This window comes from Labeo rohita, chromosome 22 (assembly GCF_022985175.1).
Source record: "Labeo rohita strain BAU-BD-2019 chromosome 22, IGBB_LRoh.1.0, whole genome shotgun sequence".
Taxonomy (NCBI): domain Eukaryota; kingdom Metazoa; phylum Chordata; class Actinopteri; order Cypriniformes; family Cyprinidae; genus Labeo; species Labeo rohita.
Genome location: NC_066890.1, coordinates 55,875,002 through 55,939,163, shown reverse-complemented (window position 1 = coordinate 55,939,163; position 64,162 = coordinate 55,875,002). Strand labels below are relative to the sequence as shown.

At 35.9% G+C, this 64,162-nt stretch overlaps 2 protein-coding genes and 1 long non-coding RNA gene across 4 annotated transcripts; all 3 read right to left on the bottom strand.

Annotated features, from left to right (window-relative positions):
- Positions 1 to 11,316: 11,316 nt before the first annotated feature.
- LOC127153317 (uncharacterized) lies at positions 11,317 to 28,367 on the bottom strand. The gene is made up of 6 exons (XM_051094346.1): positions 28,272 to 28,367; positions 19,757 to 20,074; positions 18,790 to 19,101; positions 16,344 to 16,490; positions 12,126 to 12,439; positions 11,317 to 11,753 (listed from the first exon to the last, which is right to left on the bottom strand). The coding sequence occupies exons 2-5, from the start codon at positions 19,836 to 19,838 to the stop codon at positions 12,201 to 12,203; spliced, it is 780 nt and encodes a 259-aa protein (XP_050950303.1). The 5' UTR covers positions 19,839 to 20,074; positions 28,272 to 28,367; the 3' UTR covers positions 11,317 to 11,753; positions 12,126 to 12,200.
- Positions 28,368 to 32,287: 3,920 nt separating this feature from the next.
- Positions 32,288 to 36,810, bottom strand: LOC127153320 (uncharacterized). Its single transcript, XR_007825250.1, has 3 exons — positions 36,616 to 36,810; positions 35,909 to 36,073; positions 32,288 to 35,154 (listed from the first exon to the last, which is right to left on the bottom strand). It is a non-coding gene; the product is annotated as an uncharacterized LOC127153320 (long non-coding RNA).
- Positions 36,811 to 55,097: 18,287 nt separating this feature from the next.
- Positions 55,098 to 62,010, bottom strand: LOC127153315 (uncharacterized). Of its 2 annotated transcripts, XM_051094344.1 has the most exons (4): positions 61,853 to 62,010; positions 59,489 to 59,824; positions 58,806 to 59,156; positions 55,098 to 56,593 (listed from the first exon to the last, which is right to left on the bottom strand). In XM_051094344.1, the coding sequence occupies exons 1-4, from the start codon at positions 61,995 to 61,997 to the stop codon at positions 56,484 to 56,486; spliced, it is 942 nt and encodes a 313-aa protein (XP_050950301.1). In that variant the 5' UTR covers positions 61,998 to 62,010; the 3' UTR covers positions 55,098 to 56,483. The 2 variants fall into 2 exon arrangements, 1 of the variants encoding a protein (XP_050950301.1); XR_007825249.1 differs by lacking the exons at positions 55,098 to 56,593; positions 58,806 to 59,156 and adding an exon at positions 61,233 to 61,409 and having other exon boundaries at positions 59,681 to 60,904.
- Between the last annotated feature and the right edge of the window lie 2,152 nt (positions 62,011 to 64,162).

The window sequence follows — 64,162 nt, the reverse complement described above, 5'->3', positions numbered from 1 at the left end:
AGTTTTGAAGAAAAATCTGCTTTGTCATTGAACCTGAGAAAAACTTTGAAAATAACTATAATGGCGCAGTCTTCATGCTACAATAATAATGATAGAAGCAAAGTTTTTCACTGTGGGGACATATCTTTATAAGTACAATTCGACTGTATTATTTGTGTCCCCTTCAAAAATTGCTCATGAGAAATTTTATATTTATTGTCCCCCCCTACTGTTAAATGAAATTTACGCCCATGCACATGTGCAGGTTCAGCAGTTATGATATTAGTGTTCACACATTTACTTGTTTAATGTTTCTCTTAATCATCACATCACACTTTCCTTTAGGCCCTTCAGGCTAAGTAACTCTGATAGTGATGATTTCTGTTGCTGCTGCTGGATCTCTGTTGATTGTAGCTGTAACTGGGATCTTCTGGATCTGCAGGGAACAAACAAAAATAGACCAAAAAGGCAAGTGTTTCCCTGCACCACTAATAACCAGGGCTGTCACTACTGGGCTGAAAGGTTCTGTGTGTTGTCATGAAAGCTTATCATTTGCATGTGTTTTTAAAGAAACACTCCATTTTTTTTTTTAAATAGTCTCATTTTCCAACTCCCCTAGAGTTAAACAGTTGAATTTTACCGTTTTTGAATCCATTCAGCCGATCTCCAGATCTGGCGGTAGCACTTTTAGCATAGCTTAACATAGAACTGTACTTTCATTTCGGCGTAATATTCAAGGAACTTTGCTGCCGTACCATGTCAACTTTGCCGGCTGCAACTCTGCATCTACACAAACTTAGTGCCGGTCACTTTCAGGCGCTGTGAAATACCTTGATTATTACGCCGGAACGAGAGTATAGTTCCTAGCCATAGAAAATCGCAACTTTTCATTTTCCATCAGTCTTAGTACACAATGTAAGTACAGAAGAGTCATGTTTTAAATAGGAAAAATATTGAAACTCATTGGTCATTTTTGGGAGAGATGCTAACGGTCTAATCAGATTTAATGATCTATGCTAAGCTATGCTAAAAGTGCTACCGCCAGACCCAGAGATCGGCTGAATGGATTTGAAATCGGTAAAACTCAACTGTTTAATTTTAGGGGAGTTGGACAATGAGCCTAATTTACAAGCTGCCGTCGGTGTCCTTATGTAAAACTAAGAAAATGAAAGAAAGAAAATCACTTACTGCTCTTGACTGAATTACTCTGTAGTTTTAATAAGAATGAATCTGTATTTAGTTCGTGTGAAGACTATGCAGTTCTATTTTACATTTGATTACTCAGTTTCTGTACTTCAGTGGTGCCCAACCTCGGTCCTGGAGGGCCAGTGTCTTGCAGAGTTTAGTTTTAACCCTAATTAGTCACACCTGAACCAGCTAATCAAGGTCCTACAAAGCATGCTAGAAATCTCCAGGCAGGTGTTTTGAGACAAGTTAGAACTAAACTCTGCAGGACACCAGCCCTCCAGGACCGAATTTGGGCATCCCTGCTATACCTGGGCACCTGCCAACTTGGGGCCCCACAAACCCCAGCTAATAACATACATTGTGAAGAAACATATCTAGTTAAGATTGTGTTTTGTTGCTGTTTAATGCATCTGGTAATTTCGCTGAAACAGATGAGACTGGTGATGAAGAGATCACGTACGCTGAACCTACTTTCTATAAACAAGATGCATCAAAATTGGTAAGATGTTTTATTTATGTCAGTGGGTCTCTTAGTGTCACATTTAGATGCCCTTGTGTTTTTGTCAGTATAATGATCCATCTCTCTCTCTCTCTCTCTCTCTCTCTCTCTCACACACACACACACACACACACACACAAACATAATATTGTCTATCCCCTAACCCAACCCTAACCCTAAACCTAGCCCTCACAGAAAACACGTTACACTTTCAGATAAACATAATTTTCTATTTTTAATAACTGCAGGCCGGTCCCCACAATGTCAAAAATTTCAGGTTTCACTATCCTTGTGGGGACATTTGGTCCCCACAATGTAGCAAAAACAAGTACACACACACAACAGCACTATAGCAGATATTTATAAAAGCTATAAGATCATCACTTAATGCAATAAACACTGACGCATATACTGTAATATTCATAATACTCATTGTGTTATTGGAACTATACTATTACTACTAATACTAAATAAATAAATAAATGAATTAGGTTTATACATCAAAACTATAACAAGTGAATTAAAGAAAATAATATTTTGTTAAACTTAATGCACAATATACAGTATAAGCTTTTGTGGCTAGAAGGCACATGCTGATATATATGTCTATGAATGAGCTAATGAATTAAAGGCTAATTAAGGTCACTGTAGTATAAAGCAGGGCGTGACTGAAAGTCGTAGACATGAAACGAGGACGCTGGAGCTAATGAAGGGCCGCGGAAAATCGAGAGTGTATGACGTCATTGGCAGGCGATGCAATGGCACGGTCCGTTACACTAGTTAAAATTGCTTATTTCTCTGGATTTAAACATTCTTTAAAAAGTTTGGGATAATGTAAGTGTAACTTCTCTCCCCGGGTCCTACTCGCACATCTCTCTGAGTGTATCGCAAACCCGGGTCTCCGGCATGGGAGGCGGGCGCACTAATAAGCACCTACCAGCTGGCCTCCGTTATATAAGTACACAAGTCAGCAAAATATATAACAGTTGTGCTGTTTCTGAGATGTTCTGTATTTGTTTCATAATTAATTATTTTGTAATTAACTTCATAAGATCTTGTATTAATCCATTTGAGATTTCATTGAAAAATGTAAATGTGTTGTAATGTGATGTAAATGCATCTGGTGTAAAACATAAGGCGTGAGAATGTTTCACTTTAGTTGGTCGTCCCGATGGACTTATGATGATCAGATGCATCACAAGGCTCTGCAAAGTTAAAATATGTTTAGGTTTAAAACCAGTGTCGCAGATCAAAAGGACAGTAAAGAAGATTTTCATAAACTTAAAGAACTCTTTTTATGACAAGCGGCCAACGAGGTATTTTCACTTGTTTAATGTATTCGACGACTCTGTGTTGTATAATTTCTGTTGTGTTTGTACTATGCTCATTTACAAATACAGTTGTGGTGTTCAGGAGTTAAGGCGGTAAGACGTCAAAGGTGCAAAAGACCCCAAGTATAAAACAGCCAACGTGTGCCTGTGTTGTCGTGAAGAGAGCTACAACACTGTTCTAGGGGTTTTTGGATATTTTAATAAAAAAAAAAAAAAATAAATAAATAAAAAATCTTCCATATTGTGCCTTTAATAAATGAGTGTATGCGAGTGTATGTGATGTGATCTCTCTCTCTCTCTCTCTCTCTCTCTCTCTGAGGAGCGCTAAACACCGCATAAACAGTTAACCTATCAAAATAAACCACATACCATATATAATAAAGCTGTATTCATTCATATTTCCCGCCAGTCTTGTGTAAAGTACGGCAAGCAGAGTTTATTTGTTTATATATTTATTTATATCGTGAGATGGCGGAGCGCGAGAACAGTTTGAAGTAGTACAGTATATACACAGGTGCGCTGCGCCAGTTTTTCTAAATAAACGACAAGGTGCACTATTGTAGCTATCTAAGAAGTGATCAAAGTTCAGAGACTATGCCTATCATGATAAACAACGGAAAACTGTCCTCTTTATTTATTTATTTATATATTGTTTTTTGTTAATAATTCATTGTTATTGCCTGTACTGTAAGAATGTCTATGTATTATACATTGTTCATACTGTATTTTCTGTTTTTAAATAATAATAATAATAATAATAAACTTGAAAGAAATGCTTAATATTAACCTGAAGTTTCTGTTACTGTATTAAAACTAAGATAAAGGAATCAGATCTTTAGTGGTTTAAAGTGATATGATGAACTGGAGTTATACTGTTATTCCACACTAACTGGACATATACCGTTCTTCCACATTTCAGAAATATAAATCACAATAACTTTTGATTTATAATACTGACACTGAAAATTGTTATCTCCTTAGAATTGAGAAGCTTTTGTTGTCTATTTTCAACTAAAATAAAAATATATAATATAATGTTCACAATCTAAATGAAAAAAATCGTATTACTCAAAATGTGGAAATATGGTTCTTCGTCTCAAGGCCTCAAATGTAAGTTTTTGTATAAAAATACAAGTATCTTAGTACTGTTGTATTTTAGCGTACTAAAATTGTTTTAATTAATATATGCAACATATGGAATGAGCAAGACAGACAAGATTGTTGTCAGTACTAGCGTTAGCATGACTGTTGCTCGTAATGTGCTGCCAACAGCCCTAGCACAACTGAAACCACACAAAAACTCAAAGATAACAGAAACTCTTCTAAATCTTTTAAAACGCAAAAAACACCCACATAGCAATTGACATCTGGCCCAGCTCTGGGCCAAGCAAGGAGTTACACTCGGCCCAAGTGCCGCAAAGAATTACGGCCCTTGTTTGGCCCAGATCTGGACTACAGACGTGAGCCACACATGAGCCATAACGGGCCCAAATCTCAGCCAAATAGTAACTTATAATCAGCCCTGAACTGGGCCAGAACAAGTTTTAATAGTGCTACACAATCTCAGCCTTCAGTAAACCACATAGAGACCAGTCTTAAACCAGAAACCCCAAAACTGAGCCATGTCTAAAGGTGTAACTGTGTTTTACTGCTTATTGATGGATCCTTTTTTTGGCTCAGTTTTGGGGTTTCTGGTTAAAGACTGGACTCTGTGTGGTTTACTGAAGGTTTGATTGGGTCCCAGATAGCAAGAGAGTAGTGGAAAACAGTTGATTTGTCAATGTTAATGTCATTAAATCAATTAATGTTGAAAAAATGTTGACATTTCAACAAACCACCATTACTGTGATCAATGATTGCTTTAGTTGGGTTCTTGATTCTTGATTTTGCTTTAAGTCAATTTTTTATTTGTGCTATAATGGTGTTTTGATGTAAGCACTTATGCTGCTGAAATGAGATGTTTTAAAATCGAGTTAAAGTAGATTACTTTTTGCAATGGGTGTCAACCAGCAATACAGTTGAGAAACAATTCTAAATAATTTTGATGAATGTCATTACTGATGTATCACAAATGCCAAAAAATAAATAAATAAAAAAAATCTGTGATTCTAAAAGAAAAGATTTAGGCATGAACACTCAACATACAAACCACAACAATGGTGACAATCACCAAACTAATTCAGATAAACAGATCAACTGCAATGCATGCTGGGAATCATGAATGACTTTTTACTATATTGATACCCAGCATGCATTTCTGCGTAGAATTTTTTTTTTGCTGATTGTCACCATTGTTGAGTTTCATACACTGATTCTTGATGTCTAATTGAGTCAGTAACTTAAAGATTTTTTTTTTTAATATTCTCTGTTAATTCATAAAAGTATGATAGCAGTTTTATTCAGCTTTAATCTCACATTCATCACACCATCATTCAAAAGCCCAACACACTTGTGAGCAATTCATTACGCAACCTTGCAATGGTTACAGTCACCACTATCACTTATTCTCAGCAGATCTTAGTTTTCATCATCTCAAACAACATGCTTTCACACAATGTTACAAAAGACAAAGAAAATCTAATGTTAAAGTACAAAGAGTCAAGAGCCCAACTAAAGCGATCACTGATCACAACAATGGTGGTTTGTTGAAATCTACATTTTTCAACATTATTAGTAGGAGCAAAAGTTATATTAATTCAATGTCATTTACATTGACAAATCAACTACTTTTAACATTGATTCAATGGTTGCTTGAGGGTAGCACTAATAAAACTTGTTCTGGCTCAGTTCAGGGCTGGTTATACGTTACTATTTGGCTGAGATTTGGGCCAGTTATGGCTCATGTGTGGCTCACGTCTGTAGTCCAGATCTGGGCCAAACAAGGGCCGTAATTCTTTGCTGCACTTGGGCCAAGTGTAACTCCTTGCTTGGCCCAGAGCTGGGCCAGATGTCAATTGCTATGTGGGCATTTACTCTCCTAAAAAATCCAGCTGGAGCATCTTAAATATTTGATGTCAAGACTGACCACACAATACTTAGGTAAACAGGTTAGATCTTTCCTTTCAGTCAGTTAGGAACACACATGATACACAAGTGCAGAAATGGGTCACAAGCCTTTCTAAGAACTATTCTGTATATGTCTTATATGACTTTTTACAGAAAGATAAAGAGGAGGATCATGCAGAGGAGGATCATGTGATGTATGCACCTGTTAGCATTAGAAGATGTTCTTAAATCTTTTCTAAGTACCAGATCCAGATTTGTGATTGGTTGATCAGGAACCAATCAGTGACCAGGCATTGCTCATATTTTAAAAACATAACATTTTATTGGTTTAGACAAAAACAAACAGACAAAAAAAAAAAAAAAAAAAAAAAAAAGTGATGTCCATTTCAGTAGGTGCAGGGACTGAAGGGGTTAGGTTGTATTTAAAGGCGTGTGGTTTTAGTTTTGTATTACAGTATTTTGTAAGGTAAGTTTGCCTCATGTTTTTTGTGTGTAGCTGTAGTTTATGATGTTGTGGTTAGTTTATGTTTTGTGTGTGTAGTTGTAGTTGTTGGGAAGGTTACTTTTGAAATGCAATAGGTTACAGATTACAAGTTACTGTATTTAAAATGTAATAAGTATTGTAACTTTTCAATTACTTTATAAAAGTAACTTATTGCATTTGATTACTTTTTGATTACTTTTCTTATAATTTCAACTGTTAATCTCTTTGTAACAGCTGCATGCCATAAAAGTAAATAATTAGACATGAAACACTGGTCTGAGTTTAAATATTTGAACGCAAAGCTTCCATGAAGAAATCAGTTGCTAGTAAGTGGCAAGTTGACAGAATTAAGAAATTGTACACATAATATTGAATTGTTAATATTGAGTTTTTTGCAAAGCTACACCTAAGTGTATTGCACCGACTTATGATGACTCTATGATGACTCACAATCCAGAAAAGATGTATACCAAAACGAATGTCTGAGATGCAGAATGCCCCCAATACAGAAAACAAATATAAGATATATGGATATAAGAATATAAGATAAATAAAATAAAAATAATAATAAAACTAATAAAAAAACTACATAAATAATTAGAAAAAAAAAAAAAAAAAAATATATATATATATATATATATATATATATATATATATAAATAAACTAAAACCAGCTTTTGTTACACTGTCGGGAAGGACGGATGAGGGTTAAATTACGTAATTCCGTTACATGTAAGTAGTTACTCCCCAACACTGTTTATGGTGTTGTAGTTATTTTGTGGTGAGTAACACAAAATTAAATAAACACAACATCATTTTGTGTGTAATGTGCAATGTGTTGTGTGTTTGCAGGAAGAATGGCTTTCAGTACCAAAATCCCACGTGTGGAGGGAGAAGAATTTTCAAGAATTAGAGATCAGTTTTGTTTACTAGCAGTAAGTGTAAGGTGTGTTTTTAATGTGTGATAGCTTTGTTGGAAGTCTATTTACTATTTTTGTGTTTTGTTTAGTATTCGGTGTTGGATGAGACAGTTTGCAGAGGGGAACTGCAGAAGGAGCTGACAGAACTGGGAGTGAAGGTGATGAGGAAAGTAGCTGGACTGGATGCAGAAAGAAAATATCTGCGGAAGGAGTTGGCAGATACAGTTTGTAGGCTGGACAAAACAGAAATGGAGCTGGAAGTGGCAAGAGCTGCGCTGGATTTTGAGAGAGATGGTGTGTTTTTTTTTTTTTTTTTAATGATGCAATAAATTCTGTGGATCCAAAGGTGGATCACGTGTATGAAAATGTACCCAAAAAATGATGATCAGATAATTCTTGTGGATATTTATTGTTTTCCACAATGTCTCGGTTTTATTTTCACTTTTGGTATCATATCTTTTGGTGTTATTGTGATGTTTAACATTTTATTTCGATTTAGCTGTTCACCAGTTTCATAGTCCTAACCTTCATTTTATTGCTTCTCTTCACTGTGCTCCCTTGGCTTTCATTTTTTGTTGTTTCTCAATTTTTTTTTTTTAACAAAATAAAACTAAATACGGATATACTGATGTCTATATGTCTGCCGGTACGCGCTTGATATTAAAAAGAGAACAACTGCGCAACATTTAAGTGAGATATTACTACTGTGTGCAAATAATCAGTGGCGAACAATGAGATGGAATAACATGTACCAAGTCCAATATTTGGTACACCCAAACAATTCCCACAACTAATAATCCAATTATATGCTAACTACCTAAAAGAAAATGTAAAAACAAAACCGAAATCTTCAGCGCTGTAAATAAATAATAATAATGATGATACTACTACTACTACTACTACTACTACTAATAATAATAATAAAAACACGCATTCTTCATCTAACAATAAAGAAACCATTTGTAGCTGATTAAAAGAGCAAAAACCAGCCGATGGTTCAACGTAGCATAAACAACTCAGAATTAGTCCTATAATTTACAAACAAGCATGACCAAATGGTGAAACCACAAACACACCTCGTTTGCCACCTTGGCTAATTATTACCAGAAACAACAGTTCAAGTGTAGCGCTCGATGGTCTACACCAGCGTTTCTCAACTTTGGTCCTCAAGATCCATTTTCCTGCAAAGTTTACCTCCAACCTTGATCAAACTCACCTGCCTGCAGTTTCATAGTATAAATACTAAACATTTTAAGCTTGTTTAGGAGTGTTTGATTAGGGTTGGAGCCCAGCAAGCAGTTAACAGTTAACTATAGACCCAATATAGTCTGGCTATGTGTAACCCCCTTCTAGCCCAAAAACCTTGAATTTGGATACAGTAGACACAGCAGACCCCTTCTGGCCCACATCAAGCTGATAACCACTGATAGCGCCCATTCAATGGAGTGATATCCGAAAGGACTGTTCATTAATTTGATGTGCTTATGTTTTTAAGAATTTTCTAAAAATGTTGAATAAAAGTTTGTCGAATGAAGTTTGGACATTTCATACACTAGAACATGAGAAGCAGGTGAGTGGAAGTAGCTGTGGAGTTTTCATCTTAAAGGTTTAAATAAATAAATAAATAATTAAATATCATCGAGGGATGATATGAGGAAGTTTCACATCTCCTCACAAATGATGAGTTCTCTCTGCATCGGCACGTCAAACTTTAAGGCGGTATGCTGCAAAGTTCAGAGTCACAGGTTAGTGACAAAGTCAGTTTTGTGCCAGAAGCACTTTGAATTGGGTATAATTTGAGCACCAAATGTGAATTTGCAATCTGATATAAATTAAGTAGGCTAATTTATGGATGCAGATGGCATGCTGTACTATGGAGGAAAGCAGGCAGTTAAAAAAACCAAGGAGGAGTGCACAGCATTGTTTTGCCAACTCCACATAAGCCCCATTGGAAGCCACTGCGGGAAACTAAAAACCCAGAATGCACTGAAAGAGTTCTGAAAAGTACTGGCCAGGCATGACAGCAGAGCCTGGAAAAAATGCTCATTTAAGGATTTAAGGCATCTTCAGTCTGGGAGTATGTCAGCATGGATTTGACTGGGCCACTTCCAAAAACACTCAATGGCAATGTCTTCATACTAACGATCACTGACTACTACTCCAAGCAGGTTGAAGCATTGGCATTGAAGGCCAATTCACCAATGGAAGTAGCAGGAAACGAGTGTTCTTTAAATTTACAAACACTTCCCTTATCTGGGAAGAGATGTTAATATTTCTGATTAAATATTATACGGGCACATGTTTTAGAACAAACTAGAGAGAAAATAAATAAATAAATAAATAAATAAGTAAAATCACTGTCCGTTTCCCAGACACGCTGCCGCTCAGCCCTCAACCAGCTGAGCGGCTTTCACTCGCGGTGCCTGCGATGGTACTGGACGGCTTGCGATGGTTTGAGGGCAGCCGGCAGCGAGTCCCCCGTTCCCTAATCCTCCCCAACATGGCCGACGGCAGCAGGTTACGGCCTCCTGGCGAACAGCGCATGACATCTGAATCAAACTGATTCACATTTTATGCCAGATCTAATCTTGGAAAGGTAAATTGTTAGTACACTAGATGGCGCTCTATTATAGTATACTTATTGATTGCAGGAGAGGCACATGCAGCAACGATACACCACGTAAAAAAAAAAAAAAAAAAGTTTCAGTATTACACCCAGAGACAGAAACCAAAGTTCAGTGCATGGCATTGAGTAAACTACTTCAGTCTGTGTGCACTGAATTTATTTAATACACAAGTTTCACAATTTGAGTTGAATTACTGAAATAAATGAACTTTTCCACAACATTTTAATTTATTAAGATGCACCTTTGTTTGGTGCTGAAACAAATAAAATAAAGTCAGTGTCAGTGATGGAGACATGCCTTTAATTGCCAACAATAAAAACCTAGAGGACCAAAAGGCAGGGCACTAAATATGGGCATCCATAATAAGATCCATGTGGAACATGAAGCCGCCATATACACATGTATATGGTAGCTACTTAAAAGTAAAGGTGCTTCACAATGCCATGGAAGAACCTTTTTGTCTAAATGTATATATATATATATATATATATATATATATATATATGAACATAATTTATTTTATCATTTTAAAGATTAGTTTCCCACAATAAATATTGTAATACTCACCATTTCTCCATTATGCATACACAACAGCAACACAGCATTAAAACCATCACAACACCAGGAAATATTCCAATTATATCAACTGGAGACAGAACTGGATCTGGGACAGCTAAAGACAAACAATCATTTTTAATAGAGGGCAACTGCTCTCCAGCTAAAGCATTTAAAACAGCAGCACAGATGACTGACTTTACACTTTGTGTCACTGTGGCATGCATGTGAAGGTGTTATGATATTCACTTCATGTACAGTATACTCAAAAATAAATAAATAAATAAATAAATAAACACTTATTGGTTTGATTTTACAAATGCCAACTGTTTTCTAAAATTGCTCACGGGGGGAAGTGCCTTGTAAGTCTGACTGACTCTGCTGATCCTGCTGCTCATACTGTATGTAAATAATAATCTCCAGAGTCTGTGATTTTGACGTTTGTGATGGTCAGAGATCCAGCCTGATACAGCATCAGTCTGTCTCTGAATATCTCTTATTACCTTCATCGCAATGAACATCTGTACAGACCTTTTTCTGATCTGCATTGATTTCAGCGATGAGCGTGTCATTAAAATACCATTTTATCAAATGACTTGGGTTTTTTTTAGATCATCATATAAAGTGACAGATCGTCCCTCTTTCATTAACTTCCACGGCATCAAAACTAAATCTGAAACACAAACCAAGCTGTTAAAAGGAGATATTATTAACCCATGCACATGAATACTACACAGTTTAATGCATTACTACATCAGAACATAAACTACTTTATTAGAGTATTGTTTTTTAAATAATACAAAATATATATAGTCACAAAATTATTTAAACATATAACCTGCTTTTCACTCACCAGTGACAATAACAGCAAAGATCTTTTTACTGTTGCTGATGTTGATCTTTAGTTCAAAAAGTCCAGAATCAGTGGTTCTGATGTTTGTGATGGACAGAGATCCAGTCTGATTGTCTAATTTTAGTCTGTCTCTGAATATCTCGGTATTGTTACACTATCTGGACAGATAAAACTGAGATTTCCACTGATGTTAGCTATAGGAATGTCATTAAAATGCCATTGAATATTTTCATGTTGGCTTGTTTCAACATCAGTATGGAGAGTGGCTAAATCTCCTTTCCTCAGAAACACTAGATGAACATCAGAAATACCTGAAGAAGAAATGAAGAGTTCATTTTAAACCAAACAAAAATATATAACACGGAAGTGCTGTGATTTATTTTATTTATTTTTATTTTTACATAAATATATAATTTTATTTTTGGCTTTTTTAACCCCTCTATTCTGACATTCATTTTAGAATCTCCAGTTCTCCAGAATCCCCATTCATTTATGCACTTTAAAACTCTTACATTTTGTTTTTAGACAAATTTTTGGGAGAAAGTATATAGGATTTTTTAAGGGTTTGTGTATTGTTTTTATATTTAATAATAATAATAATAATAATAATAATAATATAGTTATTTAAATGTTATTATAGTTATTTAGTATTAGTATAGTTATTTAAATGTTAACTAACTCACCAATAACAGCAAGACTTTTTGAATCTTGCTGCTTTTGCTGTTGATCCGTAGTTTATAAACTCCAGCATCTGTGGTTCAGGTGTTTGTGATGGTGAGATCGCCTGTGTGACTGTCCAGCTTCAGTCTGTTTCCGAATTTCTCTTTACACTGAGCATCTATACAGATATTACTTGAAAAACCATTGTTTTTTGATATCCAAGTGTCATAAAAATACCATTTCATCGTAGTGTTTCTGTCTTGTATGTTTACTTCAAAACCAGTGTGTAGAGTGACAGATTGTCCAGCTATCGCAGACACATCAACTGTTTGAACACCTGCAGAAGAAACAAACTGTTAATCACGACTACCTCTGTGATAGTGGGAGGACAAATATCCTGCGAAAATGTTACCAACAATTCCCAGTTTGACTGTTAAATATTGTGTACAATGTATTGATATTTTTGGTTTTGCATGACACTGATATTTGCAGTATTGCCCATTTTAGAGATAACTGTAACATCCATTAATATTAAAACTGTACTTTGCAACCTCATCTCAGCTGTTTATTTGGTTCAGTAGTTTAATCTGCTGAAAGAGACATTCTAACAAAATAAATAAATAAATAAACAGGAAATTATTTGTTTTACACTAACTTAATCATGCAATGTCTGAACTGTCCCAAACGTCACATGATTGGTAAGAGTACTGGCCTGAAGACACCTAAAGGCCAATATTTAGATACAGTGTAATCACAGTGCCTCCTGCTGGCAGCAGGATATGTCATGTCTTACACTAACTCAAGCATGTTCAATCTGCACCAAACCTCATATGTTTGATAAAATGCTGGGCTGAATCTACATGCCGCTATTCAGTTGTAAGCATAGCGCCACCAGCTGGCAGCAGGAAGTCTGGCACATATAAATGACTTTGACGTATTCCTCCTACATTTACTATATTAAAAGCATATGGCCCACTGTTTGCTGTTTTCCTAGGTCACCGGTCAGCGGTGAGCCCAGGTGCGAGTGCCCTTTCATTGCTGCTTGCAGCTTTAATTAGCCAGTTGTATTTGTAATCAACTGTAGCCAAATATATTTTTGCATACAAAATTGTGACCCAAATGGCCCATATAATTAGCCCCTTAGGTAAGCATAAGTTCAATAGGATCTCATTGGGAGAGGTCCTAATAGGTCATTATCAGGTTACATTGTTATTGGCTCACCATGCATGGGGTGTTACTATATTGTTTGTCAAAAATTTTGTTATTCATTTTAACGATCTGCACCATATCAGATATATATAAAAGCCATTAGATCAGCATTCATTTTAGCATGGCCACTGAAACAACAACCAATAAACATTCAGATTATATCACTTGTGCTATCTAGATCACATCACAGATTGCATTTTTAGCTAATTATTCATTTGTATAGTTACACTGTTAAAACAGCTGGGAAATATTGAAAGAGTTCAGTATCTCTTTACTACCAACAAACATAGATTTCACATTTTAATAACACTTTATAAAGTAAAATGGTATACATTCAACAAATACTTTGAATGAATGTAATTAAATTGAGTTAATCTCATTTTAAGGTTGTTTAACAAAACATTACCAGTTAAAATTGACTTGTTTGTGGAAAGTTTTGGAAAGTCCTTGTGTCAGACTACCCAGCAATTTAAGCATACTACACATAGTTTGGTTTATTGTTGTAATGTTAGGGCTGAGCAAGAAGAAGAGACAGCTGTCAGATGTTGTCAGTACACTCTCGAAACACATTCTTTTGTGCTGACTTTTTTAACATGTTTTGTATCTCTGTGTACAAGTCACATGCTACATGACAAAGAAATAGGTCACTGAGGAAGCACAAAACTAACTAAAATACAACTAACCATAGCCTCGTGGTTAGCACACCAGCATGTACAACGCAGCTGTGTCCATGGCAACTCAAGTTCGATTCCCTTCTCAAGGTCCTGTGCCAATCTCTTAAACACAAAGTGATGTGTTTCTTTAATGCTCTAGAAAGTTATTAGTATTAAAGTGTGTTTCACATCTCTATCACTCAATTTGTCTTGTATTGTAGTGGTGTCAAATGATTAATCATGATTAATCGCAATCAAAAATAAAATATTTTTTTTCCATAATATATGTGTTTATACTTAGCATATTTATTACATTTATTATTATGTATATATAAATAAACACACACGCAGTATACATTTTGAAAACATTCACATGTATATATATATATATATAAATATATATATATTAATCATTAATGCACACAGTACGCACACACACATATTACGTAAATAAAAACTTTTATTTTGGATGCGATTAATCACGAAATGCAGAGCACAGATTTTGAGTATGGGACATCATACTTGGCCACATGTCAGGTCCTAAAGTTATATACAGTAGTTTCATACTGAAGCTGCTGAAAACCTTACGTGTCTGACTCATCAGTGTCATTGCTTTTGTTTGCAGTGAAACCTAAAGAAACATAGACAAGACAGGAAAATATATAACATTAATTTAAAATAAAATCTAAATTAATTCCTGAGAGTAAAAGGAGCTGCGGCTGTATAACAATGACCATAATATAATTAAGATAAATATAATTAATATAAAATCTAAACCAGTTGAGGTCAATGTTCTTATTTATTTATTTTTAATACCTGCCATAAACATTATTTAAAATGGAACAGCTGATTTAAAATAGTCCAAATATCTTAAAATGAAAGATATTTTGGAAACTTATGATGAGGACAAGGATCATGAATCTGTTGTTTAAACAGATGTTGCCATAAAGTGGAGATATAAAGCTATAAAGCAACAAACATATCTGTATCTGATTATCTCTCCATAATTCAGTAACATCTGTTTTTAGAGTGACTGTTTGTCCCTCCATCACTGATACTGACTTAATTTCAGTGGTCATAGCAGCACAAAAATACAGAACAGAAATCAGAAATACAGATTTTCTTTTTTTTTTTTTCTTTTTTCTTTTTTTTTTTTTACACCACAAGAAAATGTGGTGTTAGACTCACAGGGAAATATACTCAAAGTAAATGGTCATATATAAACAACAACAACAACAACAAGAACAATAATAAAAAAAGAAACCTGAAAAATAGACCAAGCTGAATTGACAATTTTAGAAAGAAAAAAAATGGAAACCCACTAATACCACTAATAGTGCAGTAATAATTTAGGGAGACTAATAAATAGAAGCAAAATCAAATGACCAAATAGCTTAAAATACTAGACTTGACAATAAGAAAAAAAAATCTAAATTCATTAGACTTTCCTGTTACAAAATAGGAAATTACAGAGAAAATGCTCTAAAATCTATATATATAAAAAAAACATCTGGGATTTACATAATGGAATTTACTAGGGGTGTCAGGCATTCACCACAGCCGCCTCCACCTACCACCTCACCCATAGCACCGTCCACTCGTTCCTCATCACCGGAGTTCTGATTACACACACCTGTATCCAATCAGCCACGCCCTATAAACGACTCCCTCAGTCCTTCACTGTCTGGTCTACTGTTCACAACCCCTTCGCTAGCTCCAGACCCCATGCTACTTCTCCTAGGACTCTCCGGTGCGTATGCTTGCCTCTCTGCTCACCCCTTCGGACTTCCCTCTACTCATCATTTCAAGGACAGTCAGATAAGATTCTTGGGTCATCTTTACATCCTGCATTCTGTTTGCTCTCAATCTGTTAATAAAGATTCCACTGTTTGCACTTACCACTGCTTCTGGTCTCATCCCTGTGTGTGAAAAGGGGAGTGTCCCCAGCATATTTTTATTGCTTTTTCTATTTTGTGTGGTGGCCTGAAAAAGGTATGGCACTCCCCTTGGCAGCACAGACACCTTCAGCACCATGGAGAGCACCAACAAACTTATTTAGTAATAACTTTTCATTTACTTAAATTCATTTTATTTCAATGCCATCTACTTTATTTAATTTTATTTATTTTTCAATTATACCTTTTATTTATTCATGTTGTTTTGCACTATTCATTTTAACTGCAGATGCTTACATATATGAATGTAAAACTCAAACTGAACTTTGCAACGGACAAATCTGAAATCACATGATTAACTACTACTGTCTCTCCTTCAATTTCATTTTGTGTAAGCTGAATTGCTTTGGAGATTTGTAGTCACAGAAAGAAACGGATGCTCACAACATTTATTTTTACTAATTTAAAGAATACTAATACTTACACTCCTGATTTTTTCGTTTATGCTTCCTGCTGAACCAAATCACACCAACACCAACAGCCAGGATCAGCACCGGCAGGACTGCACCAAGAAATACTGCTTTCATATAATGCAAAATTATATTCAGTGCTGGAGTGTCTACATGTGATTCTGTGGATAGAGGCAGACGGTCATTACTGTGTACAAACACTAGTATAAATTAACAGCGAATCTAATAGAGAGAAAATGTCAGTGATAATGAAGTAGAGCATCACACTTCATACACTGTAAAAAAAATAAAATAAAAAACAATTTGATGAGTCAGCTTAAAATAATTTGTTACACTGCTGCCTTAAAATTGTATGTTCAGTCAACTCAAATAAGTTTAGTCAACTTAAAATGTTAAGTTGTACTAAGTAACAACTTAGATATTTGTGTTTGCTAAACTTACAGTTTTTTTCAGCTGCTTACACACAAAATCTTTACTTGTCACGCAATTTCTAAAACCTGACACTCAAACACCAGAACCACACACCGAATCTGCAAAACCATACACTAATTCTCAGCCTTTGACTCAGTTCTCAATTTCATAAAACACTTGCAAAACACAACACACAATTCTTTATGTAACACACAAGAATCTAACAGGAAGTATCTTGATTTTCTTTTTCAAACACAACCAATCAAAATGCCACACTAATTCGTCAGTGCCTCACACTAACACCTCACTTGTGCAAACATTCATTGCTTTACTTAGCACCAACCAATCATGGTTTTAGAATAGGCTTTTAAATAATTAACTTTTCAAAATTATGTTGGTTTCCGTCCAACTACACATGGCTGATATACACTACCAGTCAAAAGTTTAGAACAGTAAGATTTTTTTTTTTCTTCTGCTCACCAAACCTGCATGTATGTAATCCAAAATACAGCAAAAGCAGTAATGTTGTAAACTATTTTTACAATTTAAAATAACTGCTTTATAGTTTAATATATTTTAAAATGTAATATATTGCAATATGTACAAAAGGCTAAATTTACAGCATCATTACTCCAGTCTTCAGTGTCACATGATCCTTCAGAAAACATTTATTCGAGTAAAATTTAGTCGAGTAAAATTTTTTTTAGGATTCTTTGAAGAATCAAAAGAGAAAAAGTTCAGCACTGGTCTGAAATAAAAAGCTTTTGTAACATGATTCACTATACCATTCAAAATGATGTTAAAAATTCAGCTTTGAAATCACAGGAATAAATTACATTTTAAAATATATTCAAATAGAAAACATTTTAAATAGTAAAAATATATATATATATATATATATATATATATATATATATTTTTTTTTTTTTTTTTTTTTTTTTTTTTTTTACTGTATTTGCTGTACTTTGGATCAAATAAATGCAGAAGAATAAACTTTGGTGAGCAGAAGAGACTTCTTTAAAAAATATCTTACTGTTCAAAAACTTTTAACTGGGACTGTATTTCTATTCTTTCGTATTGTGTAATACTTTATTCACAACCACAAATGCTTACATTAAAAAAAATAAATAAATAAAAAAAATAAATCTCGGTTTCAATCTTGCTTTGTTGTTTACTGTGAAAGTTTCAACATCTCTCTGCCAATTACTTTCAGTCTTGTACAGAAATGTACACAGGAGCTCATGAAAGAAGAGCTTTAGGTTTTGAATAACTGTGTGTATATGATATATCCAAAAATATAATATTAAGGCAAAGGTGTGAGCAACCTAAGACAAATGTTTGCTTTTGAGATGTGTTTGTGATATTTTGAATGCAGTGCTTCATTTTGCAAGAGATGCAATTCTTGAATTTGTGTGTAAAGTTTTGAAAAACAGAGGCACAAACTTTCAAAGTTTTGAAAATGTGTGTAAGCAGTTGAAAAAAAAAAAACTGTAACAGATGGGTAAGTAATCCAGCTGCCTTAAAAAGTTGAATCAGCTCAAATATCTCAGTTGTCACTTAGTATGATTTAATATTTCAAGCTGAATATACTTTTTTGAGTTGACTGAACTTAACATTTTAAGGCAGCCAGGTAACAAATTATTTTGACTCAACAAATTTTTTTTTTACAGTGTACACAGTCACCATAAAACAAGATCTCATTTGTCACATGTTTGTTCTGAGTGTTTTCACACAGTATCGTTTCAGTATTTGCATGACTTTTCCAGTTATTTGTAAGGAAAGGACTGTTAAAATAATTCCTTAGAAATTACAATAACAACTAAGTAACTAATTTCTTTCAAAATGCATATACAACATTGATTTGATATTTAATAACTTTCTAGGTCAGACCAGTTCTGCATTGTAACTGCATCCACTGATCATGTGCTTTTGAGCCTATTCTATTTATAAAAAATGTGTTTTGCACACAATAAATGTGAGGCAGTGGCCTGAAAAGACCAGTACAAAAAATGTTACTGCTGACCCACTGAATGACTGAATCATACTCACTAAAGACAGCAACGCTGAAGTTCCTAATAATACTGCTGCTGCTGCTGTTGATCTGTAGTTTATAGAGTCCAGAGTCTGTTGTTCTGGTGTTTGTGATGGTCAAAGATCCAGTCTGATTGTCCAGCTGTAATCTGTCTCTGAATCTCTCTTTACACTGAACATCCGTACAGATCTCATTAGGATGTCCAGCGATTAGGCTTTCAGCGATGAGAATGTCATTAAAATACCATGTAATCAAATCATCTGGATTTGCCACACCAGTATATAAAGTGACTGAATTTCTCTCCTTCACTGGCGTTGTCTTCATTTGATCTGTTTTAAAAACACCAGATCAGCAGGGTTCTTTTAAGGAAAAACTTAACAACAAATTGCTTTGCCAACAAATGCACATATTAATTCAGCAGTTGCTCCCAGCTATTTTATTATTATTATTATTATTATTATTATTATTATTTTCCTCCAGTACAGAGTCTTTAAAGAAGTCACAAGAACACTGTTGTGTTCAACTCTATCAGGAAATCTGGATCAATATAAATCAAATATTCAATAATACCACTTTATTGAATATTACACTTTTGTTTGTACTGCTTTACTTGATAGGATTATAAACTGCATTCTCGTATACAGTGCACTGACATATTTTGTTGTGATCATAAAATGTTATAACAAAGAAATGTTGGGATTGAAACACATATAGCCTGCTTTTACAGTTTTTCTTGATTGCTAAAACACTATACCCAGTCTTTTGAACTAACATTTCAAAATCATAACAGCATTTTTTTTTTTTTTTTCAGCAAGATTAAGTTGTTTTGAGTGGAGAGCTTCATTTTGACCTGAATATAGTAAGTTTGGGGAATTGAGTTGAAATTATGGATTTGTGTTTAGAGTTTCGCATAAAAGAGGCATAATTTCAAGCAATGTGTTTAAGCAATTGAGAAAAACTATAAACATTTGTTAAATGCCTCACCATGAACAGTAGCATTGAAGATTTTTTCGCTGCTGGGGCTGTCTAAAATCTTCAGTTTATAAAGTCCAGCATCTGAGGTCATTATGTTTGTGATGGTCAGAGATCCAGTCTGATTGTCCAGCTCCAGTCTGTCTCTGAATATCTTATCACACTGAACATCTGTACAGATCTTGCAGAGATTTCCAGTGATGTGTGCTAAGCGAATGTCATTAAAATACCACCGAACTCGGTCTTGTTGGTTTGTTTTAACACCAGTGTGCAGAGTGACAAAATCTCCTTCCAGCACAGAGACTGTAATTTCTTCAACACCCAACACACCTGCAGAAGAAACAAACAGTTAATTATAAATCACATCAGTGGTATTGGTGGTGCTACAATATTCAACACAATCTTAGTGTTGTATTTGTTTTGTATACAAAATTCAATATGATTCATGCATACACTGTAAAAAAAAAAAAAAAATAAAATAAAATAAAATTGTTGAGTCAACTTAAAATAATGTGTAACCTGTATATATATGTGTATGTATATATATATATATATATATATATATATATATATATATGTGTGTGTGTGTGTGTGTTACGGAGTGAGCGATGAAGCGTGAAACAGGCGGATCCAAATGCAAATCTTTATTCAAGGGATGAGACAAAGACATGGTCAAGGCAGGCAGGGTCAGACAACGGCAAACAGGTGTATAGACAGCAAGACAAAGAATAGTCCATTAAGCAGGTGAGGGACGATCAGCTACGAACATTATCTGAAGGCCAAGGCAATAGAATGATCCAGACAGGCGAGAGTTCCGAGGCAGACAAGACGGTAACACAAAGCGAAGGTTCAAGGCTCGGATGACAAGGAACAAGACAAGACTAAACTAGAAAACACGATTAAACTAACTGGCTCCGTACAGTTGCTAACACACACTAGAAGTGTTAAATGCAAACCAATACTGGGCAGTGCGTAACAGGAAGACCGGGGCTTAAATAGTGTCTCTGATTGGAAGCGGATGAAGTGCAACGGCTGATGGGGAATGCAGTCCAGGTTGTGGTGAAACAGTCAATGAGATGTAAACATCGATGTCACAGCGACCTCTGGTGGCAAGCAGACTAACGTTCAGGAGTGGGTTCGTGAAAAAAAAAAAAAAAAAAAAAAAATATATATATATATATATATATATATATATATATTCAGCTTGAAATGTTAAATTATACTTAGTGACAACTTAGATATTTGAGTTGAATCAATGTAAAATTTTAGGACAGCTGGGTTACTTACCCATCTGTTAGGTTTAGCAAACACAAATATCTATGTTGTTACTTAGTACAACTTAACATTTCAGGTTAACTGAACTTAAAAATTTAAGGCAGCAGGGTAACAAATAGTTTTAAGCTGATTCAACATTTTTTTTTTTTTTTACAGTGTAGGCTATTTAAAACACAATGCATGTCCTGAACAGATATAAGAACATGACCGATATACAAAAATCACACTGCATTCTGTTTAGTGTATGACACAAAAGCATCATCATCAGAACAGAACATTTTTATACCACAAGACCTGACTTTATTATTTATATTATTTACTTTAATGCTCTTCAGGAAGAGAGGATGAATTTGCGTCTTGTAAATCCCACAGCTCGGATTCAGCGCCCATCACCCGGTGTAGATCAACTAACGCGGCCATTATAAAAGTGTTTAAACCTCCAAATACATTTACTTGCACATATTTTAAACGTATGTGAATATTAATAATAAAAAAATGAAAAACAATATAAAAGTGATACATTTGTCATATAGCGCTATTGTGGCTACAACGCGTCGCCATGGAAACAATAAGGCGATGCATTCTAAAATAACTGTAGCCTAAAAAAACTCACTCTGGGGGCTCAGCTAGAATATTTTAAACTCACGTGTGAAAGGGTTAATTAATGCCACTGAATTTCAGTTTCTGTCCTCATACCCCTATAAACATTCTAATACTGGAACAATGTGTCCTCATTTACCGCATTAAACTTTTTACTGACATAAAACAAATAAATAATTATTTTACGTTGAGTATAAACTGATTAGTATATACAATGAAACAGAAAGTTTGTAGATTGTAACAAAATGTCTTACCATGGCACAGTAAAGCACACGCTGAGAACAAAATACAGAGAAGCTTCATTTGTACCGTCTTCCTTCAGAAAAATGATGAGCTTAAATAAAGTGCTGCGGTGAAATAAAAGTTGCGTGTTCCTTTACTCATCATGACATGGCATGTGAGATGTGTAAAGAAGTATACAGCATAAAAGAAGTACACACATACAATATAAGAATGTTTTCTCTTACCATTACGAGAACCTCAATCAAAAAACATCCAAAGAGTGTTCCAATAATGTTGTTCTAAGAACAGATCTTCTAAAATGTTGTTCTAAAAGAGAAACACCACCTAGTGCAGTTTTTTTTTTTTTTTTTTCTATAGAAATGTAATTGAGTTAAAGTAAAAGTACCCATCTTTAAATCTACTTTTAAAATTACAAATTTTGAAATTAAAAATGTAACTGAGTGTACTTCATTACTATCCACCTCTGGTGTTGTTCTTTTGAGATGCTGTCAAATTAAAAGGGATGTATCTTTGTTTCATCTTTGTTGGGAAAATGTTGCAATCAGTCACATGGTGTGTGTGTTTGTGTGTGTGTGTCTTGTGATCTTGGCCACTTGAGAGTTTTTCCACGTGTCAGGAAGTAAGACTTAGTGCTTAACACACTTAGTGCAAAGCTTAATCACAGTTAAATTGGGCATAGGGCATATTGAACAGTGTATTGTGTGTCCCATTGTGTGATGATCAGGGTACCCCTTTAGCATAATTTTTCAATGTGTAGGGTCCTCCAGTACTTTACATAAGAAACCCTTGGCTGACCCAATGTGCTGACTTGAAAGGCACTCGGAATTTTATCGTCATGATTAAATTATATATTGGGTAATAATATTGCTATTATTGTTGGGGTGTGATTTTTTTTTTATTATTATTTCTTTTAATGCAAACAGTCACAACATTTTCATTTATATTAAACCATTTACACATTTAACCCAACCCCCCTGCTGAAAAGAAAAACAGCTAAAACCAGCTTAGGCTGGTTAGCTGGTTTTAGCTGGTTTAAGCTGGAAGTAGCTGGTTTAGCTGGTCTCTCAGCCTGGCCAAGTTGATCAAGCTGGTCTCCCAGCCTGGCTGGTTACAGATGGAAATAGCTGGTTTTAGCTGGTCTCCCAGCCTCGCCAGGCTGGTTTTAGCTGGAAGTAGCTTGTTTTAGTGGGTCTCCCAGTCTGACCAAGCTGGTGTCCATTTGACCTAATTACAAATTAATCAGTTTGTTTCACTTACTGACAAGGTTCAATTCAAGGTAAGTTTAGTATCATAATCAGGTAGGCTAGACGATACATCTTAAATTATTCTATTTGTTAATGATAATATATCTGAGAAGAGTCTAAAATAATTTGCAGTATAAAGTATAGCATAAAATCAAGCAAGCACTCAAAAAAAGAATAGAACTCAAATCAGATTAAATTATTGTCTGAAGAAATACATTCACCATAGTGACCAAATATAGTCAGCTGTTTTATTTTTAAGGAGTGTTTCGGTATTAGACTTTTACACAAAATATACATGAAACACAGTCTTTATATAATCAATAACAACCACCTGCAATTAAAAAACACTAGGAGAAAAAAAAAAAAAAAAAGAGGAAATGCTTAAAGCATAATCTGATCACATGGATCACGTGGTGGTTTGACACAAAAATACACCATATTGCTGTAAATTTTAAATCTACAGAGGCGGGATTTTCTTCAATGGTCGACATTCGGGAGCAACAATAGCAAAAAATCTAACCTGCATGGGCAGCCCGCTAGGCCCCGATACCTGCATGAAATGCAGGGCACGTGTGGGCCCCCCACTATGGGGCCCGTGTGGGGCCAGAGTGGGACAGCCCAAAAGTGTGGGTTAAGTGTGGGCTGGCCCACACAAAGCAGAGTGGGCCCCCAATGGGGCCGATTGTGGGCCCATAAAGTGTGGGCATGCTGTGGGCTGGGTGCGGGCACTGTGGGGATAGTGTGGGCATGCTGTGGGCTGGGTGTGGGCACAGTGGGGAAAGTGTGGGCACAGTGGGGGAAATGTGGGCATGCTGTAGGCTGGGTGTGGGCACCTGTGAATGGCCATTGTGGCCTTAACAAATAACAAAATTAGTTTGCTTTGACTTTGTACCTGCAAAATGCCACAATATTACTATTAATGCATATGCAGAATAAATGCACGCTGAAAGTAGAAGTAATAAATTAAGAGTCATAAATTTCAAATACTTTAATTTATTCACAGCCACGTAAAAAAAAAAAAAAAAAAAAAAAAAAAAAAAACAGAAAACACTACTGTTTAAAAGTTTAGGGTCGGTAAGATTTGTCAGTGTTTTTGAAAGAATTCTCTTATGCTTACCAAAACTACATTTCTTATCATTAGCAGTCTTGAAAACTCTTGTGCTGCTTTATATTTTTGAGGAAACCATGATATATATATTTTAGGCTCCTTTAAATAGTGCTTTTAAAAGAGCAGCATTTATTTGAAATAGGATTTTTGTTACAATTTCAGATAAGAAGCTATATATACATATATATATATATATATATATATATATATATATATATATATATATATATATATATATATATATATATATATATATGCACATACATACATACATACATACAGTTGTAATTTGGTTGGATTTTTTAACTACTTCAAAATGTTAATAATTTTAACAAAATAAGAGGGATCTTACACACACACAAACACACACACACACACTTCCATTTGGATATATCATTTTTATTTTTATTTTATCAATAAAAGGAACAACAATCAGGGGCATGTTTCTAAATTATTGCAGGCTATGTCTGGACAAAAAGGAAAATGTGCAACAAAGACATGACACTATAGTTTTATTTATTTATTTTTTTTTAAGTAGTTTTAATTGTTGAAAATTAATAATCTAAATCATTTCTTTTTTAAGTCTGTTTCAGTGACTGGCGGAAACAAAAGGAGCCTGAAAGAAGAGAGAGAGAGAAAAGGGAGAAACAAGTGGGGCATTACATATCCCAAAAAATACAAGATATAATAAAAAAGAAAAGAAAAATGAGATTGCATAATATGTTTATAATTCTGTTAGTGTTCATTTTCACCATTAATTGTTAATATAGTTTTAGAATTGTAATCATTCCAATTATTTTGTAAATATTTTGTAAATATTTGTTATTAAAGGGGCTGTAAGATCAAATAAAAATTGTTTTAATGGTTCCTTGTGGTCCTGCAGATTATTAAAAGTAAACATATTACTTATTTGTTGCATTATTTGTCAGGAAAATTGGGGCAGACACTATGTAATCAATCATCAAACAAACATTTTGACCAGCTAGGACCAGTCTGACAAGCTTAAACCAGCTAAGACCAGCCTGACCAGCTAAAACCAGCTAAGACCAGCCTGACCAGCTTAAACCAGCTAAGACCAGCCTGGCTGACCAGCTAAAACCAGCCAAGACCAGCCTGACCAGCTAACACCAGCCTAACCAGCTAAAACCAGCTAAGACCAGCCAAAACCAGCTAAGACCAGCCAGGCTGACCAGCTAAAACCAGCTTGACCAGCTAAAAAAAGTGGTCAAAACCCCTCTAAAACCAGCTTGATAAACCAGCTATGACCAGCCTGGGAGACCAGCTTTTTTTTTTTTTTAGCAGGGCCCTGCCCCTAATTCGTCAACAAAACACAAAATATAACAGGCAGATACAACTATATTCATAATTTATTCAAAAAGTATTAATATTCCAAGGGTTCCGAAGCAAAACAACTGATTTATGAGAAGAATAGACACGATCGCCGTCTCCATCCGCTGTCCTGTGTGTTGCACTGTAGTCTGTCTGTGCGCGAGTTCAAAAATGCCACCAGAAGAAACAAGCCTTGGTTGTGAAATGCTACTGGCTCTTAGGCGTTTTGTGACTGATTGCGTCATGCTGTTGTGACATGCCATTGGCTCTTATGTGTCTCGTGACCAATTGCTTGATGCTAATATTCGGGAGTATCTTTTTGGATGAGATGTGAGAGCCTTAACGGAGCGGCCTGGATCATTTTCAGCGATTAAAACCTTCTGTTATAAAGATATTGTACAGCTTCAAAAGACTCAGGATTCAGCAGGACTTGTTTGTAATGCTTTCATACTGCTTGTTTTTGGTCAGTTTTTTGCAATAAATACCTGTGACTGTACTTATATTTGTCAGTTACGTGTTTTGTATTGTTCAGAAGTGGGTAGGTTTAGGGTAGGGGTGGGGTTAGGTGTTCCAATGAACGTATACATTTATACAAAATAATTTATATTTTTACAAATGCATGCAAACCATTAAATTAAGACAAACAACTGAAAACGATGGAGGACCCTGCATGTCGAAAAATTACACTACCCTTACCCTGAACTTACCCTGAGCGTAAAAAACTGATGGCAAGGGGTCCCGACCAATCGTCAATATATGACGAGTTGGGAGTGAAAACCTTTTGCCTTAACGGACTTGTGGTTATTACATCGCCCACTTGAACACTCCAGGCAAATACGAGAAATACCTCATGTAAGCAGACAAGTGTCAAATGCGGTTACTGGGGGAGGGGAGCTATTTTAGCAGTCAGCAACACTTACTGGAAATGACATTTAAACAACTAACATTTACTTAATTCCCATTACATGTCCTAGGCAGTTCCAGGCAAAAACATTCAGAGCTAGACTAAAATAATTTAGGGCTCAGGTGACACCAGGTGAAGCGTTGCAGACAATATGACTTCATAACATGCAGTTTCACTTTAACATGACTTTCTGTGACATGTGTAGCATCTGTTAAACATGCCCCATCTTTAGTCAGGTAGCTCTCTGGGCCATCATTCAGAATTTGCAGAGAATGTGTGTGTGTATAATGCAAAATGTTTTCAAAAAGCCCAAGATAGCCTGTGTCACATAGCTTCTCATCTCTTTGCACTGGCTTCCAGTCGCGGTTCGTATCAAGTTCAAGTCATTGGTGCTTGGCTACAGAACAACCACGGGCTCTGCATCCTCCTACCTCAGCTCACACTTACACATCCACGCCCCCAGCAGAAGCATGTGGTTGGTAAGCAAGCAGCATCTTGTGGTCCTATCGCAGAGAGGCACAAAATCTCTCTCACATTTTTTTGACTGTTCCTCACATTGGAATGACCTAACTAACTCTATCCAGACAGCCAAATCCCACAACATTTTCAAGAAACAACTGAAAATGCATCTCTTCTGTGAGTACCTAACAGCTAAAAAAATATAAATTATCTCTGCTATACTGTTACTTTTTGCTGTGCTCTAATTATCCCTTATCCCCTTCCTGTCCTAGATTTGACTATTTTGCATGATGACGGAAACCTTGGATGTTAAGGATGTTTAACATATTTTTCTTGTTTTGTTTGTGCTGGTGGTGTCAGTTTGGTATGTAAAAAAAAAAAAAAAAAAAAAAAAAAAGACAACAAAAGTCATGGAAATATATTACTCAAAAAGCATTAAAGGATTTAGATTCAATAAACCTGTTTCATCTAATGTTCTTGTTCTCCAGGTATATTTGGTTCTAAGACAAATATAATTCAGATGATGTCAGTGATGGAGGGAGATGCTGTCCTTTTACATACTGACATTGCTGAAATACATGACGATGATGACATACAATGGAAATTTGTAGCTGCCGACTCTCTGATAGCTGATATCAGTAAAGCTGCTGGAATCTTCTCCACCTCTGATGTCGTTCTTGATGGAAGATTCAGAGACAGACTGAAGCTGGACAAACAAACTGGATCTCTGACCATCACAAACATCACAAGCGAACATGCTGGACTCTATGGACTACAGATTACTGGACCGAGACTGTCATCAATGACATATAATGTTTCTGTCTATGGTGAGTAAAAATCTTCATTCCTGTCCTTTATATATTCTTATTTTAACATCTATCTACATATTAAAATGTTTATTCATTTTAGATTTTGAGATGACAGAAACACTTACTGATTTTCATCACACTAAACACTCTACACACTGAACCAGAAAGAAGATTGCTAAAGATTTTAGCCAAAATTATCTTTATTCTCTCATGTTTTCCAGCTTGTCTGCCAGTTCCTATCATAAGAAGAAACTGTTCTTCATTATCATCTTCATCACAGCAGAATTGTTCATTGTTGTGTTCAGTGGTGAATGTGAGTGATGTGACTCTCTCCTGGTACAAAGGAAACAGTTTATTGTCCAGCATCAGTGTGTCTGATCTCAGCATCAGTCTCTCTCTACCTCTGGAGGTGGAATATCAGGATAAAAACACCTACAGCTGTGTGATCAACAATCCCATCAGCAACCAGACCACACATCTGAACATCAGTGAACTCTGTCACACATGTGCAGGTACAACAGCATTAATATTAGTGTCCATGTTCAAATTTACCTACATTAATGTATCTTCTTTACTCTCCTTCTCACCCTCAAGACTCTGTATCTCTGATAGTGCTGAGTTCAGCTGTTGCTACTGTTCAGCTGATTGTCACTGTGATTGGAATCTTCTGGGTCTACAAGAAACAAAGAAAAACAAACCATGAAGGCAAGTGCTTCCAACTGCCTTCAAACTGCTTTTTCTTCAAACTGAAATGTATTCATTATCTTAAGCAAATTCTGTAGATTACACTTATATCAGAAACATATTTAGCCTGTAAAATGACATTGGATCATACCTTTACTTGTTTCACTTGGAAAACAAACAAACAAAGCTGAATCGGAAACAGTGTTGGGAGAGTTACTCTGAAAATGTAATTAAATTACAGATTACTCCTTTTAAAAATAATCAAATTACAGTTCTGATTACTTTATTTCATAAGTAATTAGTTACATTACTGGTTTTAGTTTTTACTAAAAGCAATTGGCTGCTGCATGCGTGGTTACAGAATGCACAGCATTTCAAGCAGTGAGTGGATTCTTTGATTGTCCAATGCATTCCAGAAATCAACATTTGTCAACCCAGGCTCATTAGAAATACGTGCCTCTACATACATTTCTGCAACACCGTAATTACGTACATTACTGCACGTTCCGTGGCAGTTTCAAATGAAATGTCCAGAGAGTGGCGCTAAAACACACGTTCAATACGTGACCTTGGCACGTTTTTATTACGTTGGTACAGGCACGTATTGCTGTATTTTTATTATGCTGCTTGCGGTACATATTCCAGCTGTTCAGAATTCAAATATCCAGGGCGTTTCGCTAAAGGTTAATGCTCTGTCTTATTGGAGATATCCCCTACACCAAACCCAACCCTAAACCTAACCGATAGCGTTAACAAATGCAAAACTGATTAAAAAATGTATTTTGTGATGCAGACGTGCTATTTTCATTTCCTCATTCAGATTTGAGCTGTTTTGTCGAATTGTAGTTTCATGGGTTCGAACCGGGGCTCTTCATCACCTAAGTGCAACGCCGTATCGCGTGAGCTGTACATGTGTATATGTGACGACAACGTTCTAACGTTCTAAAGTATCAATTTTCATATCGTGCAGGATGTTAAAATTGTTTTAAAACCATAATATAATATTCAGCAGTAGTAATCGTCTGAAAATTAGGCTTTATTAATCGAAACTCTGCTTGTAAATCATGCTATGTGTGAAAAGGAATCAAAGTTACTGCCTCTAGCGTTCATTTTAACCTGAAAGTGCAGTGATTCGTACATATAGGTACGTTTTTTCAGGTTTGTAGAAATGTATATAGAGGCACTTATGTCCAATGAGCCTAAGTTGACATTTGTGCAATACTTGAATAGCATTTTGTTTGTTTTAGATATTTTATGTTTAGATATTTCTATTTTGCAGGAGTCCCGCAAATCATTTTATGCTATCGCATCCCATACACAAGTCTTTGCCCACCTGTACGCGCCCATAAAGTTGTGTCCCACGCCGCTTTCTGTTGCGTCGAGTCCAGTGCCAGTGGATTAGAGATCTGCACTCCCGCTTGACTCGATGCAACAGAAAGCGGCATGGGACAAGACTTGACGGGTGGGTGCAGGTGGGCAGAACTCATGTGAAGACAATAGAAGTTGATGCGTTGCTCTCCGCACCCGATACATTCTCAATAAATTTTAATGTGCCGTTCCGTAATGTGACGCACAATAATGTTCTTTCTTTTGACAGAAATAAACTCAAAATAATGATTATATTTCCAGCTACAGAACGCTTACTTTCCTCTCTCCATGCTGTTTTCATTGGTAGTATCCAACTCACAGGCGCTTACCAGTTAAAGTAGTTCTCAGGTGCAGAACGTTGTGTGTGCTAGCCAACACCCTTTTTACAATCTAGATCAGGGGTGGCAAACTCCGGTCCTGGAGAGCCACAGCCCTGCAGAGTTCAGCTTCAACCCTAATTAAAACGTACCTGCCTGTAGCTTTCTAGTAATCATGCAGAACTTGATTAGTTTGTTCAGGTGCGTTTGATTAAGGTTGAAGCAAAACTCTGCAGGGCTGCAGCTCTCCAGGACCGACATTCACCACCCCTGATCTACATGATAAAACACATTCTGTCTGCAATGATGTAACGCAGCAGTAACGCATGCTTGTAACTATACTCTAATTACTCATTTGAAAATTATAACGCTTTAAATTACTCCATTATTAAAAAAATAATCAAATTAGTAACGCGTTACAAAGTAATGCATTACTGCCAAACACTGATTGAACATTTGTTAGAAATTTGTTAATGCTGTTTGTACAAATTGCAGCCTTAAACATATTCAGTAATAACATTAGTGCTTAAACTTTGACAGCACTAATAACATACATTACGAAGAAACAGATTTACTTAAGATTGAGTTCTGTTGTAGTTTAATGCATCTGGTAACTTTATTGAAACAGATGATGACAAGATAAAAACTGATGATGAAGAGATCACTTACGCTGAACCGACTTTCTACAAACAAAATGCATCTAAAATGGTAGGATGGTTTGTTTATTTATTTATTTGAGTGTGTCTTTTTTTGATGCTTTTTTCTGTATCCATTACATCATGCACACAACAAGAGAAACCAAAATTTCCTTGATCTTTTGACATCTAAGAGGTCATTGTGCTATAAAAACATCCTGTAATTTTCAGTACTCAACACTTTCTTGTTAGTCTAAAACAGCCAGTGTGCCAAAACGACAGCTTGTTGAATGTGCCACTTCATGATGTAATAGTGTGGATAAGCACCGCCTCTGCAGTTTAGCCCCGCCCACCAATTTGAGCATGTAATGTAACAAGAGAGTTGAATGCAGGTGTGCAGAGAAACCAAACAATAAATATGGCTATGAAGACAACAAGATGCTGTGCAGTGTATCGTTTTGGGAAAACACAGTCTTTGCATTGCCTTCCTTCTGATTCCAAAGTTAGGAAAGAAGGGATGAACTTAATTTTTACAAACAAGGCACAATTAAAACTGAAAAACGATGCTGTGATTACTATATTGGTTATGTCGCAACACATATCACTATTGTTTGTCTTTTAAAGAGATAATTTGTATGGTATTATATTAGTATTATTGTGTTTTTAACCTAAATCTCAGCAGCGTTCTTTGGGGCAAGTTACCATAGACTTCTGTATATAAAACCATTTTGGTTTCCTAAAAAAATGCAAAAATGTACACAGCTTACAAAAGAAACATGACATAATGTTAATAAGTTGTCACAGAATAAGAATATGTGAATAACTCAATTTTGACGCAAATGTCTGATAATTCCAAGCCGTCGATACATCACAAACACAACAGCACCATAACAGATATTTATAAAATATAAGATCATCAATCAATGCAAAAAACACTGAGACATATCCTATAATATGTATGATACTCATCATTGTAACTAAAGTAGTAGGTCACATTGCAGTACATCATATTTCACTTGTCACGTGATGATAAGGAGAGGACGACGTCGGAGGTTTCGGAGTGCAACAGATCCTGAGCATCAGTGACAAGCATCTTATCTTATAAAATCAGTAGGGCAACTACTGATAAACAGAGTACAAAGTGAAAGTGAAAGTGAAATGCAAGCAAGCATTTAAAGCTATTTGAACATGTGGCTTCCCAGTACTCGCAAATTATACACAGTATAACAACCCAGCTATATAGCCATTGAAATGGTGATTACTGGTGTGCATCTTGAGACAAAACAAAGACACTGATATGTTTTAAGATCAGTCAGTGCAAGTTTCCTTCAGCTAAAACAGCTCAGACTTACATTTTAGTCTAGGACTAGGCTTAAGCCTCATCTATGAAAGTTAGTCTCTCAAATGTCCAACTTCTTCATCATTTTAAATAATTGATGCCATAACACTGACAACATTACTTGCATAAACAGGCTAGATCTTTTGTGTGGATCAGTGAATTCAGGATGTCACATGACACATGACCAAAGAGGATCATGGGCCCTTGAAATTTAAATTTAAAATAATGCTTTTTTTTTTTTTTTTTTTTTTTTTTTAATAGAAAGTTAAAGAGGAAGACCATGTGACATATGCACCCATCAGCATTAGATGATCTTAAAACTTGGGAAACCCAGAGACTTCAGAGATTCAAAGTCAGTTTGGATTGGTGAGAAGAATGTAGCACATGAAGCACTAATTCTGGACAAAAAAAAAAAAATAATAATAATAATAAAAAAAAAAAAAAATCCAAGTGAACATACAGTCATTCTGGAGATATAGTAAATAAATATTCATTACAGCAATACAAATCTTTACCAATTATACTGTATAACTTATTTTGCATTAAATTACACTCTAAACCATTAAAACAAATTCAGACTGTGTGTGTTCATCTGTATGTCTTGGTTATTTTAATGCAATGTAGTTTGACCTGTCGGGCAGACAAAAAATCTTGTTAGTGGAAGGTTATGATTCATGTCGTGTTGTATGTGTGAGTGTGAACCTTGTGGTTGAATGACTTTTTTTTTCCATTCCTGTCAGGCTTGGTCTGATTTCTTTTAAACAAAGCTGTTATACATAAATAGTACCGTGTGCAGTTACTACACATTTCACCACAATTTAGTTATTTAAGACCAGTGATGGGAATAACGATGTTATAAATAAACGGCGTTACTAACAGTGTTTTTTTTTTCAGTAATCAAACTAATTACTGTTTCCCCCATTACAACGTTGTTACCGTTACTGACAATGAAATGCGGTATTACTATAATTTATTATAACCTATTATTTACTCAGATACTAACTCAGTTATTATTTGTATAAAGTAACTAGTAGCTATAACTAATCATTTTTTTAAAAGTAACATGCCCAATACTGTTTAAGACTGTTATCTTTTCTGATGGGCTTGACTCAGATATGGTCATTTTCAACAACTTAAGCCACGGACAACTGCTGCACACAAAATACAAATAAAGTCTAGGCCTGGTCCTCTCTTGTCTTCCCCTGTCATCACTCCTTCTTTTATCTTTCCGGAGCTCCTCCGTGGGTCTCGAGACCGCTGAGTGGTGCAGGTGTCGCTCATTATCATTAAACTCCACTGGCCCCGCCACACTCATTACACTAACTTGGTAAATGCAGAAGTGCTGCTTCTATAAATTAACTAGGTTATCTAGGTAACATAATTGGTGTAAATTTAGCTGCATGTTTGAAACTCACTCAAAACAAGCCAAACTAGAGTATAGTTATTTTAGTCACTAGGTAATTTCCATACAGCATTTCGAAAAACTCAACTTGATCTTATGGCACTGGACTACATTGCCCATCAGCTGTTGCGCTGATCACCTGCATCCAATCAGAGACTCTATATAAGCCTTGGACTCTATTCGCCGAGTATTGTATTGTATTAACATTCATACAAAGCCTTATCCTAGTTACCAATGTTCTTGTCTAGTTCTCTGAGTTTCAACTTCTCACCTGGTTATCTCATTTTGTCTGTTACGCTGCCTGCCCTTTGGGACTCTAGCCTGTCTTATCGGATTACCCCTTTTGCCTACCCCCCTGGATTACGTTCGCCGTTCATCGACCCTCGTCTGCCTTACAGACTTCTCTTTTGTTTTGCTGTTACATACATGTTTCGCCAATGTCTGACCCTGCCTGTTTTATGACCATAATAAAACGCTTATAATAATAAGCGTTGCATTTTTCCCCATTTAAAACTATCCACAAGTTTCCTACGTGCCATGAGGCCTTGCGTCAAAAGTGGGAGCATCTTCTGGTTCAAAGTAAAGAAGTGGGACACTCATTCATTCAACACTCGACAGGAGTGACTGGCAAATGAAACCTTGTGAAGCACAGAGACTTTCCTCTGACTGTCTCGGGAAAAGATTCAAAGCTTCGAGAGTGCCGAAAACAGCGTGATCTGGTGGTTAGTAAAAAAAGCAGCCAAAAGCCTGTGAAGCTCCTTCAGAAGAAGCATTCACCATAATTTCCATAGATCGATCTATGTTATATGTACAAATAAAAGCCTAACCTTGTGTGTGTTTGTTTGTTGAATTTCTGACTCTGATAAATTAATTTACCCATTGAATAGTGCCATTAAATGTCAGTATGAATATCAATATGATGTAATAGAAGAATAATGTACACATATATTAATTGCATATATATGCCATATATTTAATTTACCTGATATAATTTGTATTCTTTATATTACTTGTATGACTGTGTAGTGAATTTAGCTCAAAGGTAAATGTATATAAAAGATATGTCTATAAAGAGTCAGTTAGCCACCTGAGTGAAACCATCAGTGCTGTCTACAGCTTATACTAAACCTCTGTTTTGTTTAGTTAATTGTACTTGCATTGCCTTGGTCGTTGAACAAGTGTCCGAATGCAGTCTTGGGCAAAAGTCTTGATGGTTGGAGCAGTGGTGGTTTTGGAATTGTGATCACGTTCTTCCGGGTCTGAAGAGTGATTAACTCCAAAGATGTTCTGACTCGATGGTGACTGGGAGTTTCTTCCCATGTGAAAAGTGAAGAAGAACCAAGAGCTGAGAGGGACTCAGCTGAAGTCCTGTAGTCTTTGGGGAATGGAAAGACAAGGCCGCAAGGCCTGGCGTGTGCTTAGAGAAGTTCTGGAGTGTTCTAGCTCATCTTCTTAGGTTCTAAAAGAACCACTGACTGACTGAGGCGAGTCATGAAGATGAATTCCAGGGTTGAGTGGAAATGTCTGGCTCTTTGTGGTCGAGAGCCACAGCTCTGTATGTTGGGGCCTGTCGGGCCCGCCGGGCATGCCCTGTGCCACCTCAGGCTCCCCGTGGGTTCCTCCACACGGGCAGCAATCGGGAGAAGAAGAGAGCGAAGTGAAGAAGATGATAGGAAGGTCAAAGAAAGGTTTGTCTGTGAATGAATAGGAAAGAGTCTATTTCTATAGGCATTGTGTCTTTCCTATGGGCAAATGTAGCATGGGCAAATGTGCATTCCTCTGGGCAATAAAACCTCTTATCAGATTGTTGTCCTGGCAACTAAGCCCTTTCGGGGTGTTAGTTGCTTTGGGGGGTTGTCTCCAGAGCTCCAGCATATAGCTGGCTTGTTGGGTTTAAAGACTATTTGTTAAATGTAACAATTAATGTATATCTGATTGGTCCAGACGCTACAACTGGGTATTTAATGTAATTATTAAATAGGTCACAGTGAAAATGTACTAGCAAAGTCAGATCTGGGGGTCGAACATTAGGACACGCAAAGTGAATTGCACACATTACAGGACAGAAAGTGAGACTTCTACCAAAGGGATTTCTACGTTAACAAGCCTCGAATCGAAGCTTCATCTGGCATGCCCTTTAACACAAGCTCTGATGTCTCGGTTCAAATGTCATTTCACTAGTTGACAGTCATTCAAGATTTAGCGATTCAAACTTGCTAATGATGTGGGGATACAAATTTGAAAAGCATATGTTGTGCATATAAGAACATAATGGCATCTCTCATAAAGATGTGCATCTTTACAAAGTAATCAATGATCTAAAAAACACTTAACCTCTTCGCTAATTAGCACACAAATACCACTGGTATACTATGTCCGCCGCCTCACCAGAAGTTGTACCCACATTCTTTTTTTTTACAGCTTTTAATAATTGAATAAATAACTCACCATGAACAGAAACAAAGAAGATGTTTTCACTGGTGCTGCTGCCGCCGAGGATCTCTAGTTGATAAACTCCAGACCACAGACAGAGTCTAATGGTAAGAGATCAAGTCTGATGATCCAGCTTCAGTTTGTCTCTGAATCTCTCGGTTCCTTCATTACACTGAAAATCTGTACAGATAAAATCGAGATCTCCACTGAATTGAGCGAAGCGAACACCACTGAAATACCACAGTGACTGAATCCCCCTCCATTGTTGACACTAACACTCTTTTTGTATAAACACCACACAGACCCGAAGAAACAAACAAACTATATATGAAGAGTTCAGATGCAAAACCAGATAAATCCATCTGACGTGTGTCTGGATGTATAATGTCACAGATGCAAACAGCAGATGAACATCATTGATTTACACATTTACTCTTCAGACAAATATGCGTAAGTCTCATGAATGATTTCACACAACACAGAATCAACATATTCATGTATATTTGAACATTCAGTTAAACATTTTCATAGACTCCATAAATATTGATGAATAGATGACTAGTATCCCCCAAAAAATATTTTACACTGCATAAAGACATTACTGTGCAGTGTTTCATTTGCGATAGTTTCTGTTTTGTGTGTGTGTGTGTGTGTGTGTGTGTGTGTTTGTTTGTTTGTTTTTTCACCACCGATTTCAGAGAACAGAGATTGTAAAAGCTCACCATTGTTGAAAAAAAAGCCACTGTGAGTACATTGAAAAAAGCTTCATTATCACCATTTTTTCCCTTCAGAAATGAATGCAAATTCTGAATCATAAGTGTTGTTGTTCTTCTTTTACTGCAGGCAGCGAAAGGTTCAAGTAAACTGGGAGTCTCCCTATGGGTGTTATTCAGCCGCAGAACACAGCAGTTTCAGAACCACACTCATGAAACCAGAAAGTGAAAGTGAAGGAAGTGAAGAAAGTGAGGGGCGCAGCTTACGTTCATTACAGAGCAGCACCATCTAAGGTTTTGGAGTGTAATTTCACAAGAAAAACCATACTTTATGTATGCAAGTTGTAATGTTACATTAAGGTACATTAAACATTTTAAAACATTAATCCTGTGTAATGTAATTGTATATAGTTATTTGTTTCATTTAGTTTCATTTTTAGTTGTTTTGTTTCATTTTTTATTGTTATTTCCTGTTCATGGTATTAAAAATAATGCTTGAAACTTATGAGCATTCTATATGAGATATACTTTAATCACAAGATTCAAAATAAACATTTACTCTAAAGCCAAGAACATATGCATCATGCATTTTTCTATATGAAAACTATTTCAATAAAAATGTAAACACACACACACAGAGAGAGAGAGAGAGAGAGAGAGAGAGAGAGAGAGATTTCAAAAACTTTAAAAACCCATCAAAAACTGTACACAAAACATCATGACTACACCATTACTTATAATTTTATAAAATCTAAAGTCAATCAAAATTATTGCCTTAGACTTAAAGACTTAAAAACAACAATGACATCACCATTGCCCCTTTGCTCTATTTCACTTTTCCTACTTATGTAGATTGCAAGTTTGGCTTGCCCAAGAATAAATTTCAATAACTGAAAGTTTACACACTCAAAAATCAATGTTTCAAGATAAAAACATTCATTAAACTTGTTACACATTCCTTGCACCATTGCAAACAAAGGTTTGAGCCTGAAACAATGCATGAAGGCATGAAACAGTCTCTTTCTGAGAAAAAAAAAAAAAAAAAAAAAAAAAGGACAACCTGAATTATTCTTAGAATTCAAAACTGAAACAAAAGAGTTCACTGCAATAGCTCCATGAAGGATTCTCCACTGCAAATATCCAGTTCTTTTTGATAATGGTACTCTCCATTCAGGTCTTACATCATTACCTAATTTTAAAACAGAACGCCAAGGGGTATAAACTCTCTTATCCAGTATCTTTTTGTTAAGAATGAGCACACACATTTTATACAACTCTTTCCCCACACATGAGAAAATAAATAAATAAATAAATCAACAGATGTAAACTTTCTTTGATGAAAAAACAACCCGAACACTCTTCAAAATTTGGTTGAATTAACAAACAAGGAAAAGGGTCTTCACTGTCAGGGACCGTAAAAACTTCATTTAACCTAGTCAAAAAATGAGTAACATAACGAACAGATCTTAAACCCAGTTTTCCAGTAACAGCTTCTACATTCTTAAAATAAGGCCCTGTTAAGCACAATAAATGACTTAAAACAAAAACTACTGAGTTTTGTAGTGTCATGCTGAATCCAGGTAAAAAAATTGGATGAAGAAACATCCAATCATGCCTTAAAAATCAAAGGTTCATTCAACAGCCAGAAAACAGAATGCAAAGTTTCAGATCTTTGAATATGAAAAGGCTCCAAATCTTAAAAAGATGCTGAAAAAAATGACGATAACTTTGAAAGGTCCAGGCACTTGGGGTCCATTAAAAAAAAAAATTTATCCATTCCAAGGTTTCCAACAGTCCTAAGCAACACACAACTGATCACCCTCCAGCTTACATTCATTGGTCCATCAAGAAGTCTTTGTAAAAAATGCAGCCGGAATGCTGCAATCCTGCTCTGCAGATGAATCAATCCCTGGCCCCCTTCTTCTTTGGGTAAAAATAAAATACTCTGCGGAATCCAATAAAGTTTGTCCCAAAAAAAGTAAACAAAAACAGCTTGAATCTCAGTTATCAATTTCACAGGAGGATCAATACAAACCAGTCTGTGCCATAAAAGTGAAGCAACCAAATGATTTACAATAAGCGTTCTACCCCTAAAAGACAGATTGGGTAGAATCCACTTCCATTTGTCTAAACAACCCTTAACTTTTTGTAACAATCCGTCCCATTTTCTTTGTACAACACCATCATCTCCTAAGAAAACCCAGAGATACTTCAAACCCCACCTATTCCAACACAAACCTTCAGGAAGAATTGGTTTCCCTTCATTCCAATCCCCTAATAAAAAGGCCTCACTTTTTTTCAAGTTTACTTTTGCTGATGACCACTTTCCAAAATTCCTCTATCAATTTAGATAAAACATTTATATCACTTTGTTTATTAATTATTATTATAAGATCATCAGCATAAGCTGATAAACACAAATTAAAATCACAAAGTGAGTACCCTAAAGCCATCCAAATTCTTCTGGATTGCTTGGAGAAGAGATTCAATAACAAGAGAATACAACTTTCCGGACAATGAACATCCTTGTCTGATACCTCTACTGACCTTGAATGGAGCACATAAGCCACCATTAATTTTAATTACACTCTCAATGTCACTATAAAGAATTTTAATCATGTTTGAAAACATCGCATTAAAACCAAATGCTTCGAGAACATTCCATAAATAAGAATGTTCAACTCGATCGAAAGCTTTCTCTTGGTCTAGTGACAACAAACCACAATCGATATTAAATAATTTAGAAACCTGTATAATATCTCTGATTAAAGAGATATTGTCCAAAATGGACCTACTGGGTACACAATAAGATTGATCTGGATGGATCACCTGCCCTATTACGTTAGTCAATCTATTAGCCCGTTTTAGAGTTTTAGAAAGTTTTAGAAGTTTTAGAAAGTAATTTATAGTCGCTGCACAGAAGTGAGCACCGGCCTCCAATTCTTGATCTCAGTGAGGTCTTTTTTCAGAAGAAGAGTAATAACTGCTCTTCGGCAGCTCAACTGGAAAGCCAACTGGAAGCCCATCCACACCTGGAGCTTTACCGGACTCCATATCTTGGAGTGCCTTATAGAGCTCTAGGCCACAATCCAGTTAGGCCACAATCCAGTTCACCATTAGACTCTTTTTGGTAGACCATCTAGGAAAAAGGATTTTCCTCTATTTTCCAGCTCAAGCTCACTTTTGTACAGAGACTGATAAAACCGGATTGCTGCCTCACAAATCTGTCTCAGATTAGATAACAATATACCATCCTCAGCATACATAGCATGAATTAAATGCTTTTGCCCATTCTTCTTCTTAAGACTAAAGAAGTACTTGGAAGGAGCTGCATCCATCTGATCAATACTTAAAAAATGGGCACAGACTAACGCTCCTTGTGCCTTATGTTCTAAAACAGGGGTGCTCAACCCTGTTCCTGGAGATCGACTTTCCTGCAGAGTTTAGTTCCAACCCTAATCAAACACACCTGTCTGTAATTATCAAGTGCTCCTTGAGATCCTAATTAGCTGGTTCAGGTGTGTTTGGTCAGGGTTAAAGCTGAACTCTGCAGGAAAGTCGATCTCCAGGACCAGGGTTGAGCACCCCTGTTCTAAAAGCTCTTTAAGTTCAGCTTTTTTCTTTAAATAGGTTTTCTAAAAAATTATTATCATTGGATGTTTTAGCCAACTTCTGTAAATCCATAAATTGTCTTTCAAGCAAATCTAAAGAGCGATTTAATTCTTTTGTGACATTTCGAGTGTATTGTTGTGTAAATTGTTTATCCGCACCTTGCCATAGTCCCACCATTACTGAAAAGATTTAAAAGATGACTTTGTCTCCTTAAAAACCTTCCAAAAAGATTTAAACGAGTCAATAAAAAAAAAAAAAAAAAAAAGTATCATTTAAAAGACTTGTATTAAAATTCTAATATGCACTTTTAGGTCTTACTGAATTTAAAATAAAGTCTAAGTGCGGTTCAGTGCAATTAAAATCACCACCCACAAACAGAAAATCCTCAGTACAGCAACCTTTTAACATTGCGGAAAGAGTAAATAAAAACAATAACCTTTCTATAGGTGCATTTGGAGTATAAACACAAATAAAAACAAACACAAAATTTTCATAAACAGCTCTAACTTTTAACATTCTGCCTTTTACAATTTCATCTACATCATATGATATTGGCTTAAAATTCTTACTAAATAAGACAGCAACCTCACCACTCACATTTGAATAATGACTTAAATCCGATGGCCCATTAAACTCTTTCATCCAGTCAACCACGTTATCCATACTACTATGAGTTTCTTGTAAAAATGCTATCTATGTCTGTTTGCTGCATTTCCTCAAAAATCTGTGCTGTTTTTTTTTTTTTTTTTAAGAGTTATTTGCACCATTAACATTCATAGAAGCAATATGTACTTCACCCATAGCAAAAAAAAAAACAAAAAAAAAAAAACAATTCACCACACAAAATGAGAGTCATTCTTTTTCTTCATACTATCCAACCTCATTATTCAGGCCACTGTTTACATTCCGCACAATTTTCTTCAACCTGTACACTTCTTTGTTAGTAAAATAATAACTAGCCATCATTTTTTTTTTTTTTTGGCTTGATCGAAGTCAGGAAAATACTCATGAACTCTTACACCCCTTTTATTTTTTTGTTGACCTGCAAGCAGTAGTTTCACCTTGTGAGTCACTGTCACTTTCTGTATCTTGCATCGACTAATTTTGTAACTCAACTGTCTTACTTATTTTGGCATCTAATGACTTTCTTTTTTATCTTTCTTTTTTGAGGAGTCTTAAAGCAAAGCTGTTCTTTCTCTGATGTTAACTGTGCTTCCTCATCCATTACACTTAACTGACTTTTTTCACAATTTGTACTTTTTACCTTATAAAGGAGAAACCAAAGTGTCAGAGACACTTGAATCAGTAATTGTAGATAAAACATTAGAATTTGACTCAACTTGGTCAGTCCGAGATGAAGCCGCCTCAACCTCAACTTCTACAGAACGGTCCACAACATTCTTTGTCACAGCTGAACCTGCTTACTGAACTTCCACCTCAGATTCTTTACCATCATTACCTTGACTTCCCTTTACAACTGTTCCATTCTTATTTCCTTCCTCTCCCTCAGTGTTTTTATTTGGACAATTCCAAATTAGATGGTCCATATTTACACATCCAAAACATTTGACTTTTCCAGTAATGACAAAAATAGCACAGCTAAAATCATCAATTCGAAAAATCAGTGTTAGGTCTAGATCAGCATCAGCTGGAATAATCATGTAGACAAATCACCTGAAAGAAACACTATGCTTCAACAAAGGTGATTCGCTACTGATTGGAATCTTTTTTTACTGGGGACACCAATTTTCCATAGCATGTCAAAGCTTGCGTTAGGATTTCATCACTAACAAATGGTGGCAAATTAGAAAGAGTAACCTTTTTAGCTAACAAAGAAATTGGGAGAACTGAAATAAATCCCCCATTAATAATTCTGCCCTGCAAAGGCAAAAGGTTGTAAATAAAATTTTGGTCGCAAATGAGTTATTGATATTTTTAGGATATATTCAACACCTCCTTTATCATGTGGATAAGTATCTTGAGTCAGTTTCATTGTTTTTCGAGAAAATTATGCGTTGTCTTAACAGTAACTTCCAAAAGCCCAAGAGAAATGAAGGCAGAACACCGTAACACCTGTTAGCGCTCTTTGACTTCGTTTTGAAATGCTCTAAGTACTCTGTCTTTGTTTTACCATACAATAAAGTTTGCCGCGTTTAAGTTACGGTGTTGCTTGTGTACTGTCATAACTCTGTCACTGAAGCACTTCTGACACACACTATACCTGAATAAAATATATTGTTGAGTGGTTGTTTTTAATAGCGTGTAAGGATGGCCCATTGCTCTTGAGGGAAAATGATGGTTGAGATGGCTTTGAAAGGCAGACATCAAGCTCAAGGTAAGAAATTATACGCAAAAGATGCATTAGACAAACGAATTAGAGAGATCGCAATGTACTTCACTTAGCTAGCTAGCTCCCTATAGCATAAATATGCTACCAATGTGCACCATGTAAAGCACTGTAAACAAGCAAAGACTAAATAAATTGCCAGCAATAAGTAATCATAATCTCATTTTTTTTTTTTTTTTTTCATGATTCATTTTCATTCAACAGTCTGGGGCTACCAGCTAGTGACACAAATGCCGTGACAGCATAGCATGTAGCATGATCAAACAAAATCAGTACAGTTCGCAATTAAATCCATATTCTACCTTTTCTTGTAACCAAATAAAATCCATGGCAATGAATGTCATCAGAGATGTTTAATCCACAACAATCTACAAGAATTCAGAGGCATTATTCCTGTCTGCTGGCGTTCACATCAATCAAGACGTCCTTTAGGCTAGGCTATTTTGGTGAATGATTCTGTGGCTTTGAACAAATCATGAGTCAATGATTCAATTATATTCAATATATATATATATATATATATATATATATATATATATATATTAACATAGCTATGCATGAATATACACTAGACAAATGCAGCTGATTGTAATACTTAAATTTTCAGTTAAGCAATGAATTAATGCATTAGTTATATGTATATTTTATTTACTGACAACACTAGGAAACATAAATAAATGTTTATAAATGCAACATCTGGCCCAGATGAGGCAGTAAGGGCCAGTAAGGGTAATGGAGTGATGGAGGATCTCATCCATGGCACCCCCCTTCCCCCCAGTTATTAAAAAGTGCTGTAATAATAACTCTGTTTGATATTACAATGAACAAAATACACTGCAACTTAATATTTAAAAGATGTTTTATTAATTTATGTGATGCATACTCACTGAAAGCCTTTGATGGCAGCAGTCCTTCATCAGTCACTCTTCACTGGATAAACACACGTGTCTCATCTGTCCCTGTAACATCCAGACATGATTCAGTTACCTCTGTGATTCAATTCTGCATTTACCTTTTGAGGTAGTTGCTGATGTGTTAACTGGCTTTTTATCCAACACAACTGCTCCTCAATTTATCAACAGTAATGGACATATAAAACAGATGAACTTATGTTTAGTTACTTTATGCACATGTGTTTATTTACATTATTTACATTTAACTAAAGCAGTGTTGACAGCAGTGAATTCTACAAAAGAAACACACACAAGCTAATGTTAAATAAACATTTAGTAATCGTCTTTAAGATGTATATGGTTTATGTAAATCTACTTTGTTGACGTACGTGTGCTTACTGGAGCTCTACTGTTTACTCTACATAATAAAATGTGTTTTTACAGCAAAATTACAAATATACTGTAACGTTACTGCCTAGTGCACCTAAATATACAGTTTAGTAAGTCAGTAAATATGATTTTAACACAAGGAACTGTGTTTTGGTTTGCAATACTCACATTTGTAAACACCCTCGTCGCAGTTCTCAATCTCGTTTGATGATGACGTATTGCTCTCCCGTGGACTCCTGGGATTGAAAAGTATCCATTGATGAACGCTCCAGAATCTGGGCTGAAGCAGTAGGACATCCGGGGATTTCTCACCTACTCCCCACTGAGCACTGTACGTCCAAACGACGTCATTTCAACGTCTTTGTCGGAATATAGACATGATCTGCACGTCGGGTGGACGTCTCATGTTTGTTGGGTCTTTTTTTCTTTGTACTATATAGGTAAGTATGCATATTAGAACGCAAATTAAGCATACACACGTCTGAATGCCGCGGGAATTAATGCACTCGCCTACTAATTCTGACCTACTCTTTTATGAATACTGAAGATTCAAACATAATTATTCGATGGCCTACTGTTTTTTGCCTACTATATAGTAGGATAGTATGCGGTTTCGAACACAGCCAATGTCTCACTCATAATAGTGACTTAGCACCACCTACTGGGGGTTTTAGTTAAACATTTAAAAGGATCACTTCAGTTTTATCATCATTGCATATTTGTCTTTTGAGCCTTTTCATTTAAAATATCATTTATTTTTTTAAAATGTATTCATAAAGGTAAAAACAATCCATTGGAAAATCTGTTTGAATGGCAAATATTGTCCCTTAATGGTCAAAATTGCGTGAAAGAGAGGTACTGATATACAGTATAGATTACTAGACCACACCTATGATATCTACTGTGTTATTACAAACAGCAATCGCAAAATTAACTCAAAAGTAACACAAAAGTACTGTAACAAATTACAATTCAAACACAAAAATATTGCAATACTGTAAACAAATTACTTTCAAACGACAGTAACTAGTAATATATTATGTACCCAGCAAACACAGAACGTTCCCCTAACGTTCCCCTATGGTTCCCGTTTGGTTATTTTTTTGGGAACCAAATGAGAACGTTCTAGGAATGTTCCCTGTAGGTTCTCTTTTTAATAACCTACAGGGAACGTTCCCAGAACGTTCCCTGCAGGTTATTTTTTGGTTTAATTTTATAACCTAAAAAGAACCTTCCCAGAACGTTCCCTGCAGGTAATTTTTAGGTTTTATTTTTTTAACCTACAGAGAACGTTCCCGGAACGTTCCCTGTAGGTTATTTTTAGATTGCATTTTTACAACCTACTTTTTTGGTTTATTTTTTGGTTTATTTTATAACCTAAAAACAACCTTCCCAGAACATTCCCTGCAGGTTGTTTTTAAGTTTTATTTTTATAACAGTTTTTTTTTAAAGTTTACATCTGATCTCAAGTTGCTTTGTAATTTTGTTTGAATTTATTTGATTTTTTTCCTAACGTTTTCTTTCAGTTTTATGTGGTATTGATACCCACCTTTGTTTGGAGTTGTTTTATCAGTTAATTGATGTTTATGTTGTATTTTGCTTTAAGTTAATTGTGTTTATTTGTTTGTTATAGTTTATTCATTTATTTTTGGTTTATTGCAGGAGCTGGGGTCCCACGGGTGAACGGATCTTCCTCCTTGTGGTGGTGGTTTTGTGTCATTACCTACATTCATTCTTTTTGTAATTTCATTTTCTTCCATTTAAAGTGGGATCTCTTGTTGTTTCACTGACATTTTAGTGTGCATTTTAAAATATTCTTGTATTAATAAACATTTGTATTTTTATATTATACCCACGTCTCCTGTTTACTTGTATGAGGGAACCGAACCTGTGTGCTTAATTACTCCATTTTTGGGTTTTGAGTATTGTTCCCCAGAGCTAATTTCTAGGGTGGCGTAGTCGGATTTTCTTACTGGTAAAAGGTTGGTTTTCATAATTGTACCGCTCCGTCACACATACTTTTATTAACAGGATGAGACAGAAACATGGTCAAAAGGCAGGCAGGGTTAGACAACGGCAGACAGGTACATAGACAGCAAACCAAGAGTAATCCTTAACACAGGCGAGGGTCAGTCCACGGCGAACGTTATCCGAAGGGCGAGACAAATAGAATAATCCAGACAGGCGAGAGATTCAAAAGCAGGCGGCGAGACAGACAGGACGATATAACAAGGCGAAGGTTCAAGGCAAGGAACAAGACTAGACTAGAAAACACGATTGACTAAGGCTCCGTAACACAAACAGTGGTAAATGCAATCCAATACTCAGCAGTGCATAACAGGAAGACTAGGTTTAAATACTGTCTCTGATTGGGCGCAGGTGATAGGAGCAGTGGCTGATGGGGAATGTAGTCCGGGGTGTGGTCTAACAGTCAGTGTGTGTAAACAAGGTGCCACCCTCACTCCACCCACAGCTCCACCAATGAGAGATCCATGTGGCCAGAAATGCAGAAGTAAATGCACAGGCAAATACTGGGACTGGGTACTGGGTACTGGGACATGGAACACACAGACAGATGTTCATTCATATTCCACAGTGTCAGCCAGCCACCAACAAAATTTTGTGTGGATGGAAAGACAAGTCAGCGTGACTTTCTTCTTGGCCACTTTGCGAATGACAGCCTGGTCCTCTCTGTGATGGGGAAGGAGATAGGAAATGAGGTGATCCCAAGAGACCAAAGAGGAAGACATGCACCGGCCAACAAGCTGGACATGCAGCCTGTGTATGACCATATTGAATCCTTCCATCCATCAGTGAGCCACTATCAGAGGGAACATGCCCCACATCGTTGTTACCTCCCTAACAACATTAACATTAAGCTAATGTATGCTGATTATTTTGGAAAAAGACAACAGTTGCTCATATGAAAGCTACCGCAAAGCTACAAAGCATAAGAACGCGAGGAATGCGAGGAGTGCCTACTGCAGGATCAGCATATGAAAAATAACCATAATGCGGATGGCCATGTTATGGACTGCGAGATGGCAGTGATTCAGCTGCGACATGGCTCCAGGAGCCTGTTCTTCAAACTCACCCATGCAGATGCTCATTTTACCGAGCTGGACTTCCTCTGGGCTAAGTTTGAGCTGAAGGAGCCTTCTGTCCTGAGACCACATGACAGGGGAATTGAAGAGGCAAAGAAGAATGACATAATCAAAAAACTATGTCCTTTTATGCCCCCAAACAGGAGAGCTTTCTGGTGTTCACTGCCTGTGAGCGATGTTGTGGAGGATTTCAGGACGATTCCAAAGGAACAGGATTCCAAAGAAAGAAAGAACAGGATTCCAAAGTTCACTTACTTGTACATGATTTGTTATATCTATTGCAGTATTAAATACATTTTAAATAAATTAAATTAAATTAAATTAAATTAAATGTTATGTTTACTCATTAGTAATGTGAAGATCTTTTGTCACACCTCTGTGGACTGTTTTATTTGGTTTTCCCTGTGTATGCCCTTATTTGGTCTTTCCTGTTCCGTCTCCAATTATTACATCACTGTTTAATCGTTCTCACCTGCCTCCTTCTGATTAGTCTGTGTATTTAAGTTTGGCTGAGTTCCCCGTTTGGTTGTTGGTTCTTGTATGTCTGTAAAGTCTTTTCGTGTCATTTTGTGTTGGATTTCCTGCTGTTCCTGCTCCTTGTGTGGATTGTTTAATAAAAGTGCATGTTCCTGATCTCCTCATCCCTACACCTTATTTCCCACAAACGACGCCGTGACAGAAGAACCGACCGTAAACAAAGATGTTCTGGGCTGAGGAATTCCTGTTTAACATCCAGCAGGCGGAGAGGCTGCTGGAGTGGTATGTGTAGGAATTTTTAGAGCGTTTTACACCTGGTGAGTTGGAGCGATTCAATGATTAACGTGTGTTTTTAGATGGGGCTAAAGGATGACCAATTGTTCTGTTCCGTGACTCCCCTGACCACATGGACATTTATTATTATTATTATTATTATTATTATTAATATTATTATTATTATTATTTAATAAAAGTGCATGTTCCAGATCTCCTCGTTCCTACTTATTTCCTGCAAACGACGCTGTGACATCTTTACTCATTAGACAATCTTGTATATATTTATACAATTCACTGTCACCTATCTGCAGTCAACCTGTTAGTTTTACTGCACACCAATTAAAAATACTCTTTACCACAAAGTATTGTTTCATGTCTATTGTATTAACAGCATCAGAATTCAACCAAAACGCAGGATAGCAATAAATAGATTGCTATAAATTATCAGTCATCCAAAATAAATGTCATGATCTCTAGATTTTATGCAGTTGTTACTATAATGATTTTGCAAATGGTGATCAGCAACTGAATATTGATAGTGTGGAAGTTACTGCTTTTTGCCTTAGGATGACTTCTCACTTTTCGCATATAATTCAAAGGCAGAGGACAGTAACTTGAAAATAGTGGTCAAAAGTCAAGTTTGAGCTCAAGATTTATTTTCGACACTCCCTGCAGATGCCATCTTAATTGCATGGCTTCTCGTGAGCGAACTCAAACTCTGTGCTCGCTGCGCTGACATGCTTCCGAATAACAGATAGCATGCAGCCCCCAAAATAAACTGGCAAACAAACAACAAGCAAAGAGAGAAATTATACAGAGAAAAGAAAAGCTTCATTCACACCACTCTGCACCACACTCACACCCCTCTGCACACCCGTGCTCAGCACTCGCTCCGGAAACAAGTGCGCGCAAGAGAGAGAGAGAGAGAGAGAGAGAGAGAGAGTTTGAAATTCACTTTTATTTACAACATATGGGTAATACCATATTGTGTTACTACTGCAATCTACATTTATCAATCTCAATGCAAAACAACAACAACAACAATATTAGTAATAACAAAAATGCACTAACCAAACAACCCATGATAACAAAATAGCTTTAAAAAGCCAACAGCAAATCATCATTTTCATTGACTTCACATAACATATTTTATGGCCCAAGTATTCACAAACATTGGTAAAGACCCTAAAAGTTTATAATATGCATGTTCTATCCTAAGTCTTCATGCTACTAAACCCAAAAACATCAACAAGGGATCTAATGTATCTTTACCAAACACCTTGTTTTTCCTTGTTTTCCAGACAGCAAGTTTAGCAGTTCCAAATATGAAATTTAATAAAACCAAAAGTTTTTTTTATTTTGGCTGACTGAATATTTTGGCCCCAGAATAAACAGTTGCATTAAAAAAACAGAAGTGAGAGCTGAAGATGGCATGCTCTAGTGCACAAGATCTTGTGCCTTAAACAATTAAACAAACAGGTTGTGTCCGGGTTGAGAGGGGTCTTTGATGATGTTTCTTGCCCATGTCTTCTCTCTGGAGTTGTACAAGTCCAGAAGGTTGGGCAGGTTCACGCAACGATCCTTTCTGCTGTCCGTTGCAGTCTTCTTATAGCTGATTTGCCAACTGAAACCAGACAGTTATAGAGAGCACAGAACTGACTCAGTAACAGCTGAGTAAAACATTGTTTGTGCCTGTGGCAGGTTTTCAGTTGACAAAGGAAGTACAACCTCTGCTGGGCCTTTTTCACAGTGGAGTCAATGTGCATGTCCATCACATGTTGACGCTTGGTCAGGACCCTTTTAGACATGCAGCGTCCTCCATTGATTTCAGTTGTTTGGCTCAATTTAATGGTTTTCATGCATTTGTAAAAAATATTAATAATTTTATATAAATTTATACTTTAATTGGGAGCACCTAACCCCACCCCTAGCCTAAACTTACCCACTTTTGAACAATAAAAAACACGTAACAGGCAAATATAGGTACAGTCACAGGTATTTATTACAGAAACTGACCATAAACAAGCAGTATACAAGCATTACAAACAAGCTGTGTTGCACTCAGAGTCTTCTGAAGCCATACGATATCCTTATGTGAAGAAGAGAGTAAAACATTAGATTTTAATCGCTGAAAATGATTCCACAGTGTTGTCCATGATGGTGAGAGGGGGGAGCAGGGGGATTCAAGTCCACTGTCATGTCCACAGTTTTGACTGCACCAGACAAGTCCGCACATTCACGAGTTCATGCTCAAACATATAATTAGCCGCAGTATAGTAATGCATATTTGGCGTGCTGTCCGGGGAAGGGTTCTGAGCTGGCGAACCCAACCCCCTAGGTGTAGTGAGAACTCGGAGTGAGGAGATGGGGTGGTGGAGGGATGCTGATAAACCATCAAAAGGGTAGAGGTAACTCGGCTGTATTTGAATCTATAGTGTTGATTAGCTTGAGTGAGCTACTGTTGTGTTAATTAGGCTAGATATCTGATGCGCTCCTCCTGAACTTTGTTAATAAAACATCACACAATTAAAAATGGCCAAATTGTCAGCTGTCAGATCAGTTGGAGGAGTTGGATTTAATTTATCAGGTGAGGAGAGTGAGTCAAGCTGAAAAGTGAGGTGAGAAAGACACCCGCAAAAAACGTTCATGCATGAGATGTTTGTCCATCAACTGATCACATCATCATTGTGAGGAAATCACACCACAGAACGTTTCTGTTTCACGTTGAGCTGCTCGTATCACACCTCAGTAACACCTACAGTGAAAGATGGGAAATAAATGTACCTGATTTTTTTTTTTTTTTTTACTACAATTAAACAGCCAAATTGCAAACCATTTTAAAATTCATAATTTTTACTTTACCATGACATTTAGGATGATTTACACAATATTACACTCTTTTTTTTTTTTTTTTTTTTTTTTTTTTTTTACAAATTTAATACAGTTAGACAGCTACCTTAAAAACGACCAATGCTGAATTATAAGAAATAATAATAATAATAATAAAATAAAAAAATAAAGAGTGTTTTTACTTTGAAAACATTTAAAGTCTTAATAAGAGTCAGAGGAACATTTGCATGTAACTGTAAAACATGTAGATGATGTGTGTTTGCATTAGGAGAGTCAAACTCTGTTGTGGGAGTATTCACACCATTTGTTGAGCATATGGTCTTTTTAGATCAGACACAGAACTGGTAAACAATGTTTTACATGCTTCTTTTGTTCTGTTTGTGCCTGACTGGTAAGTTATAAAAGCATTTTTACTGCTTCATTTCTTCTGTTTTAGCACATACTGCTGCTGTTCAAATTAGGGTTTGCATTTGCTTTCCTTCCCCGATCAATCGAATTAAACTGAGGTTTAAATTGCTCATCTGTCTGTTCATTTATGTGAAATTGTATATTTTGTATCTTTGGTGCTGTTCTTCAATTCACATTTAAATAATGCAAAGTAGTTTCAGGCTTTCTAAATCAGCATGAACTGAATTCAAAATTGTTTCATGTTCTTTAGGTGTGTTTGGTGCAGAGACAAATGAAATACAGTTGGTGTCCGTGATGGAGGGAGATTCTGTCATTTTAAACATTGATGTTACTGAAATACATGAAGATTCGGACATTCTGTGGATTTTTAGAAGTGAAAAGTTACTGATTGCTAAAATCAATAGAGAGACTAAAAACTCCTCCACATATAATGGTCCTGATGTGAGATTCAGAGACAGACTGAAGTTGGACAATCAAACTGGATCTCTGACCATCACAAACGTCACAACTCAACATGCTGGACTTTATGAAGTAAAGATAAGTGCGGCGAAACTGTCCTCAACATTATTCAGTGTTTCCGTCCATGGTGAGTAGAGATGTAATTTGTCTTTTGAATATTCTTATTTTATTTTGCTGAAACCATTTACATTATAAAATTACGTGAGATGTCAGTTGTGAGATCACACACTAACTTTCATTATATGAAACATTTACTCAGTGCATTTTTCTTTTTTATTCTCACATGTTTTCCAGCTCGTCTGTCTGTTCCTGTCATAAGGAGAAACTGTTCTTCATCATCATCATCATCATATTGTTCATTGGTGTGTTCAGTGGTGAATGTGAGTGATGTGAATCTCTCCTGGTACAAAGGAAACAGTTTATTGTCCAGCATCAGTGTGTCTGATCTCAGCATCAGTCTCTCTCTACCTCTGGAGGTGGAATATCAGGATAAAAACACCTACAGCTGTGTGATCAACAATCCCATCAGCAACCAGACCAGACATCTGGACATCAGCAAACTCTGTCACACATGTGCAGGTACAGCAAAACTGATTTTTTTTTTTTTTTTTTTACTGCCCTGCCTCTGTCTTTTGTTGTCGATCAAACTGATACATTCACTTCTTTATGATTACAGCACTGGATGGACACTTTACTTCACAATACATATCTCTGATAGTGTTGATTTCTGCTGCTCTTGTTGGATCTCTGCTAATTGTAGCTGCAGTCAGGATCTTCTACATCTGCAGGAGAAACAGAAAAACTGATCAAGGAGGCAAGTCTTACAGTATTTAGGAAAGAAGTAGTTTTTGTAGTTTTGGGTTTTACAATTTCTGTGAATTACATTAACATGAGTTGAGTCGAGTCGAGCTTTATTGTCATTCGGCTACATGTGTGGACATACAGTGGAACGAAATGTTGTGTCTCGCAGGACCACGGTGCTACATAAATAAACATAAATATGAACATACATACACTAGACGTAAAATTTTCTTAAACCTATATATGTAACTATACATATACTATAAATAATTTACTATACATACTATACTATACATACACATAAGACAGAATATACACATAATAATATTACATAATAATTGCAGAAGAGGTATTTAAGGTTAAGAGGCAACATACAGTATGTACCTGGGAATCTATATGACAATAAATGGTGCCATTAAGTTAGCTATATTTCATTGTTGTTTTTAATGCATTTTATTATTATTATTATTATTATTATTATTATTATTATTATAGTTGTTGTTGCAACCGATAATGAAGCAGTTCGGACTTGTGATAAGGAGATCATTTATGCTGATCCGACATTCTACAAACGAAATAAACAGAAATGGGTAAGTTCATTTTTATGTAAGTTATTTTGCTTTATGATGATCTTTGCACACACATAATATGAATATGTGTTCGTATTATGTGTTTACAAAAATAAAAACTAATAGATTAGTTTTTATTCTACTGATCTGATTGGTTCAGTAGATCAGTGGTAGAATTGGTGGGTAGTGAAACGGGTAGTAAGCCTGGTAAATCACACTTCTGCTGTTATTTATGCATTTTTCTGAATCCGAACTAAGCAGTTACATTTTCAGTTATTTAAAATTTAATTTAATTCTTTTCTTAAGAAATATTGATATTTTTGTTTTTATATATTGTGTGATTTTTTTTTTTTTTTTTTTTTACAGACAGCTGTAGAAGAGACTCATGTGGTGTATGCACCTATCTGCATAAGAAAATGAAACTTTCATTTAGCATTTGGATTTAGTATGTGATCTCTGATCTTTAGAAGTAATAGACAACTCCCAAGTTTGGGATGGATAAGAGTCCACACAAACACAATCTACTTGAACACAAATTCTGACACAAAAATGTAATCATTTACATACACAATATAGCTCACAGAATTCCCACTGGGAGTACCAGCTCAGTTTGAGAGTGTTGTGAGTGTGTTCCCTTAAATATTTTATCTGTTTCTTAACAGCATGTGTATAAGACCACCTATTATCAAACATTGGTTGATGTGCATTTTTAAGTGCATATTAGAGATGTGAATGTGGTTAAAAGGTTTTTCCACTACTGCTAATGTAAAACTTACTGTTAGAGAGCAATGATAATATTTGACAAATAATATGTATTCTCTCAAATCAAAGAGTGATATAACAGTGAAACCTTACTGTGAATGTGAAATGTGCAAATATAATGTATTTTAAGTGAAACATTAAGAGGAATGTTAAAAACATTTGCTAGTCGGCGCCGATAGACTTGTGGGCAGCGCTGCGTATACAGCGACGTTGCGCTCCGGGCGTCCTATGTTTGAATCCTGACTCCATACTTTCCCGATCCCATCCCCATAGTTCGCTCCCACTTCGCTTCATGTCATTCTTATCTGTCCGATAATAAAGGCAAAAATGCCAAAAATAAATAAATAAATAAATAAATGCTTGCCAGCCTCACTTTTGTTTTTGAACCGGTTTTGCAAGGCGTCAACACAGAAAAGCAAGAGTCTGCCTGCCATTCTCGTGACTTGTTTAAAGGATTATTCGGCCAAAACTAGCCCAATGATGGAGTATAACAGTAATCTAATGCAGCGGACTCACTTCAGCAAGTGATGAATCATACCTGTGTTCCTCCAGTTGCTCACAGTTAACGATGTAACGATGAATAAACGAAGAGTTCAGATGCAAAACCAGCTAAAAGCCATCTCGGTCAGAAATGAGAATGATACTGCTCCTGACACATATTATACATCCATCAAATACTTTAACTTCAAACTCGCTAAATTCCAGCCTCAGACCAATCAGAAGTACCAGTACTTACATAGAAACCTAAGTACAAAGTAGCCAGAAAGAAATACTAATTTTAAAGAAATATGTCAGATGAATTTAGGGGCTTTTGCATCTGTTCCCCTCATGATGGGCCTTTGGATAATATGCTCTTAGATGCTACAAATGGGACAGAAAATATTTTGCATTCTACTTGTGACTTGTTTAATGGAGCAAATGCACTAGGCTGCAACTATTTGTTACAGTTAGTTGTGTACATTGCTTTTCCTCAGAAAATGTGTTTGAAGAACAGTAATCATGGCTAATAATAATTGAACAAGCTTTAAAAAATATCAAAGGAACGATATTTTTGTGCATAAACATGCTACAGCCCACACTTTTACTCCCCAAGGTTTGTGATTTTCTGGAATCTCCATCTAGAGACAGGCGTTTTTTGAAGAGAATAATCTGTATGCTAGTGTTAGGGGGCACTCAAATGGTTCGGGTTGAGTACAGGCAAAAATGGATGGGTGAGATCCCATTTCAAGGATTTATTAAGAAAATTTATTGTAACATGTACAACAATTATTTATAACAATTATTATGTACCACAATTATTAAGAACAAGTACATATTTTAATATGAACAATATTACAAGTTTAATGCCACAGACTACATAAGTCATCAGTATGAGGTTGGTAAATTAGACATGCTGCTACTAACATCTTTTCTAAAATTACATAACACAAAGGTAAAAAGAAATAAACATTATGAAGCGAAGTACATCACAATTCTATTTATAATGAGCTTATGAAAGGTGCACACAGTATAATATGCACAAACCAGTTTCCATAGTAAGAGAACTTAACAGGTTTACAGCAGTAAAAAAAAAAAAAAAATAGAGTTACAGTTAAAATTACAAATATTTTTACATTGTACCATAAATGACACTGTTATGCTGTACAATTACAGGACAGCTGTTTTGATATTTTAAGATGAATAGAGGACGGCCCTTGAACTGACCCTCTACACCACTATCATATAACAAAACATTCACAAAAGTTAAAGGGGTCATCGTATGGCCATTTTCCACAAGTTGATATGATTCTTTAGGATCTTAATGAAAAGTCTCTAATATACTTTGATTAAAAATTCTCAATGGTTTTAAAAAACAACACCCTTTTTACCTTGTCAAAATGAACCCTGCAAAAATCATCTCATTCTAAGGGGTTATTTCTTTAAATGCAAATGAGCTCTGCTCGCCCCGCCCCTCTCTTCTCTCTGTGAAAAGATGGTCTTGTTTACTTTAGCCGCATTTAGCCGTGTTTAGCCGCTAAACTTCCTAACTACCACGTTATAAGGAAAGTCAATCGCAAAGATTCATAAAAAATGCTTATGCTGTAAGTGAAGCTGGATCATGAATGATTCGTGTAAACATAAATGAATATATGTAGATCGGGAGGTGCATTCTATTCACAAACAAATGTAATCCACTGCATCTTTAGCAGCTCAGATGTCAGGAGTAAGTGACGACCACTATGTTCATTATTACATCCAGCAACACAACACCTCAATCGCTCAATCGGAGATATTCTTGTCTAACTTGCATCCCTGCTCTGGCATCGAAACATGGAAAGTTACTGGACTGTGACAGCTGGTCTGAGGTAAGAGCTCATGTCAATCAACTATCATGGGAGTGGCCTCTGTCGATGTGACGGCAGAGGGAGAACGGCTTGATTTGAAAAAGGGGATATTATTTTTACAGATTAATTAAAAACTACTGCATGGATTTTTATCATTATAGGGTAGATTTGTACATACACTGACAACACACATTAATGTTCAAACAACATGAAAAAGTGAAGTTTGCATTCGATAACCCCTTTAAGAGAAATGAACACGACTGATGTTTCAGTTACACACACACACACACACACACACACACACACACACACACACTTATAGTACAGTATTGACACTTCAGTCTATTGAATGTGATAAACTGAATCACACTGTCATCTTCTGTACAATAATGCATTAGGTTTGAATGCAGTACCCAATCCTTTGTGATTAAAATAATCCAAACTATTCAGGAAGAATGTGGATGTTTCTATAAAATAATTTAGAAGTTTCTAATTTTGCAGTTAAAAATCCAGTAATCTTCCCTAAACAACTTTTAAAAGGGCCAGTAGTGTCATACATATTCAATTATTTGTGTTTTTTGTAATGATGACTGAATTAAACAACATCATACATGCACATACAGAAAACACACAACTAGAAATTGTCCTGTTACAACTGCAACTACCAGCAGAACTCCAACACATACTCCTGCTATAACAAGAAACATTATCCCACCTGTCATGAAAAAAGAAAGTAATTATTACTGACTTGATTTTTCAGATGCATTTCAAATATATTGAGTGAATAGTAGGGCTGTCGTGGTGAAGGAACTTTTCTTGTGGTAATTATGAGTGGCTCAGTAGCACGATATGCTGTATTACCGGCATAAATCTGTGCGTGTATGTGTTACGATGTAAGGTGTAAAGATTTATCCACTGGAGGCGAGTTGTGATGTGAACCCAAGTGCAGTTTATTGAAACAAACATGTAATCCAAACAAACAATAATCCAAACAATGACTTAACTTGACTTGACTTGACTTGACTTGACTTGACTAAACTTAGCATGAACACACTCACCAACAGCAGGTTACCACATGAATACACCACAAGAGACAATGGCAACATGAGATCTATATATATCAAACAGGCAGAGTCACATGACAAAAACAACCCAATGAGCAAACAGACTAGAATAACAAATGAGAACATTGAACACATTGAACAAGGGAACCAATAGCAGGAATACATGAGGGCAAGGGAAGCAAGACACAAACAGCATGAATCAAACTACAAAATAAAAGACCTGAACATAAAAAAAAAACCCCACATTACAGGAGGTCATATTCAGTAAGCAATGCAACCGAAATCCCAGCAAACACAGAATGTTCCCCTAACGTTCCCTTATGATTCCCCCTTTTTTTTTTTTTTTTTTTTTTTTTGGTAACCAAATGAGAACATTCTAGGAACGTTCCCTGTAGGTTATTTTGTGATTTATTTTTTATAACCTACAGAGAACGTTCCCAGAACATTCCCTGCAGGTTTTTTTAGTTGTCATATCCATGTAAACTAATTAAAACTTTGCAGATGTTTCTGATTATTCTAATGCTGAAATATAAAAATTTTTTTCTGTATCTTTTTTTTTTCATCATAAACAAAGTATTTTTCCAGAATTCCATGTCTGAAATAAGCGTTTAATAAAGTGTATACATCAAAGTGGTCAAATCGCATTATAATAACAATATAATTACAATTTTATGGCTAAAAGTAAGCCAAGGATAAGCGTATAAACACTGGGTTGTTTGTATATTTCTTTACTGCGCGCCTCTGATCTGCACGCGCTGCACAGCACGCGCTTTGCCTGTCTTCCACAGAAAGCCGCGCACTCGCGTAATTTAAAAATTAACGGTCATTCCGTTTTATTGAGTGACCGATTGAACCTTCGTTGATTGATCTCTTTAATGAATAATTACGTATAATTCATATATACAAGAATAAATATCGTGATTTCAGGGAAAATTTGACACGTCTACTGAAGAGAAGATGATGTTAACCATGGGCGTCGCTAGGCCATTTTTAAGGGGGGCTATAGCCCAGTCCTAGCCCATCCTAGAATCGCCCCTGATGTTAACGGATACGTTTTTTTGTACTGACCAAAAGAGAGGAGCAGATCATCGTTAATTCAGTGGTAAAAAACGAATGTAATGTTATACTAATTAAAGTCAAATGAATGTTATTCGTTTTTAATGTCTGTACAAATAAAATTCGCATTTTTAAAATCAAATATTTTGTTTAAGTCACTGTTATTTGGTGTTTTAATAAACATAAAATCTCGGTTATGGTACTTCTAATCTTACATATTAACGAATAAGAAAAATCTAACATATTAAAGTATAATTCAATCTCATTTAATGCTCCTGGTGGTTAAACGTGCTCTGATTATCTGTAAGGATTAAACAATAATTTATACAAGATAAGGTTTGTAGTAGTGATTATTGAGGTCCACATCGGTCCCGCTTACTACGGGATGCCGGAGTGCTGACGTACAGCAGTGGTATTGGAGTGAAGAGGTTAGGAGAACGTTCTGGGAATCTTCAGAGAACTTTTAGGGAACCTTCTAGGAACATAAATAGAATGGTCCCTATTGGTTAGCCAGTAAAGTTTTCTTAACGAAAATAGAACGTTCTCTGTAGATTAGGGGAACATTCTGGGAACCTACTGGGAACGTTCTCAGAACATTTAGCATAGTACACATTGTGTTATCATTACTAACGTATTTAATATTCAGTACATATCCACAGAGTTTAAATCGAGAAGGGCATAACTTTTCGAAAAAAGAAAACACCCAAATATTGCTGCAATCGTCTGTGGTTATGCTCGTCAATAGTGCAGTACTGCTATTGCGGTTATCGCGACAGCCCTAGAGATAATACTTAAGTAAATACTCACTAGAGCCAGTCCCACTTAGGCTCTTTTCGGTGACAATTTTGATGCTGTACTGACGGCGGATGCTGCTGCTGTTGGCAATGATCTCAAGATGATAAAGTCCAGAATCTGTGGTTCTGGTTTCTGTTATGGTCAGAGATCCAGTCTGATGATCCAGCTTCAGTCTGCCTCTGAATCCATCAGCATCTTCAAACTCATCATCTGTACAGATCTTGCTGGGATCTCTAGCGATTTCAGCGATGAGAGTGTCAGTGAAATACCACGTCATCAAATCATTTGTGTTTTTTATTACACCAGGATCTAAAGTGACAGATTCTCCCTCATTCACTGTCTTGGTCTTCATTTTATCCATCTCTATTAAAATAAAGATAATAACAAGAACTTGGAAAGGGAATCATAACAGCTTTGCACAAGACAATACCAAACTCTGAACCTAAATAATTGGTTACAACGCAAGAAAACAATGGACTACACGAGACACATGCAGGTAAGGACAATGAGTAATGACAATTAACTGGTAATTAGAACAAAAGAAAACAGGAATGAATGCATAAATGGGAAAACGACAAAATACAAACAAAAATTTCCTGAAAAAGGAACTGAAACCAAACATCACACTCCCAAATGTAATAATAAACACATTGTGCATAAGCATGTAAAATCTGAATCTTACAATATTTACTCACCCTGGACAGTGACTCGAAAGATCTTTTCACTCATGCTGTTGCTGCTGATGATCTGTAGTTTATAAAATCCAGAGTCTGTGGTGTTAATGTTTGTGATGGTCAGAGATCCAGTCTGATTGTCCAGCTTCAGTCTATCTTTGAATATCTCAGTACCTTCATTACACTGGACGTCTGTACAGGTCTTACTGAGATGGTCACTGATTTGAGCAATCCGAGTGTCATTAAAAAACCATTTAATCTTTTCTTGCTGGTTTGCTTTAACATCACTGTTTAACGTGACTGAATCTCCCTCCATCACAAACACTAAAACACTGTCTGCAACAACACCTGATGCACCTGGAGAAGAAATTCATTATAAATAACTCTTAAGAAAGCATATATACTAATTACTGTGCATTTTTTCTATAATTCTGCAAGTTATTCTATAAATTGTAAATGCATGTTATGTAAGCCTTTGTCAAAGACAATTTTCTATCATTCTAGGGTAGAAAACAAAGCTTTATTTATTTATTTATTTATTATTTATTATTTAAATCAACTTGTGCTAGCTTATGAGAACTTACACAATGTGAACTAAGATCATAAAGTTCAATTTCAAGACCATTTGCTTAACCTGTTGAGCGGTACGGTCCCACATGTGGGATTCTTATTTCTATGCCCCGGTCCCACATATAGGATTTAGAAAGTTTGGTGACGTCACGCCACTGGCAAATTCAAACTGCGCTGAGCCAGAGAGAGACGTGCGCTGCACTTGTCATATAATCACATCTATGCAGTGTTTTTTACCACATAACATTTACAAAGGTATATATATATTTATATATATATATATATATATATATATATATATATATATAGTATATTCCCGGAAATATGTTAAAGCAGTTGCAGTTACGGAAATCTGAATAATGTTATTTTTCATTTTACTAATAAATGTTTTCTTATTTTTGTAAAGGGTGGTTAGGCTAAAATGGCACAAAGTAAATCCATCACCATTTCATCATTTTTATATATATATATATATATATTTATTATTTTACAAAAATAATTACATTTATAATTTTACAAAAAAAAAAAAAAAAAAAAAAAAATTCAACAAAAGACATGTTTCAACTATCATAAAGTCGGATGAACAGTTCTTGATATGCAGTACACATGGATATACTGCATAGACAGATTCCTTGCTCTGATAGATTATTCACAGAATGTAGCATGGCCTTCAGGATTTGTTCTTCAAGGGAATTTAATATAAATGTGTCCAGGTTCCCAGATACTCAAAGCAGAACAAAAAGACACCTCTTGCTTCATCTGATTTTCTGCGCTGGTGAAACTGCTGCAGGGATATTCGAACCTACCATCCCAGCAGAACTTCTCTGCATCAGGCTTGGCCCAAAAATGTGTAGTATGATGGAAAACCTAACAAATCAACATTAACAAACAATGACAAACATTATGTGAGAAGGCTACAAAGACATCAGTGTGTGAGAGATTATTGTTATGTGTGGGAGAGAGTAGAATATAAAAAAAATGGAAAGTTCATTCTTCTGACATAAAGTGAATGCTAAATCAATGCACTTTATTATTATTTTTTTTATTTATTTATTTACAGGGTTCCCAGGATGCAGGGCTATGGCATTATGGCAGGAAACAGCAGTGTTGGTTATGCACATACACAAAAACTATGCACACATTTAAGTTAGTCAGTGTTTTAAGTCTGAGTAAAGACCGACGATTTTTTACTTACCGACAGGGCTAGCAACTTCTTCTTCTTCTTCTTTTTGGCAGTTAGAAAACAACTTCATCCACTTGCCTTCAACTTGGCTTCTGGTGTTCTTTGACTTCTCTTCCTGTTTTCAAGGTAATGAGAACGTGAAATATTTCGACATGGACGTGGTTTCTGACGTCACACTCGAATGTGGGCCTGGGGGGGATGTCCACCAAAAAAACAAAACAAAGCTAAACAAAACAAAACAAAACTTTCCACTGCACGTTCCAGTGATATATAATCAGATCTCTTTCGCAGTTTAATATGTTTTTAATAACCCTTTATAAATACCAGGCATGTCACGAAGTTATGTTACATGATTTGACTGATTTGGACATTAAATGCAGGCATTTATATAAAAAGGGCGTAAGATCAAGCACCATTATGCACCGTTTCATATACGTTATCATGATTTTATAGTGGTTATAGTTTCGAAACCGAAACAACAACGCGATTCATTGCACAGCGCTAATGTAATAAAGGTTTTAAAACAACGTTAAGAATGAGCATAAAAATAGCACGCCGAGTCGAGTGTTAGTGATCCGAGGTAGCAGGCTATAATGCTATAACACTGCGTTACATTCGCCATTACGACTTACCAATCTGTAAAACCCACACTGCAATGAAAATGAAGGGCTTCATTTTTTTTTTTTTTTTTTTTTTTGAAAAACTAATGAAAAGAAATGAAACAAAACAAAAGTTCCGTTGTCTTGTTGACAGAGTCTGAACTGATGTGAACGTCATATCATGGGCGGAATTTTAGCTGTCAGACAGGCACATACACAGATAGGGCTCAACATGTGCAGAGCACATGCCCTTTTTGTAATTACACTGGGAAGTGCCCTTTTTTTTTTTTTTAATAAATCAATGTTATTGGTAACCCTTTACGTCTGTTTGTCTTTTTAACAAATATTTAACCAATTAAAGACATTAAAAAGCGCATCTCTTAGAACCGCTCGAACTGTCAGTCAAACTTCACAACTCCGCCCCCTGAGCGCCGCGAACTTACGTTTCAGCACATCAGTCAGAGTCATAGAGCAGAAGCAGATGAACGTCTTCGTCTTGTAACGGTAAAATATCATGTTGTTTGAATAAGTGCAACGTTGTTTTTATGAAATAAACACTAGTATGTCTATAAAGGTTCATATAATGCATCACCACACCTGTGTGATGTTGACATAATGTGATGTCGTCGTTTTAATGATGGACAAATTGCACACATTCGCTGGTCAAAAACCCGCGGTGTAACTGCATTTGAGTTTGACACAAAGTAACTAAGTGATCCTTGTCAGCTAGGTAGAATATATTACAAGAAATTTCTATTTTGCTTTTATGGCTATCTGCTGAATGTGCTGATGCATGTAAATTACATGATGTAATTTATTAACATTTCATCATATTATATGGTCACACAGCATGGTAGGTTAAAGTTTACGATGCTATTATATTATGCATGTGTTTGCTGGCTAGATTTAAAAAAAAAAATCTAGTATTGTATACTCCCCGCTCATCTTCACATGTATAAACATAGAAAAACATGGTTTACTACTGTAATAATGTTGTATTGAATAAAAAAAACTGTGCATTCTATATATTTTATCATGCAGAATGTAATCTGCATGTATGCAAAGCAAAGAAAAAAAAGAAAATGAACATCTTACAAAACTAAATAAGAGAGAGTGCACAACCAATTCACAAACACAGGACAAATAATACACAGACAACCACCCTGGAGACAAATTGGTAAAGCTAACTTTACTAGAAGGCCAGGTGTGTTGTTGTAATTAGTTTTAAAGATACCCTCTATATGTATATATTATCTGTATAAAATTTATTAATACTAATTAAATATAATGTAAGAATATTATTGTGTGTTTTTTTTTTTTTTGGTGGTGGAGGGGTTCGTGGAGGGGTTTGGGGGGGTTCAATTGACATTGACATCTTCGTGATCCTCGCATAAATTCACCTTTGATTTAAAGTATAAAACAATACTTCTTACGATTATACCTTTCCCTCCTCAGCGGAAAAAAAATCAGAAATCTTTTATTTTTTATTTCTTTTTTTTTTTTTTTGTAATTCATAACATCACAGGTAACCAGCATTTATATTAGATATCTCTACGAAGTTACAACACTACTGATTACTCAAAACTGTATGTCAACATTCATAATTAAAATGTCTTCAATAAAGTTTGTATATTTTTTTGACACACACACAGATAGATAGATAGATAGATAGATAGATAGATAGACACAAAGTGTGATTCATTATGCTCTTTTTGTTTACCACTACCACATGCTGATGACGTTTTACTCTTCTATAGTACCGTGTGTCATAGCCTAGGAGTCAATAGATGTCATCATCGTACAGTCTACATGCATGTCGTACCCAGGTTTATTAGATTTACGACGCACAGTGTGATCAGCAATGATCTTACAGAATTGCTATAATCGTGAATGTCTGTGACAGCCGAAAATAGTGCAGTGTGTCTCTGAATTAAAGCCCTCTGTCCCAGATGCAAGACTGCCATCGTGAAACAATCGTGATTTCTGTGATCGTGGCTCATAATCTGTGGTCCTATGTCTTACAGTGAGAAAGGTTCAAAGACGGCCGTTGTCATGGTCTTGCGAGCAAAGATAGCCTACGATTAATTTCTGGCACTATCAAAAATTAATTCCGACAATCGCATAGTGTGTTTGCTGCCAAGGCCCACGCTTACTGACCAGCCAATCAGGGCTGGACTATGACAAAAAAATCGGCCCTGGCATTTTTTGGTCCAAGCGGCCCATCACCACATAGCTATAGCCTAAGAAAAGAGGCTAAAACAGGGGTGTCAAACTCAGTTCCTGGAGGGCCGCAGCCCTGCAGAGTTTTGTTCCAACATTGCTCCAACACTACTATATGCATAT

Excerpts from the sequence above, each read along its gene's own strand:
- LOC127153317 (XM_051094346.1), bottom strand. The coding sequence starts at position 19,838 with ATGACCTCAGATGCTGGACTTTATAAACTGAAGATTTTAGACAGCCCC. Across the intron at positions 19,102-19,756 it reads CTTCAATGCTACTGTTCATG|ATCAAATGAAGACAACGCCA; the intron begins GTGAGGCATTTA and ends TTTTTAAAACAG. Across the intron at positions 12,440-16,343 it reads TAAACGAAAAAATCAGGAGT|GTGTTCAAACAGTTGATGTG; the intron begins GTAAGTATTAGT and ends TTTCTTCTGCAG.
- LOC127153315 (XM_051094344.1), bottom strand. The coding sequence starts at position 61,997 with ATGACGTTCACATCAGTTCAGACTCTGTCAACAAGACAACGGAACTTT. Across the intron at positions 59,825-61,852 it reads AGTGTGGGTTTTACAGATTG|GTGCATCAGGTGTTGTTGCA; the intron begins GTAAGTCGTAAT and ends TTTCTTCTCCAG. Across the intron at positions 59,157-59,488 it reads CTTTCGAGTCACTGTCCAGG|AGATGGATAAAATGAAGACC; the intron begins GTGAGTAAATAT and ends TTATTTTAATAG.